The sequence below is a fragment of the Macrobrachium rosenbergii genome, chromosome 51 (genome assembly GCF_040412425.1).
Source record: "Macrobrachium rosenbergii isolate ZJJX-2024 chromosome 51, ASM4041242v1, whole genome shotgun sequence".
Lineage (NCBI taxonomy): Eukaryota > Metazoa > Arthropoda > Malacostraca > Decapoda > Palaemonidae > Macrobrachium > Macrobrachium rosenbergii.
In genome coordinates, this window is record NC_089791.1 from 32,333,064 (window position 1) to 32,405,152 (window position 72,089).

Genomic DNA, 72,089 nt, shown 5'->3' on the forward strand with positions numbered 1-72,089 from the left:
TCTCTCCACTTGTACAACATATAATTATATAAATATATTATCACTCAACCTCTCAAAAAGAAATATAATGAATTAAGTACCTCTACAGATAGGCCTAACTCCCGTAGGGAAGTAGTATCGTCAGTGCACCTCATGCGGTGCACTGTAGGCGTTACTTAAGGTTCTTTGCAGCGTGCCTTCGGCCCCTAGCTGCAACCCTTTTCGTTCCGTTTACTGCACTTCCTTTCATATTCTCCTTCTTCCATCTTACTTTCCACCCTCCCCTAACAGATTCAGAGTGCAACTGCGAGGTTTTCCGCCTGTTACGCCTTTCGAACCTCTTAACGTCAATTTCTGTTTCAGCGCTGAATGGCCTCATAGGTGCCAGTGCTTGGCCTTTGGCCTAAATTCTATATTCAATTCAGTTCGATAGGCCTACCCTTGCCCAAAAACACATTTTGCTCTCTCTCTCTCTCTCTCTCTCTCTCTCTCTCTCTCTCTCTCTCTCTCTCTCTCTCTCTCTCTCTCTCGTCTAAAGCGTATTTTACAAATATGTTATCTCAATCTCTCAAAGAAGATATAATGGAGTATCTCTATACAAGGTCTTTCTCTCTCTCTCTCTCTCTCTCTCTCTCTCTCTCTCTCTCTACTCTCTCTCTATCTTATCAAAAGCGTACTTTACAAATATGTTATCACTCAATCTCAAAGAAAATATAATGGAGTATCTCTATACATAGGTCCTATCCTTTTCGCTCTCTCTCTCTCTCTCTCTCTCTCTCTCTCTCTCTCTCTCTCTCTCTCTCTCTCTCTCTCTCTCTCTCCACGTCAAAAGCGTACTTTACAAATATGTTATCACTCAATCTCTCAAAGAAGATATAATGGAGTATCTCTATACATAGGTCTATCCTTTCTCTCTCTCTCTCTCTCTCTCTCTCTCTCTCTCTCTCTCTCTCTCTCTCTCTCTCTCTCTCTCTCTCTCTCCCGTCTAAAGCGTATTTTACTCACTCAATCTCTCAAAGAAGCGTATCTCTATACATAGGTCTATCCTTTCTCTCTCTCTATCTCTCTCTTCTCTCTCTCTCTCTCTCTCTCTCTCAAAGAAGATATACAAATGGTTAGTCAATCTCTCAAAGAAGATATAATGGGTATCTCTATACATAGAAGTCTATCCTTTCGCTCTCTCTCTCTCTCTCTCTCTCTCTCTCTCTCTCTCTCTCTCTCTCTCTCTCTCTCTCTCTCTCCACTCAAAAGCGTACTTTACAAATAAGTTATTCAACCTCAAAGAAGATATAATGGAGTATCTCTATAAATTAACGTAACGTCAAAGCGTAACAAATAAGTTATCACTCAATCTCTCAAAGAAGATAAAACATGGGTGCCAAGCGCCGTTTTTAAAAATGATAAAAACTCAAAGTTTGCCAACTATGAAAAACGCTTATAAAAGAAAAACCAGCCAAACGATTTCTATGAACTCATTTTGAAATTTATGTGTATTACATATGCAAAAATCATTATAGTATGTTTTGTCATTTAGCGGCCACAACCACAAAAGTGTAATGTAAGATTGTAAAGTGTTAATGAACACAATGAAAATGTTTTCAACGGCAATTAAAGCATGTTTTTTGAAAACAACCTAAAATATTTATCCTAATAATGCTCTAAAATTATTATTATAACATATCTGAGTAAAATTTCCATGAAAATATTATAAAACAAAAACAATTACCGACCAAAAACATCATTACAGTCCACTGGTTGTCTTTTTATGACAGAGTCTTATGATGTAGCAGTGAGAATCGCTAAGGGCGAAAATGGAAACCTTTTGCCAGTAACATAAGGGGACAAAAAGTATGTGTACAGGATAGTGCTTACTTTAGCTGCTCGCTCACAATAAAAAAACCAGGGTCGGTGGCGCTTGGCACCTTGTTACGCCGCCCCTCATATAATGGAGTATCTCTATACATAGGTCTATCCTCGCTCTCTCTCTCTCTCTCTCTCTCTCTCTCTCTCTCTCTCTCTCTCTCTCTCTCCACTTCTGGCTTCAACCCAGTATGGGCTAAATTAACGTAACGTGGCGTAACGTAACGTAAAACATGGCGTTAAGTAAAGGTGGGTACACACATGAGAGCCGTCGAACCTTGTATGTGTAACTGAGTTACGCATCTACGGTTACAAGGTGTCAGAATGTTGAGGACGAACCGTAACCACGTTAAGCACGTCACTTCATTGCAATCCACAGCGATCATCAGTCTGTCTCGAAATAGTTGGTGGCAATCAAGGTTACTAGAACAAGTTCCAGGACCTCTTCCTCAACCAATCAGCCTGACTTGTTACGTCGTGACAAAAGTTACAACCTCTGTTGTTACCCAGGTCCCCACACACTGCGTAACGTGCAAAGAGTCCTCCCTTTGATTCCGGGCCCAAAACCGACATTTGCCGGGACGGAGGGCGAACGGAGCCTCGAACCTCGCGGGTTCGGGTTCGAGGAACCGTTTTTGTTACAAGAATCGGTTACAATACAAGGTTCGGTTCGCATGTGTGTGCCCTGTAACACGACGCAACGTAACATAATAACGTAACGAACGTAACATTGCGTAACGTAACATGGCGCAACATGACGCATGACGTAACGGACGTAACATGACGTAACGTAACAGCACTTGTGTATACACAACTTAAAGCAATCAAACGCCTCACAACCAAAGGGAACTGACCAATCATCTCTAAACAGGCGACTTTAGAAGAGACGGGGAATGCACATGCACGACACCACCACCTACGTACATATTCCTCAGTTAGCAACTTTTGGTTTCTCTCTCTCTCTCTCTCTCTCTCTCTCTCTCTCTCTCTCTCTCTCTCTCTCTCTCTCTCTCTCTCTCCAATCACCACCACCACATCCCCGTAGAAACTGTTGTGAGAGGCGGCCCTTAATTATGGTAATAGTAGGAGACAAGATTTTCCTCTGCAACGGCTCCCTTGTTCGTTATATTCCTCGTGTACTGATGACCAGATTTACTGACGACACGCGAAAAGAGGAAGAAGATGGGAAAAAAAAGAAAAAATATTGTTCGGCAGACTGAAAAAGAATGGTTCGTCAAGTTGAAAAAAAGGAAAAGAATGGTCAAATGTCCTGCTGTTTAGTAAGAAAAAGACGCTAACAACCTGAAGCGATAACAAAGGCGAAGATAATTCCGGAGTAAAAGAAACAGCTCTCTCTCTCTCTCTCTCTCTCTCTCTCTCTCTCTCTCTCTCTCTCTCTCTCTCTCTCTCTCTCTCTCTTCTTCTTCTTCTTCTTCTTCTTCTTCTTCTTCTTCTTCTTCATACGCCCACCACTAGGCTCAAATGTGTCACACGGAAAATAGCCGGCTTGCAACACGCTCTCAGCTGTAATATTATTAATCTGGGTAATCAAGAAAGCTGAAATAAATCCCGTCATTAGGTCTAGGCTCCGTGTGCACCCGTGAGCACGTGATCTTTTGCTGTTCAACTCCTTCCATTCTTTCTCGTTCTCGTTTTCAACTATGTAACTAATTTGCCTCTTATTTAAAGAAAAAACCTATATGGTACCTTCATCTTGCTAAGTTACGTAGATGTCAGTCGTAGAAAGCAAAAACAAACGTTAAGTCTATTACCCTAGTTGGCACATGTAGAAAAAAAATATTTAAAAAGTCACGCTGTTATTTCACCTCGATGCAAATGCCAGTGTTTACAATAAGCCTTACTTTTGTTTCTCTTTGATTCTTTTTGGGTCTAGGCAGTCTTTGTGGCCAAGATTAAATGAATACCACGGCGGTTATTGTCTGAGAGAGCTTTCAACAAGTTCTGCAGAAAGTGCGATGACTGTCCTACACATTGTTCAGTCCTGGTTTGCTTACCTCGCCTCAACCCCAACTAAATTCTATTTTAATCTGTTCTTTTGGACTAGATTAACATCAAAAGCTTTTCATATTTTATACATCGTTTGAAAGGGCGATTTCCTGAGATAATAACTGAAAGACGATACGCACCACACCAACTTTCTGATTTAAAAAAGCGATTTAACAAAAGTGACTAAAGTTGAAACAAGTCGTGTGCAAATAAATTCATTTATTAAAAGTGAATGACACTGAGACTCAAGTTTGTTTGGAATTTATGTATGATATTGATGAGAGCTTTTACTGAATTTATTTATGATAACGATGAAAGTCCAGAGCCCCCATAATCGTAGAATATTTTGGTAACATAAATCTTATTGAATTTATTTATGCTAACGATGAGTGTCAATGCTGCCTATAATCGTAGTAAACAAAATTAAAAAAACTGAAAATAACCCAAAAATAACTCTAACGCCCATAATCGTAATTAATTTTAAAAAAAGAGTCCTTGCTAAATTTATTTATGGTAACGACTAGTGCTAACAATAACTCTTATAATCGCAGTTATTTTACAAAATAACCCAAAAATAACCCTTGGTAACGATGAGTGTCAGTAACGCCTATAATTTATATTATAAAAAATAACCTTGATAACGATGAGTGTCCATAACTCCTATAATCGTAGTTACTTTACAAAATAACCCCAAAAATAACCCTAAAATTTAATCCTCGCCTTGGAGTAGCAAGATGGCGGACAAGAAATAGACAAAAATATGGCATCTAGACTTTGTCACACTGTCTCTGTGGTTACACCTTGTTGACATTGACAAATAAACAAATTGGACAGATCCACGTAATCAACACCAAAGGCCCCCGACGGGATTTCGGCGCCGGAAGTGATACGCGCGCACCTGTTACACCTGTCTGGTCCCGGAGGGATTCTGAGGAGCCTTTGGGTGAGTCTTCCTTTGCTTTCGTTTGGGAAGGTCACGGCCGTAACCTGCGGCGGGCTAAGGCTAGCCTGGTAGGTCAGGCTACGGCAGGCTTAGGAGGGTAGGGTTCGTAGGTTAGGGTGTGGTAGCTTAGTAGGCTAGGCTACGGCAGGCTTAGTAGGTTAGGCTACGGCAGGCTTAGTAGGTTAGGCTACGGCAGGCTTAGTAGGTTAGGCTATAGCAGGCTTAGTAGGCTAGGGCTAGTAGGCAGGCTTTTTTGGGCTTAGGTTGGGCTAGCAGGCTTAGTAGGTTAGGCTATGGTAGGCTTAGATTAGGCTACGGCAGGCTTAGGAGGTTAGGCTACGGCAGGCTTAGTAGGTTAGGCTATAGCAGGCTTAGGTTAGGCTGCAGCAGGCTTAGTAGGTTAGGCTACAGCAGGCTTAGTAGGTTAGGCTATGGTAGGCTTAGATTAGGCTACGGCAGGCTTAGGAGGTTAGGCTATGGCAGGCGTAGTAGGTTAGGCTATGGCAGGCATAGTAGGTTAGGCTACGGCAGGCTTAGTGGGTTAGGCTACAGCAGTTAGGCTATGGTGGGCTTAATAGGTTATGCTATGGCAGGCTTAGTAGGTTAGGCTATGGTGGGCATAGTAGGTTAGGCTACGGCAGGCTTAGTAGGATAGGCTACGGCGGGCTTAGTGGGTTAGGCTACAGCATTTAGGCTATGGTGGGCTTAATAGGTTATGCTATGGCAGGCTTAGTAGGTTTGGCATGGTGGGCTTAGTAGGTTAGGCTAGGTTGGTGGGCAGTGGGTTAGCTAGGTTATGGTGGGCTTAATAGGTTATGCTATGGCAGGCTTAGTAGGTTAGGCTATGGTGGGCATAGTAGGTTAGGCTACGGCGGGCTTAGTAGGTTAGACTACGGCGGGCGGTGCCCAATTTGCATGTAAAGTGTTAGTTACCAAACCAGAGGGGGTGCAGTAATAGCTTCCAGTTTTAAATAAACAATTTTCCCCCTTTAAGTTTAGCCTCAACATTGTTTTTTTTTCCTTGCCTCTACATTTTTTTTTCTTTCATGCAACAGTCTGGAAATCTTTGGTCAGGCTATATCTATTCTCACATTCTTTACAGTGTGGTGCCTTTTTGGAATAGTATAAATATAGTCTTTGGCTTTTCAGATTGTTTTTGATGTGATTCTGATAAATTTGATATTTATTAATATCATCAGTATTTCCTTAATTCCTAGTAACCCTGATTGTGTAATGAGGTGGGGAACTATGGTGAGAGGCTAAAACAACCTTAGGGTCAGGTTAGTTAAGGTAGTACCTGGCATCCAAAGTGAGATCATTGTTATTAGTATTATTATTGTTATTATTATTATTCAGAAGATGAAAAATAGGACAGAAAAAATAAATGTATAAACAAATACATAAAGGAAGTAAATTATTAAAATACAAGGAGAATTGCTTTAGGGTAGTAATGCGTTGCATTTTTGCTTGAATTTTTGAAGTGCCAGTTGCACAACAACAGTTGTATTAGTTTACTAAGTATTCCTGGTGGAAATGAATATCATAGTCAGCAGAATCTTATGAATAGCAATCAAAAAAGCCTTTTAGAATGAGTGCCATTGCTAAAAACTGTCAAGAATTCTCTTCATGACAGTTGTTAAGCTGAGCTGTTTCTAGTTTTGGGAATGAAGAAATGGTAAAAGCTGTTCACAACCTTAAGAGTAGGTGCTTATGAAAATGAGTTGGAAGCATTATGAAGCAACAGCATAACACATGAACGAACAAACAGTATTACTTGTCAAACAGAAAGTAATGTTTTAAAATATACAACACTGCACATTGCAACTGTGCAATGACATCTCGAGTTTCTCCAAATAGTAACGAACTACAAAAACGATTGCTATGGTTTTATTGGAAGAGGAGCAACCACTGAATATGGCATCACAGTTTAAACACAGTAAGATTAATTATAGAACACCAACTGATCGTAGATGTGTTTTCCTGTATACTTTCAATTTCCAGTGTTGCATAGAATAAAAATATTGTAAAATTGTACAGGAAAACTTAGAAAAATGTATGCCTTTATTCCTGATGATTTTTAAGCAAAATTATTTTACTCCGTACTATTGTTGAATATTATATTGTTAAATAATATTATGTTATTATATTATGTGTATGGCACTGTTGTATAGTTTTTTTTTTTTTCCTTTCAGGTGTGAATATGTAAAATCAGCAAGTAGCAAATACTAGAGAAACCTGATTCCAGCATCAAGCAGATATTTTTCTTCATTGTTTTTTCTGCAGTATCATTAAAATGGTGTCAATCAGTAAATCTGTTGCCGAAAAACTCCGACATCTCGATGCTTATCCGAAAACTCTTGAGGACTTCCAAGTGAAGACCTTCTCAGGTGCTGCGGTAACTATCATAGCCGTGATAGTCATGACTTTACTGTTTTTATCAGAATTGTATGACTTTGTCACCCCACGCATAGCAGAGGATCTCTTTGTGGATACGACACGTGGAAGCAAACTCCGCATCAACCTCGATGTTGTCTTCCCTAGAATACCTTGTAATCTTTTAAGTCTGGATGCAATGGATCTCAGCGGTGAGCAGCATGTGAACATCCAGCATAATATCTACAAGCGCAAGCTGGATATGGAAGGAAGGCCCATTGATGACCCTGAGAAGCAAGAACACATCGGCCATGTCGTCAAGCGAGACATTTCTGCAGACAACAAGACAACAACAGCAGAAGAAATCTCAACAGAGCCCAAGTGCGGAAGTTGTTACGGTGCAGCTGACAAGTGCTGTAACACTTGCGATGAAGTCAAAGAAGCTTACCGAACCAAAGGATGGGCTCTTCCACCTCTCAGAAACTTGGCTCAGTGTGTTGAAGAAGGGAAGCTGGTAGAGTCCACAGAACTTCCAAAAGAAGGCTGCCAAATATATGGTTATTTGGAAGTCAATCGTGTTGGGGGAAACTTCCATCTGGCCCCAGGAAAATCATTCCAACATAATCACCTCCACATCCACGATGTTGCGCAGTACAGGACGTCCGACTTTGACTTGTCTCATCGCATCCGCCACTTGAGTTTTGGCATCAATATTCCGGGGAAAACAAATCCTATGGATGGAACAGAATTTAATACAGAGAAGGGGCCCAGATCTGTTAATTATTACCTTAAAGTTGTACCTACCACATATGAAAAGGTGGATGGCTCAACACTTGCAACAAACCAGTTTTCTGTTACTCAGCATTCAAAGTCACTTCAGATGGGAATGGGAGAGACTGGCATCCCAGGTGTTTTCTTTACGTATGAGTTATCACCAATGATGGTGAAGTACACAGAAAAGAAGAAGTCTCTCGGACACTTTCTAACAGGTTTATGTGCCATTATTGGTGGAGTTTTTACTGTAGCAGGGTTAATAGATTCTGGAGTGTATAACTTCCATAGGGCAATACAACGTAAGGTGGAAATTGGAAAAACATCATAAGAATAAGAAAAAATATTACTCTGGCATGGCAGCCCTTGCTGTGCTTTTATTAGGCAATCAAACTCCATCGTTATATGTAGAAAATAAGTAAAATTCTAAGGGTCTGCTTTCCTTTTAGAGTACTGTTTGCAGTCATTCATTTTTTAACTTGCTTTTGAAGCATGGTTTGTGATAATGTAAAGTCAGTTTTCATACTTTTTATTGATATACTTTGATAGAAGCACCTAGTCTCTACAGTGCATCTTAGTGTGTTGTACAGATTTGTGATACTAGTCACTATATTTTTCAAGTGAAGAGGAATGACTGGTCATAAAAAATTATGTAAGCTTCTCATTTTTATTCTATAAAGAAAACGTGAAGGTTAGTCTTTATAATTTGCCAAATTATAGAGCAGTAGGTCCTCTTAAAAAGTATTTGAATCTCATGTCAACTTTCCATAGCTATCACCTTTCAAAAAGATGCTTCTCGACTTGTATATTTTTACAAAGACTTTAAAAAGAAACTTTGCATGGATGTGAACTAGCCAGATCAAAAGTTCTTGCGTCCCCCTACACTTTCAAGAACACTTTCTTTCGTGAGGGATTACTTTTTTAAATAGACTCAGTGTTGTTGAGGAGGAAAATGCAATACCTACATACCATTTGCCACCGGAACTAATTTATTCAAACAATTGCAGGTTTATGTCTTGAGACTGCATATTATTGAGAGCATAAACAAACATCACCCAGCTTTTCAAAACTTATTACAGACTAATTTTTCAAAGGTTTAGGGTCACTGGTTTTACACCGTTTAACACACACGAACATACACTGTCTCAGAATGAGCATCGACGTTCATATACTGTACACACAATTGTGAGAAGAGAGGTATTGTTTCGCCCAACCGTAAATGAATGTCGAGCATAAGCGTAGGTCACGGAAATATAATTAAGGGTTCTTCTATTGTTTTTCATAAAAGCTATGTTAAAGAGATCTTTCTTATATAGTGTTTAGGGTAAAGGAAAATACAAGGGTGTGTTTTTTTGCATTTAAAAGAATAGCAGGCATAAGAAATTACTGTAGTGCTTTTGAACATATTTATTTTATTGGAACCTGTGATAAGTAAAAAGTGTTATTCAATAGTGTGGTTAATGTTTGCTTAAAAAAAAAAAAAAAAATTGGTTTCGCGATAATCATAACTGCTTTTGGGACGGCAGGTTACATATGCAGTAAGTGTTGGCAGGCTGTTGCTGCCAAAGAATTATTTTCTGACTGAGCAGTAGATCTTATTGTGAACTGAAGTCACACCATTAATCGGTACAGTAATAACTATTATCATTGAATTACCTCAAGATGATATATATCTTATCATATTTGAATGATACTCCATTTGTTGTTTAGTCTTGTTTTATGCAAGGCAGTAAAACTGTTTAGGCTCCATTTTATGCAAGGCAGTAAAACTTCTCTGGTGTTAATTCTGTTAAGTTCAGTATGTTTTATTATGCCCTCAATAATTGGGCTACTTTCCAGATATATGTATATATATAGCATGTAGTACAAAGAGTGAAAGGTTGGTGTGTTAACTACTTTGCCACATGCAAGATTAATACTGGCTGCCACCGTATTTATTGACTATGCAGTAGTTTTGCTTTCCACATTTTTAGTTATTTTTATGGGCACTTGCCCCTTAAACAGTGTTGCTTCCATTTTATATTTTATAGTATTTCATATTGCCCTTGGTCTCTTCTTCATCCAACAGTCACCTTTCGCAAGTTTTTCAGACCAGATCTTTTGGAGTTAGGAATGGCCCAGCAGTCATGAGAATTTAGTTCCAATTAGGAATACTGTATGTGAGAATGATTTCAATTATTCAAGGTTTTATGAGTCAAAGCAGACAAAGAATTTTGCAGTTGTATATTGCTTTTGACATGGTTGGAATGCTCCCATTTTTCAATTATGGTAGAATGTATACTGTTGTCCAGTTTTCCAGCAACAGGTTTTATTGTTGACATCACACCGTACACAAAATCGTTACCTTTCAGTTGTTGGATTTGGGAGGATTTGCAGGACTTTCGGTGAGTGCTTTCTGGTTCAAAATTTAATATTAATAATGAGATGAACTTGCTGAGAATTCATTTAAATCCCAATTAAAATAGGGAACATAATCAAAGGATGAGGAGGACCAAGTAAAATTTGTACACTTGGAAGGAATCCCTTCCTTTCAGGTTAATGAACCTACTTCATTAGAATAAGATGGATTGGTCAATTTACTTTTCACATGCTGTGTTGTGTGGTGTTTGTGCACATGCTTTTGTTATATAAAAGTATGCATATCAGTTAGGGCAGCCTGAGGAAGGGTTTGAGTTTTGTACATGAAACAGTGATGTATCAACATATTTCTAGCTGTAAGTGTAGGAATACGTAGATAGTGTTTGATTGTTTAAGGTTTTTAGTAAGTTTTTGAAGAAAGCATTAAGTTTTGTCTGTGTAAAACATTTATATTGTTGTTAAAATGTAGTAACGAATAATTTTGATTAACCTGTTTAATCTTGACTAATCAGTCACTCCAGATATGCAATCACTGATTGTTATCCATCACACTCCATTTTTTTTTTTTTAATCATTATCACCTCTATTGTTCTGGTTTTAATTTAGTAGAACCAGACCACTGAGATGCATTTCTGCTCTCATCGGACTGGCCTAATGTGTTAGTTCAAATGGAAAGTGAAAACTGGGTTCTAATGGAAAGTGAAAACCAGAATAAATAGCACTCAAAGATTTTGGGCTGAAACGATGAGATGGTACAGATGAAAAGTTAAAAAAGAGTGAAGTGCTCACACTGGAAAGTACCAAATGTTCAGTATGACAACCTCTGCCCTCTGGTTTTCTCCATTCCTTTAGTGTGCAGAAATGGGGCTCGGTGCCCTGCAAAACTACTCTTGAATAATTTATATCGTTCACCAGATGTAGCCGTAGACTTTGCATTGTTGAGGTATTAAGTCCAGTATAGTATTTGTAAAATTCTACAGTGAGTGCTGTTACACTGGGTTCTAAATAACCACATTCCTCAGTGCATCTCATCTGGTTCCATGAATTATGCATTGTCAAAATTTCTACATCTCTCATAAAACCATATATACATTTAAATATATTTTCCTTCATATACTATTAAATGCATATTAATATACTTGGTTGTGAGGTTTGACATTACTATATTTCTCTGGTTTGCCGGTATTGTAACGTGAAGCCGGGGTTCATACTTTCACAATTTATGGTAGTCACAATTACCATAGAGAGAAAGAGGCTGTTTGGGTAGAATCTACCTGCAGTCCATTCAGTGTGTTTAACAGGTTTCCAAAGTGAATCTTGCCACCTTTGGATGTTTTATTGTCTTAAATTTTACCTCTTGGTTTAAACAGGTTTGTTTTCAAGTTTCAGTACTTACAAGCTAATAATCAGTAGCCTCGTCATGCTGTACAGGTACTGAACTCTTGCATAACTTGGACCGTTCATCTTGGTATTGTTAACGAGGCATTTGCTAGTTCCACTCGTTCTACCTAATTGGTTGTAAGCAGTAACAATTTCTGGGACAATATTCATTCAATCCGAGGGAATAGTTTGGGCTTCCTCAGATATTAACACAATGTCCATGGAACACTGCGTTTTGTCTTTGTAGAGAGTGATTGTAAATGACACGTATTGCTATTTTATTTCTTGAAGCTGTATATGATTCTGAATGAAGTTTATACTAAAGTGTGTGTATCATTGTCCCTCTCTGTATAAAAAAATCATTAAGAGATGCTAGTGTTCACTTCATGTATGCACACGGTTGCTTTTGTTTCCATTGCTCAGTGCTCTTTCTGTGTGATACAAAATGCTATCTGTTGCAAGTAACCTTAGAATAGTCTGCTGTTTGACATGTTTGACACATGACACTTTGATGCGAGACAATTTATTACAAGAAGACCTGTAAGAACAACAATAGAATATTTATCTCCACTAACAAGAGCCCTTTCATTCTGTTTACTGTTCAAACACCCCTGTGACCCATTTCTACTTGCACAGAACTTTAAGGTCAGTGGCACCAAGTACTAGGCACTGATTTGTGGAATTAGGTGCTAAGTTACCTCATTCTTGCAGCAGACTCAATTTGAGGTCTGCTACAAACAGCAACAGGTTGCTGCATGGCCTGAGAAACAAAACAAACAACAAAATAACACTGGTTGTTCTAATTGTTCCCTTCTTCCTGTAATACTTCACCATATCAAAAGAAATAAAATGGTACTCCTCTCACTTCACACAGCAGGCAGAATTTCCCATCAACATGAAAGACCAGCGAGCAATGTTAACAGAAAGTGTGCAGGCTCTGAAATTCAGTGCAGTAATGAACACACTTTTCAAGCAAGTCTTTTGCACAGTATGAATATTTTTATGCATTATAATGCTCACAGTAGCAAAGATACAGTACTGGGCTGATCTGAAAGCTTTCACTTTGTCTTAAACTGCAATGTTATGGCAACTTACATCAAATGCCTAAATGTACAGCAATTGATCATATATCATATTTTCAAGTACACTATGAAAAAGAAGATTAGTTGAAATCTAGAGACAAAAATGTTTCAAGATTATCCTGCAAATTGCTTTCAATAACCAAGCCTGGAAAAAGCAGCAAAAACTGTCAATAGACGTTTTTCCTAGAATAAACAATACCCACCTACAACATTTAAGCATTGTAAGTTGTAACAGTATAGTGTGATAGAAGATACAAATTCTACAATAAAATATTTTTATTTTTCTCATGAAAGATTTTAATTCTTACAAAACAAAAGCACAGTTGACATTTGTGCTGCCAAAGTAGAGACATGTAAATGCTGAAACAAAATCACATCCATACATCACCATTGTAATATATATATTTTTGACAAATGTTGCCATTTTGTGTTGAGGTCACAAAACTGTTACTATTATAAAATATATTTTTTGTGTCTAGGTAAGCAAATAATGACTTTGGACCTTGACCACAGAGATGAATGGCATAAAAAATAAAAGCTTACAGTTTTAAAAGCCATCCCATTCATTAAACATGACACCGAGGTTATTATATCTATGTCAAAATCTTCATCATCTTTAGAAGGAAAAATATGTTACCCAGAAAAAATAGTCATGTCTAACCAAACTCTTACAATAAAAAAAAAAAAAAAGAGGTACAATTTTTGAAGTTTTTACTTCAACACCATCATCCTTGGGGCAATATTCATTGCCATAAGCTCCTGGAACAGCAACTTACAGGCATAAGGAAGTCTGACTTGCGAAATTTGGGTCTTGTTGCGACAGCCCTTGCACTCGAACGTATTGTTGCGCAAGTTTGCAATACACATCAAGCCACATAAATTACAAACATGAATGCAGTAAGGGTCACTAACTTCGAACAGGCGTTCCTTAAGGAACTGCGCGGCACCGTGAGCAATCTGACAATCCCGTTCCATCTCTCCAAATCGCAAGCCTCCCTCTCTCGCACGACCTTCCATGGGCTGTCTGACCAATATCTGCACGGGGCCTCTTGCTCGGGAATGGATCTTGTCATCCACCATATGCTTGAGACGCTGATAGTAAGTCGGGGTCAAGAAAATCTGGGCATTCATCTTTCTGCCCGTGTGACCACAGTACATAACCTCATTTCCTCTCAAGTGGTACCCATACTCCTGCAACAAGTTTGATATTTTCTGTACATTGACAGCATCATTGAATGGTGTTGCATCACCAATCTCCCCTTTGTTTGCACCGAGTTTCCCCTGAAGGGCTTCAATCAAGTGACCAATGGTCATACGCGAAGGAATAGCGTGAGGGTTAATAATGATGTCGGGAGTAATGCCCTCAACGGTGAAAGGCATATCTTCTATTCTGTACTGGATACCGCACGTTCCCTTCTGACCATGTCGGGAGGCAAATTTGTCACCAATCTGTGGGATGCGCACTGATCTCACACGAATTTTAGTGAAACGGTCGCCATCTACATTTACCGTTAACATGACTTGATCTACAATACCAGTTTCAGAGCCTCTTAGGAAAACACTGGCGTCTCTCTTGCTGAACCGCCTTGTCTGACCTTCTAATTCATCTTCATTTTCGGGCAGGGTTATAGTTTTGCCAATGATGACATCATCACCAGACACACGCATCCCTGGAGATATGATTCCGTCGTCATCCAGTTTATCATAGATAGCGTGTCGCATTCCCTGGCAAGTGTCTCTGGATGGCTTCTCAAATACATTTTCTTCCTGCAAGCCTGAGCGCCTAGTTTCAGCATCTTTATATGATCGATAGAAACAGGAACGGAAGAATCCACGCTCTACAGCTGACAAATTCATAATAACAGAATCCTCTTGGTTGTAACCAGTGTAACACGCAATGCCGACGATAGAGTTGATTCCAGCAGGCAATTCTCGGAAACGAAGATACTCCATGGAACGAGTGGTAACGAGAGGCTTTTGAGGGTAAAACAGCACGTGAGCCAAGGTGTCCATACGCACGTGGAAATTAGTAATGTACACACCCATAGCTTGCTTACCCATAGCACTTTGGTAAGTGTTACGGGGACTCTGGTTGTGATCAGGAAATGGAATAATGGATGCACATACACCAAGGATCATGGCAGGATGAATTTCACAGTGAGTGTATGTGTTACAATAGGTCTTTTCCTCTTCCACACCCAAATCTTCCAGTGACATGGAAATCATAATTGTTTCTTCTTCTGAACAGTCAATGTACTCCACAACACCACTCGCAACTAAATCTTGCCAACTGAAATTATTATACTCTCTTTCCTTCAAGAGATCAATATGTCTTTTCTTGAGCAGTAATTTACTGTTTTCCACCACCAGCAACGGGCGACAGATACGTCCAGCATCTGTATAGATTCGAATTTCTCTGTCACGAATATCTCTCACCATACACACCTCAGACACAATGATGTCCATCTGACGTCTCAGTTTACGCAATGTCATGATCAACTGTTCAGGATCTCTGTGAATTCCAACCCAACAACCATTTACAAAAATCTTTGTGGCATCAAGAATAGATGAGGGAGCAATTTCTTCCAAGTTTTCCATTGACCACTCTTCCAAGAACTCCAAAATTGGAGCTGGTTGAGAACCTACAGAAATGTACGACATGAGAGCCAAATTTTTCACCAGGCCGACAGCGGCACCTTCTGGGGTCTCGGCAGGGCAGATCATTCCCCACAGAGAATTGTGAAGCTGTCTTGGCTTCGCAAGTTTACCATCTCGTCCAATGGGAGAATTGACACGACGTAAATGTGACAGAGTGGAGGCAAAGGTTAACCTGTTCAACACCTGAGATACACCAGCTCTGGCCTGATGAGCCTTCTTCTGGTCTCCCCAGTTTCCTGTAGCAAGGGAATACTTCAAGCCATCTGTAATCAATTTTGGCTTTACAGCAGCATCTAACCCATATTCTTGGCCTTTGTCCAGCAGTTTCTGGGCATGCATCCGTACCTCCTTCATAAGTATTTTAAACAAGCCTTTAAACAACAGTGCCATGAGAGGACCAGCCAAATCCAAGCGCTTGTTACCGTAGTGATCACGATCATCGAGTTCACGACGACCCAGAGCTGCTAACAGGAGTCGATGAACCATATAACCCAGGAAATAGGCCTTCTTTGTTTCACAGAAATCAGATACACCAACATGAGGCAACATTTCCTTCTGAAGAATTTCCCTGGCGTACTTTATTCTCTTTTCTTTTGACACACCTGGTCGAGCACCACGTCCTCCAATGAAATTCAAGGCTACATTTTGCTCCTGAATCACAAAAGCTTCATCAAGAGAAGGCTTGACCATTTCCATCATTTCGGGTCATCAAAATCATAAATAATGTGTTCCAAAATGTCTCTGTCTGCTACAAACCCAAGAGCACGGAAAACAATCATGATAGGAATCTCCTGTTTAATGTAAGGAAGAACTCCGATAATACGCTGTCCAATGGCTGACTTTTTAGCACTACTACCACCTCTGGCCATCATGTTGACCCACAGAGTGGATACTGGACGCGCTGAATGTTCAATTCCAGAACGAATCTCACACTTATAAGCGTACTTACCGTCTTTCATGCTGAACACATACACAGTGTTCGTTGCCATCTTCTCCTGAGCAATGAGGACTTTCTCAGACCCGTTGATTACGAAATAACCTCCAGGATCCAACGGACATTCATTAACTTCATGGAGATCACGATCAGTCAGACCACTGAGTAGGCAGTACGTTGACCTAAGCATGATGGGAATTTTACCAATGTATATCTTCTCTTCTTTATGTTCTATTGGTTTCTCCCCATCCTTGATCACTGTTTTCACAATGTCCACATACAGGGGCGACGAATAGGTCAGGTTCCTCAGACGTGCTTCGTTCGGCATCATGCTGTAATTGTAGCCATCCTTCTCCCAATTGGTCGGTTTGCTCAGGTAAATCTGCTCAAACTTTAACAAGTGTCTTGGGGGAGTCTCCAACTCGCCACCAACATGCTGCGCTTCAGCCTGCAGATCTATGGCAGGGGAATCCTCCACTATCCTCTGGATGGTCATGGTTATAAATTCATCAAAAGAATCCAGCTGCTGTCGCACGAGGCCCTTCTCATCAAAGTAAGACGAAATGACGAGCCAACAGGCCTCCTGCCAGATGTCTGGGGATATTTCATCGCCTTCCTCCTCCCCATACGCCAGATCCTCCTCGATGTCAGCATAGGCCATCATCTTGGCGGATCTTTATGGAAGCAGCAGTCCCTGAAAATAAGAGGACTTGGTAAAAATATGACTAAAACAATATTCAAAATTGTAATTCACATGCAACTCTACAATTAGCAAAATTAGCAACAAGCAAATTTAACATGGGATGTAATACTACAGCAGGATATTATTACATCAACTTACAACCTATGCAACTTTATGACAGATCAACTTTACGACCATTAAGATAACACAAATACGCGGCTATCACTATGCCCAAATGCAAATGTTCAGTGGGCTAGATGCAAATCATCATTCATTCACCCAGGCTTGTCTAATGATTTATTGCTTTTTCTTATAATTAATAACCACTTACTCTAGTATTTTATATTTCAGTAACTGTTGTATGGTTAGGAATTGTTGTAAATACAAGAAATGTAACTGTGTAATGTAAACATCAAACCATTCTATAGTTGAAAAATTATAAAGTAAAAAAACTGATAATTACAATTACAAGTTATAACATGTGCAATATAAAAGCTTTGAGTTGATTACCATTTATAAAATAACATAAAAACTTAAAAGTGAATGTGGAAACATAAGCAATACCACCAACAACATTTGCTGCACAAACATTGCAAAAATATTTTGGAACATTATGACATGAAATGAAATAATGGTCAAGATCAGAAAAAGATCTGTAATGGCAAACTTTCCAATAATGAACTAATATGTTGTTCAAACAAAGTCCAACTTTAAATAAATTTATTGCTTTTCTTATACTGTACAGTAATTAATAACATCACTCTAGTACATAGCAGTAATGAAACGTTAGAATGGTTGTAAATACAGGAAATGTAAACATCAAACCATTCTATAGTTGAAAAATTATGTAAAAATTGATAATTACAATTACAAGTTATAACAAATATAAAAGCTGTGAGTTGATAAATATTTATAAAATAACATAAAAACTTGTGAATGTGCATAAGCAACACCACCAACAACATTTGCTGCACAAACATTGCAAAATATTTTTGGAACATTATGACATGAAATGAAATAATGGTCAAGATCAGAAAAGATCTATAATGGTAAATAACTTTCCAATAATGAACTAATATGTTGTGCAAACAAAGTAACTTGAAATAAAAGTGAAACGTATTTTGGACATGTCTCCACTGACAAAGCATATGAAACATGGAAGTAAAAATGGGCCAAGGTACTAAACATTATGAGATGAACTGAAAAATTGATGACTGAGATAAAATATAACATCAACGGTAATAAAATATTCTGTGTACTATTGTGTGCTACTTCATCTTACAGTCAAGTAACAAAATGGCGACACCATTGCGGCCTGACAGCTTATAATGCTGTATGAAAACAGCCAATGAAACCGTGGTGACCAATGTTGTTCCAGTGCCCCTTGGGGATGAACGGAAAACATAAAAGAACAACTGTAAATATCGTAAACATGAACGAAAAGACACAAAAATATCATAAACATGGACAAAAAATGGTAAACGTTCCAGTTGGCGACTGGCGGGAACCAGGCCATGGCATAGTATATAGTGCTGTAGTTTTAAGTTTTACTAAAACTTCAATATCAAATACTTTATAGTAAAATTACACCCACACAACACTCATTTTGCACATAACCTCATATAAACCAAACTAAAGGACCGTGGTAGTAGCCTAACAGCTTAATCTGCAGTTTACCCAGTAGGCCTGGGCTATTTCACCCCGTGCAGCCCCTCAATCCACCAAAATCGCAACAAAGGCCATGTTGATCGACCCCCCGGACGACCACAAAGGCCTAATCCAGAGCTTGGGCTATGGCCTATGTCCTAGGCTACACCATTCGGCCTAACCTTGGCTAGCCTAGGCTTGGCCTAAACAGACATAACCTTTCCAATAATGCTACATCCTGACCTAACCAGATCTTACCTACCTAAACTAACTTAGGGCGACATGCCTTGACCTGGCAGGGGGCGGGGGTTATTGCCCCCCCGGACACCCACAAAAATGCCATAACCTGTCCCGGTCAGCGACTGGCAAGAATTAGTCCTGACCTGGCAGGGGGAGTTTCACCCCCCTGGACCCCTCAAAACATAACTTAGGGCAGCATGCCCTGACCTTGCAGGGGAGGGTTTCGGCCCCCGGACCTAGACACCCCGAAAAAGGCCATAAAGCCTGTCCCGGTCAACGACTGGCAAGAATTGTTCCTGACCTGGCAGGGGGGGTTTCACCCCCTCCGGACCTCCCCAAAATGGCCGTAACCTGTCCCGGTCAACGACTGGCAAGAACTGTTCCCGACCTGGTAGGGGGTTTCCACCCCCTCCGGACCTCCCCAAAATGGCCGTAACCAGTCCCGGTCGGCGACTGGCAAAAAATAGGCCCCGTCACTGAAGTAATGTTTTACCTAAACATTTTTTAACAAGATTTTAAATAAGTATAATACGCTAAAATATGGCCTCCTGAGATCGTAATCGCGAAGGCCTCTAGCCCGGCCATTTTCAAAATGTCCTTTTAAAATGTCCAGGGCCGCCATTTAAATGCTTCTGCGTTGACATATCGCATTACAGATCCTTCGTACATCACACGGGATAAAAAAAACTTCGTTTAATTTTCGTCTTACCGTCGTAAAATAACAGAATTTCCTGGATTGCCTGAAACGTTAAGCGGACATCGAACAATAACAACAAGGTTCTAAAACTCTACCTTACAGCCGATCTCCAACATATTTAGTATTGTCTCATTTTATATGTTAACCTTTATTTCTGTTCTGTACGTCACAAAATACGAATTTTGTTTCGTTATATAGCTCTCATTTTAAATACTGTTTATTAATCATGGCAAATTATATAAGAAATAGTGAAGAAATGCACTTTTCGTCGAAAGGTCGAGACGATGTATTCATCCATCACTACAAGAAGTAGAATATTACCTTGGCATTGAGCACTACCCAGTTTTGTGATTCGGTAACGTCTCATTGCTTTTACCTCAATAATAATAATAATAATAATAATAATAATAGTAATAATAATAATAATAATAAATAATACTAGTAGTAGTAATAATAAAATAAGCAAAATTTGTTTTAAGAAGCTAATTCTTTTATGCTCAATACGAAGCATAACGATGCCTCATTATTGCTCAATGTTACCTAAGTGAGAAAATGCTTATGTTATTAGTTTTGTAACTCCTTCGTGTTAGATATTGTATATTCAATGGTTTATCCATAAAAAGACACTAGAAACAGAGTTCTGAGGGCTCCTGCAAGATTCAGCTCACTAAACCAAATGAGTTTAGGGTCGTTGTAATTCCAATCAACTTTTAAGACTTTCTGCTCTAAAAGAGTTAGCTGATTCGGTTTGTTCTTGATAGAGTTGATTTCCTTGACCTGTTAACAAGACCTGTATTCTGACAGTTTTGACTTTCCCTTGAAGAGAAGGTGGAAGTGTTTCAGTGGTGTTAACTTATTTTGGTATGAATGCCACAGTCTAAGTTGGTTGTTAACCATTCCACTAAGTCAACCCCCTATTGAAGATGATGGCTCTTTGATGTTAAATGATAACTTATGGAAATGTCTGCAATTAATCAGATCACAAGTAGTAATTTGAACCATAGCTGGTCAACCACTACGTTCACCCCCACATGGGAAGGGATCCATTACATTTCAAGCTTCCAATTTATGTAATGGAATGAAAACTTAATTTCTCCTACGAATAAATGTTGGACAATTGAAAGTTTCCATAATTCCCACAGACAGCTTATCTTTTACAGCCTAAAGTAGCCACACACATACTGAATGTTAGGTTCCATGCATAGTACTAAAAAAACTAATGGGATGAGGGTTTGTCACCCTTTGAGGCAAACTTTTCTAAGGAAGGATTCAGTCACTCCTACAGATCTTTATGTCATTCCTCTTATGTAAAGCCCTCTGAAAGCTAAACATTTCCTTAATGGTCTGGTTAAACTACTTAGTAATAATAATGATAATAATAATCCCCTTGCACAAATGTTATAAAGGGTAGCGATTTAACTTCCCAGCCAATGCATATCTTTACTGCACAAGTTGTCATCATCAAAGCTTACATAACATATATGGTAAGACTTTCTAGTTTGTTTTGGTATTACAAACTACTCTTAGATGACTTTCCTGTATGCCACACTTTTTCCTCAACAGCATTAGTTTCCTTTCAGTCTAAAAACTGTTGCTGAGAATGGACTGTTTTAACCAATTTTTAACAAGACTTTTATTTTGACCACTAAACAACAATTTCCTGGTTAGCCATTACTCAGGAACATCCCAGTACAGAACTCCCACTGTGACCTATAATGGCAGACTTGGGGAAATTTGAGTGTCCTTTGGTTACATATAGTATGTACAGAAGAGTAGAATAAAGAATTTACACAAAAAGGCCAAGCACTGGGGCCTATGTAGTCATTAGGTGCTGAAATGGTTATTGAAAGTAAAAGGTTTGAAAGGTTTAACAAGAAAAAAACCTCACAGTTCCACTAAGTATCAATTGTTAGGAGAGGGTGGAAAGTACGATGGAAGAAAGAGAATGTCAAAGAACCTTCAGTAATGCCTGCAGTGCACTGCATGAGGTGCATTGATGACACTAGCCCCCTAAAAGGGTTTACATATAAGTACCTCCATTTTCATGCAGTACGTTCTGTCACAAGTGACAGTCTCAACAAAATCAAGACAGAAGTAAAAGATAAAATGTATTTTGTCAACATCTCATCATAGTGTGCGTCTTCTATAGCAAACGTCTGGGACACCTTCAGCCATTCAGCACTTAGGAGAGCGAGAAGAGTTGGAGTGGTTGGACAGCAAGAGAGATCCAGAAAATAAAGAGATGACACAACGATCTAAAGGTGTAAATGGCAGAAAACCCAAGTTGTACAAAGAATTAATAGTTAAAGAGAGGTTGGATCATATGATTGAGGAAAGGAAGCAGGAATGGTTAAAGTAAAAGGCTTCAAAGTGAGTGCAGCTGAAGACTAAAGGGACACACAAAATGCACTGACACTACTAAGCCCCTGTGTGGGATGCCAGCAATTGCAATAATGCATTTTGGTTTGGCTAATAATTCTATTCATGCACTTACTTTTTCCAACTATGGAACACAGATTTTACTATACACATCCTGTATTCTTCTCAAGACCCACTTTTCTTGTGATAGTGTATTTATTCTTTGCATGTAAATTTCCATTGCCACGACCCTCTTAAGGTCAGTAAACAAGTCTGTAGTAACTTGGGGTCAAGCCTATCTCTCATCACTGGTCCCATTATGGTTTGCAGAATGCAGATGCATTTGTCCACTAAGCCCAAACTGGAGTCTACTATCAGCAGACTTTGTCCCAGCTCTCTTTTGTTAACATAATTTCATTTTCATAGCATGAATTTATTATTATTTTTATTCAGAATATGACACCTGTTCATATGGAACAAGCCCACAGGGGCCATTGACTTGAAATATAAGCTTCCAAAGAATATGGTGTTCATTAGGAAGAGGTAATAGGTAAAGGGAAATACATAAAGAGATCCCTTATTAAAAAAATAAATACACTAATTGTACAATGATGCAAAATTACAAAATCCTAAACTACAAATATTTTAAGGAAACAACTTGAAAATATGGTATACCTCAACATAACATGAACCAGTCACATCAATATTTTGATGAGTCATCACTCAATTTTAGAATATTTTAGAAGTTTTCTCGCTGACATTTTGGTTTGAGAAGCAAAGCAGGTCTCTGCCTGACTTGCTGTTGTTTAGCAGAGTCCAGCCTCTCATCCCTGGCCCCTTTTTCTCGATGGAGAATGAGGGTACAGACACCACCCCACTATCAAACGAGTTACATTCTGGAAAGCCATTTGTATGTTGAACTGTTTGTAAGTTGGTCACTGCACTGTACTCTTCATGCTTTTTTAAGTATAGAACGATATAAAATCAATATAGTACTGCATGTTTTTATCCAGAAACACAATATACTGTATGTACAGAATAGGTGCGCAAAACAAAACTTGAATTTACAGGTGGCAAAGGGAAGCACTCTGAACACAGTTTTAATTTGAGATTCCATTTTTTATATCTCTGAATGTTTGTAAGTAGGGTGTGTCTGTACTTCCATCCAGGCTCCATTACAGTACATAACACCTTACTGTTGGAACTCACTGTCTCAATCCCCTCTCATAATACAATCACTTTTGAAAGTAATGGTACATCAGTAAAAATAAAAAATTTAACTAGTAGTACAATGATAAAATAAACAAACAGCACAGAAAGTTGGACAATTCATTTTCGTTTGTCTCCAGCAATCTGAGTTGTTTATTGGCTTCTATGCATGGTCCAGACTTCATCCTGTACAGCATCTGACTATAATACTGTACAGCGATAATTTCCATTATGATTTAAATTTTGGGATATCTGTCCCATTCCTACTTACTTCCATAGTATTCTGTGATTTTGAAAGCATATCTGTGACCGGAGATCCAAAAAATGCTGCTTTATACTTGACCTCCCTCAAAAGCATCTAGAACACTATCATGCACTTTTTTCCTAGTTAAAAAACTTTATGAAATTAAAAACTCTCCCTTAATTTTTATACAGAAGCTACAATGATATTGAAAAGGCCTGAGTGGTTTTTTATTCTTTTATTACTAAATTAATGGAAATTATTTACACAAGAAACAGAATTATTTCAAGACAGCAATAGTTAACTAAGAAAAATAATTATTTTATTCTAGTTTAGAGTGCAACTTCCAGCAAGTAACAGCACTACCATAAGGTACTTGCAGTACTGAGTACTGAATAAAGAAAGTAAAAAAAATAAATAGAAAAATACAGTTTTCATAACTAAAGGTGAAGTCAAGACCGTTATTCTCGAACAAGTCTTTGCAGAGGTACTGGATATCAACCAGAGGACTGAAAAGTAGGTATCTTTTAGTCCCTACCTGAAAAAATGACAAAACTAACATATGTAGCCAGTCTTCTAAAAACAGAATAACTTCCACTGATACCATATGGCAATATACCTTGTTATTCTTTCAATATGTTGGCCTCTCATTCTTTGAACTTTTTACCAGACCACATAAATTGTCCAGATCAAACGGGGAAGAATTTGTAAGGTGTATTTATGGTCAAGTATAACGTACAAGATTTGTATGACAGTTGAAGACTCACCCAAGTAACTAAATTAAATCCACACATGAACAAAACTAAAAATTCTTCCTAAACTGATCAAATTAGCAATTTTATTTTAAATGCCTTCATGGGCTCAGGAAATCTGAAGTACCTCACTTGCCTGAGGATGTGAGGTTTTCATACCAAGGAAAATATGCACCTGCAAAATCAGGGAAGTTATCACACAAACCTAAAAATATACCGTAAATATCTCAACTCGTGTCAATGAAGCTAATACAGCCATTAAGGATAAGATTCACTGCATAACTACAGCTATATTGTAGCAGTGCATACACAGTACTGGGTAGATGGCACTACTGTGTCTTACATTCATCAGGGTTCTTCGTCGCTTTCGGACGGGACGCACCAAGAGCAGGTCTTCGGGCGTGCCTTGTGTTGCTCACTTTGGGGCTATTTGTATCAAGTGACCTCAGAGGACCAGATACCTATAAAAATAAAGGATATTAATCAGTTTAGAGCATAAAGATGTCCTACAAAAATTTTATAGAAAGATTTATAAACTGCTTTTACTCCTACCAATACTTTTAAGAAACACCAGTCTCGCATTATGAACTGTTTTCTACTATGAATTCTTTCACAAAAAATAGTAAAAACCAAGAATAGTGACATCCATAAAAACCAGGTTTTAAAGCTAAGATGATACAAGAAGGCTAGTAAAAATATTACAATAACAAACTCAAGAGAGACGCCCAATCAGCAAAACGTATAAAAGATTCCTCAGCACTAACTGAGAAGACCTATCAATAAAAGCCCATAGATCACTTGGGCATACACTAGATGTGTTCGTTAAATAAAGTGAAGGCTTAGCTTCTTCTGTTCCAAGAGGGAGTTGTTAACATCCAGAAGAATCACCAACCTTTGTCTGATGATTCACATAGATGCGCATACCACGATTAATAGTTTTCAATTCATGGAGGTGAAATCACATCCTGGCAAACAACCAGACTCTTCCTAAGAGTTACCATAAATTAATGACAACTCACACATTTGCTGAGAGAAATAACAAGAATCTAGAAACCAAACTACAATATATAAATCAAGTCTCCCTTCGTCTCTAGAGGACTGAGCTAATACCCTCGTACTCCATGTGAACCTACTATTTCTTATGGAAACTATTTTACCAACTATATTTACCAATCTGAGATACTTTGTAAGGCCTTTGAGTTTTAATTCATTCAGTAATCACATTCACATTGGTTTTTCTACTGCTGTATGCAGCAGATTTTAGCCTGCTTTTCACATTAAGTATATTGAGGAGCCTTAAGAACATAACAAAGAACTCCAATATTGGGAACCAGTATTAAAGTAAAATAGTACCATAATAAGGGGAGGTTTTGCCTTTGTGAGGAAATGCACACCAACCTGCAAAGGAAATAAAAAGCGCATCCTTACCTCTGGTCTGTTTACTTTAGAAGGCATTGTGCACTGACGCTTTTCATTCTGAGCCTTGGATCCACTTATGTCAGACAGTTCTATAAGGAAGAAAAGAGTTAAACCATTCATCACTTAAAGGAAAATTATCTCTTCTTCCTTCAGTCCACAAAAAATTATATCTAGGATTACTTTAACATATGGCAAGATGCAACTTGTAAATGAAGCATTCTTGCAGAGTATTTCAAGAGTACAAAAATTACTAATAAATGACCATTTATATCATATTGCCAGCAATATATAACTGTACTTGAATCTATTTTACTTGCACTTAAAATACAGAATAAACATACTGTGTTTCTTTGAAGAGAAGCTCTCTGCAGAGGTATTTGTGGCAGACTGCGTACGAGGTGATTTTCGTGAAGGAACAACTTGACTGTCTCTCTCAGAAGAACCTGGCGTTGATTTTACCGATGCAACAACTTTGTCTTCTGACTCCCTGGAGTCAGAACGTAAATGTGGCGAACGAAGTCTTGGAGATCTTCGAACCTCCATACTCTCCAGCTGAGGCCTTTCATAAGAAGCTCTTCTTGAACGTGACAGCAGGCCCTTAGGTGTGACATTTGTCTTGTGCAATTCCTGTCGACTCACTGAGGCGCCAGTGCTCTGTGACTGACCAGCTTTCTCTGCCATTCTTACAGTTGTAAACTGTAAGGGTTGCACTTTTGATCCAGAATTTGAATTCTCACCTTCAGTTTCGCTGCACTTTTTCACAGTTTCCAACGGCTTACAACCCTGCAAAACTGCATTTTTCTTGTTAGTGGAAAATGACATCCAGTATTCAACCTCCTTCTTTAGATTAGCTATGTCTACATCAAATTCCTCTTTACTGACTGCTAACTTATTCTTCAGTTCTCCAACTTTACATTCCAGGGCCTCCTTTTGATTAATTATTTCTTTCAATTCCTCCTCCTTCTTTAGTCCGTAGTTCCTGTGACTATAGAACTTTGCACGGAGTGAGTCTAAATCCACTCTATTTTCTTTAACGAGCTTCCCCAATTCTTCAATTTTTTTCTCCTTGTTAAGTACAGATTTTTCCAACTCTGTTACAGATTTCTTGGCAGATGACAGGTCTTTCTGCAGCTCATTTTTCTCTATCATCATACTGTTGATTTCTGAGAGCTTGTTGGTGAGGTTTTCCCTGGACAACACCAAGTCTTGATCAACCAACTTCAGTTCATCTTTCAAGTTTTTGATTTGATCAGTGAGCTTGGAGATTTCTTCATCCTTCTTATTCAGTGACTTTCTCAGGGTCTCACAGGCCTCAGTCTCCTTCTTCAGCTGAATCTCTATTTCACTGCCATTTGTTTTCAAAGCCTCCAGATCCAGCAGCACTTTGCTCAACTCGGTTTTTAAAGCATCTTTCTCCAAAATGAGTTTATTCACTTCCTCAAGAAGTTCCTTATTTTTTGAGGAAAATTCCAGTTTCTCGGCAAGGACGACATCTTTCTCCTTTTCAAAGGCTAACTTTTGAGATTCTCTCTCCTTTTCAATGGCTGAATTTTGCGATTCTAAGTCGACTGTCAACAACTGAGCTTTCTTTAGCTCACCCACAAGGTTGTCCCTCTCTGCTGCAAGAACTTTAGTCTCCTCTTTCTGAAGCTGAATATCTTTGACAAGATCTGCTTTCTCTGTAACCAGTGACGTATAATCCACTTTCAGCTTTTCACAGGATTCGTTCAAAATACAACACTTCTCTTCCAAGGCTTCATTTTGTTCCCTAACTTTCTGAACTGTATCCAATAGTTCTTCTTTCTCAGTTAGAACACTTCCCATGCTCTTGGCATGTTCATCCATTTTATTTATGAGTTCGGTTTTTTCAGTAACAACCAAGTTATAGTCCACCTGAAGTTCTTCACATCTTGCATTTAAAGACTGATATTTCTCTTCCAGAATTTCATTTTCTTCTTTTATTTTCTTGATCTCAATCAAGTTTTCTTCATTTGCAGAAGACAGACTTTCACCCTTGCTGATGTGTTCCTGTATATCCTTTAAAACTTCTGTTTTTTCTACGATTAACATTTCACATTCTGACTTGAGTTTATCATGGGCTTGGCTTAAGTTTACTTCTTTCTCTTTAAGAGCTTCATTCTCCTCTTCCAAAGTTTTTACCTGTTTTGAAAGCTCTTCTTTCTCAGTTACATGGAGGCAAATCTCTGTGACCTTTTCTTGTATGTCCCCCAAGAGTCTGATCTTTTCCTGCACCAGGGATTCATACTCTGTTTTTTGTTTCTCCTGCATTGCATCCAATGCCTGGCATCTTTCATCGAGAGCTGCTTTCTCCTTTTTCACTCTTTGCAACTCGGCCAAGGCTTCTGTCTCGGTGGAAGGATTTTGGATCTCTTGGGCAGGCTCCATTTTTTCTTTAGTTAAGGAGTCACAATCTAGTTTCAGAATTTCACGATCTGTATCCAAAGACTGACACTGCTCTTCTTGTGCTCCATGGCATTCTTTCAATGCTTTTACCTCATTCAACAAGGCAACATTCTCAGCAACTAAGGAGTCCATTCTACCTGACAGTTCCTGCATGCACTCTGAGACCTTGATTTTCTCTTCCTGCAGAGATTCATATTCTGCCTTTAGTTCTTCAAGGGTCTGTGTTAAAGTCTGACACTCATCTTTAAGAGTAATTTTCTCCTGCTCCGCTGAATCCAGCACTTTCTTTAAGTCGTTTGTTTCTGCCTCAACCCTGACAGGTTTCATCTCTTTCAGCGTTGAAATAGCACTTTCCTTTTCGGCCAAGGCCTTCTCATTTTCAAGGACGAGGTCTGCATTTCTAGCCACCAGCTCCTTATTCCCTGATATCAGATCTTCAAGCCTCTTAGACAAGGCATCCACAGTATCACTAAGCTCCTGTTGCATCATCTTGAGACCGTCGTTCTCTTCACTGAATGAGTTTGCCTGTTTCAAGAGCATCTCATTTTCTGAAGTGAGCTCATCATTTTGTGCCATTAAACCACTATTCTGACTTCTAAGATCTTCCACTATGGATATGAGTTCGTCGTTCTTACTGTTGAGGATGTCATTCTTTGCATTCAGTTCATCAATCTTGGCACTGATTTCCAGGTTAAGGAGGGCTAGCTCTTCATTCTTGTTTGAATGATCTTTATAGTCTTCTTTCAACCTGACCTGAGTTTGGAAAGAGGTGAAATCTCTCTGCAAGCTGTTGTACTGATCTTCAAGAAGTTTGTATTTCTCTTCAGCACTCCCATCTTCTCCTAGAGACCTGTCAACAAAAACATTAAAAACTGAAGGCTGTAACTTTGACTTTAATTCCAACAATTGTCAGCTATCAATATTCCAGTCTCAGGATAACAAGTAGCGATGTTCTGAACTGAAACCTCAACTCTGGTACCTTGCATATGGGACCTGTATGGCTTGAGATCAGATACATAATGGAAATGGGGATATTCACATAATTTCACACACATTTCATTCCTCATATACTGGTACCATTAAATGAGGATGACACCTCAAATTACATTCACAGATTTAATCTACACTGTAAATGTCATTCAAATTGTGAAAAACGATCAGCTACACTTCAATAAAACCAGAATGCTTAGGAGCAAATATTTGCTTCATGATAAAAGAAAATTTAAAAGTACAAATCAAATAACACTGCAATTTCAAACTGCACACTAACCTTGCAACTTCCTTAATGCCTTCATCCTTGCCTTCAGTTTCATGGGTGTGTCCACTCTCTGATGGCACCTGACAAAAAGGAGAAAACTTAGATTGTGATCAATGAAGTCTACCTATATAAGGGTTATCTTTTGGAAGATGTAATGGATAATTATGCCAAGAGAGAACTTGACACTTGAATCCTTACTGGTTTGCTAAATCTGACAACTACTCTGAACTACCCTTTCATTATTTAATCCTCCATGGTTCAGTAACTTTTCAGGCTACCAGTACTAAGCATTTACAGCATGATTTTGGGGTTAAACTAGAACCGACATGCAGTCATCAATACCTATTTGAAATCAACAAGAGGAGTAAAGAAGTGTATATTGACAGTAGTCAATGACTGCCATCACTCAAAAGTTTCATGCCTGTCCTTTGGATTATCAGTAGATGCCTCAGCAGATTTTTTGCTCTTTATTCACAGAAATCAGACTACGTTCTTTTGCCATTTACAAGGCTCCTATCTACTATTTTAGGCACAATAATTCAGCTAAAATAGAAAATATGTTGATCCTACACCCATGTATGAGTTCTTAAGCAATGGATCCATCTAGTTAAGGCTCTGATGGAATGTTAAGAATATAGAATAGAAATATTACTGGTAATTAACTATACTAAGCCAAGTTACCTACAACTAACTAGGCAACTTACAAAGCACATGCATATATAGCCAACAGAACAACAATATTCACCATTAATTACTTACAGTACTGGTGAATGTACAATAAGGATCTCTAGATATTCCTTGTTGAACACTAGAATTCAAAGTTTACTCACCTGCTCTTCCTCGAGACCCAAGGTCAGGGCAATATTGCTACCAGCATTTGATCTGAAGAGGGAACAAAATTCAAATTAATATATAATACTTCAGTAATAAATAACTAAATCTTAGTATTTGTGAGATGTAGCAATAATGAAGACAGCGTTCCTAAGGTGCTTACAGTTTCTCCATTTGCTTCCTAAGTGTGACATTTTCCTCTTGAATGTTTGCAGCATTGATCAAGTCACTCTTGAGTTGATTTATAACATCATCAGCTTTAACCTGGTGTTCCTTCAGGAGCTTCTCAGCCTCTTCCTTCGCCGTCCCAAGTTCTACAATTTGCTGCTCCAGCTCAACGATATGTGACTGTGATGTAGCCAATGAAATCTCATCTTTTTCTACGGTGCTTTCTAAACGGTGTACTTCCTCCTGCAAGGCTTCCTGGCAAGTCCTAATGAAAATAAAAGGTTTGTGATTATTTGTACAATATGGCACCCCAACTTTTATTCTTTTTTAAGAATACTGTATTAGGAAAATATCCATAAAGTTAACATTTGCAATTTGCACAACCTTTCTTAAGGGAAAGTTAAAGACGTTCAACAGCTATTGGGAATGGATGAAACGTAAGAGAAAAAGCACAGCAACCCGTCAAAATAATTCATCACTCAGAGAACATTTTTAAGGGGGAATAGGTATTTGCAGTTGTATTAACAATTCTGACTGTAAATCAAATAAATACCTTAACTGATCATGTTGGAACTGAAGGTTCTTCATTTCTTTGCCAGCAACCTGTAACTCTATCTGAAGTTGGTCTATGGCAACCTGTTTTGCAGAACAATCCTCTTCAATCGATAGTTTTTCCAACTTCAGCCGATTTACAGCATCTTCCAAACTACCTTTTACAGATGACAACTCTTCGCACTTCAATTTTAAATCTTCGGTGAAGGCAAGATTCTCCTTTACTCTAGTCTCTAACTCAGCTCTCACTTCTGCATGATCCTTCACAGTCCTTTCTAGCTTCTCTTTGGTGTCTCTGAGATCACTTTCTAAACAGCTATTCTTTTGGTTCAACAGCGTGTTGTCTTCTTTCAGACAAGCAACAATTTTGTCATTTTTATTGAGCACCTCTTCTAAACTGCTCCTGAGTTTTGTACATTCATCGTTCCTCGAACAAAGCTCTTCCTTCGTCGTTGAAAGTTCTTGACAGGCCTCGCTATGCTTGGCTTCCGTTTCCTCGACATTTTTTCTAAGACACAGGAGTTCATCTTGAGCATCCTCTAAATCCTCAGAGGCCATTTCCAGCTGACACAATTCTTGAGATTTTTTAACAATGGTCTCTTGTAACTCTTGGATGCGGACGTTGGCAGTGTTGCAGGTATCTTTGGCTTCTGTGAGTTCCTTCTTCAGCAGTTCTTCATTGTTGGAAGCTTGGCTCAAATCCATTTCCTTCTCTTTCAGAGTTTCTGAGACAGAATTGTACTGACACTTCATATCGTCAAGCTCCTGAGAAAGCGTTTCTATGCTGTTTTGGAGCTGCTCAGTTTTGCTCTTCATCTCTGATATGTCAGCTTCTTTCTCCATGAGGTCTGCTTCCAGATTCAGCACTGACGCACATGATTTAGCTAACTGTTCTGCCTGGCCTTCAAGTTCTAAAGATGCAGCGTTTACTCTTGCATGGGCTTCCTGCAACTTGGCACACACAGTTGCATTTTCATCTTCTAAATGACTCGACTTCATCTTCAAATTCTGGACTGTTTCTTCTAGGTTCAGTTTTTCTTTACATATTTTTTCGCATTCCTCCTTGTAACTGTCACTAAGGTGAGTCACTTTTACCTCAAGATCATCAACCTGGGACTTTAATGCAGCGTTCAGAGTCTCAGCAGTCTCCAGGTGTCCTTTCAACATTGCCATTTGTTCTTCGTTATCCGATTTAATCATCTGGCACTCTTCCTGAAGCATTTCATTTTCAGTAATCTTCTCTGAGAGCTTATGACAGAGATCGTCTATTTTCATCTTATTTTCATCAAGTATTTCTTTTTGACCTTGTATAGCTTCATTGTAGTTAGTTACTTTCTCAAGATATTCTTTTTCTTTACTAAGACCCAGATCTTCCAGGGCCTTACAGTCTTTTCTCAAATCTGCTACTTGCTGATGTGTCAGTTGTAACTCTAACACCGCCTTCTCCAAAGAACTCTCTAAGGCTCCAATCTTTGCTTCTGATTCCATTTTGATCTTGTCCACCTGTTTTTTGAGACTGTTGCATTCAGATGTAGCTCCCTGCAATTTATTATCCAACGCCTCACTCTCATGGCATTTTTCAGCAAGAGATTCTTCTAAATTGGCAACCTTATTGCCGAGAGAAGTTATGGTTTCATTCAGCTTACTCTCTGACGAGCTGTGCTTGGCTTCGAGTTCCGTTTTATCCTCTTGAAGTAAGGCGAGTTGTGTTTCTAGATGAACAATAAATTCTTTCTTTTTGTTCACAGAGTCTAACAGCTGCAAAATTTCTTCTGACTTTTGCTTCAGCATTTCTCCCAGCGCCTCGCCATCATTGGTAAGATCAGCTATGGCCTTCTTCAGTTCCTCTTCTGACAAGCTAAATTTACTTTCCAAGTCAGTTTTCTCTCTCTCAACAGAAGCAAGTTGAGCTTCAAGACTGTTAACAGATTCAGTCATGCTGGTCAATGTTGTGGACAGCCTTGAAATTTCATCACCCTTTTTAGCAAGTATCTCTTCCATCGTCTCGACATTCCTGTTGAGGTTGGATATAGTTTCAGAATGCCTTGTCTCCTGCAAGCTGTATTGTGTTTCCAGGTCTGACTTCTCTTTCTGAAGAGATGCTACCTGAGCTTCAAGACTGGAAATAGATTCAATCTGACCATCCACAGTGGCTTGAAGCTTTAAGATGTTTTCTTCCTTAGCTGAAATCTGAAAGGAACAAGTTTTGTTAATTACCAGAATTTAACTGCTATTATTTCAAGGTGGTAAGCTCACAGTTCTGTTTTACTCAGCAAAAACTACTTTGCTTCTTTTGAAGAACTGTGCCAATTATAAAGGATAATACAAAAAACAATATCCTGTGGCAATTATTATGAGTAAACAAAACAAATATAGCTCACTTTGCCAAGATGAAAAAGAAAAGATAGAAAGAAATTATAGTGGGATAACACTGCTTAAATGCTATTATAACAATGTACCTGCATGTAATACACCATGAAAATTAAGAGACTATACAAAATAATTGTGGATCTTGAGATGGCATTAAACAGAATGCAGTCAAGTAACTAGATGCCCACTACAAAAGGAGAGGGTGCCATACCTGAGAGACTCACTGAGCTAGTTTTGTGACTGTAATATACCACCAGATCTACTGAGAAGACTATGACTGTGTATATGAAAAGAATTTGAGATAAATGTTATTGTTTTGTTGTTTATCATACAAGAAGATACAAAGTGCAGGAAGGTAAGCTCCTGTTGGCATATAACTTTGTGTTAATTTCAGAAGCATTAGAAGATGTTTCAGAAATGTTAAAAAAAAAGGCAGCACAGAATTACGAGAAGACTGAAAATCGAAAGAAGCAAAACAATCACTTCCATATTTGCTCAGTTACTGATACTCAAGATTACAACTGCTCTGCAATTGAAAATGTAGTCACTTGCGCTTCAAGGTGAATCTAGCAAGTTCTCAGACTGTCACTTGTGCTTCAAGGTGAATCTAGCAAGTTATCAGTCAGCTAAGTTGGAAGAGATCATGAGAAACAGACTGGGAAAATGGCACAGATGGGCGCAGCTGGACATCAAAAGGACTCGACAAAAAAAAGTCTTCAATGCCAGTTATGTGGTCTGACAAGTAACTTTGGAATTGTAATGACTTCCTCCCCCCAAAAAAATGTTATTTTCACTGCTTACTTTAGTTTGTAGTGACTGAGTTTCCTCTAGTGTTTGCTGCCTCTCCTCCTTCAGTTTATCTATAGTCCCCTCCAACTGCCAAGCTGTCAACTCTGCTGCGAGTTTTTCCCCGCGTGCCACCTCTTCTCTATCTTTAGATTCACGAGACTCCTCTTCTGCCGATTTGGCCTGCTTCTCTGCCTCGGATACCTAAAATAAACACTTACCATTGAAAAAAATTCTATGTAAGAAATAAAGTTCAGTTGGCAAAAGTTACTCGATAAATATGAATAATCTGAATTTCACACTGTATAATGTATGACCAGTTGCCAAAATTCATTTCCCATTTACAGAATCCTGATACAGTAGGATCTCTCAGTACCAGACTACAGTACTACTAAAGTTTTCAACTTTGTCTAAGGTAGTCTTAGCCAACAGCTGAGTTCACTAATAAACTATATATTGCAGCCTGATATCAACAATTGAGAGACTACATTAAAACTGTGTAATGACACAAGAACTACAGCTATTTGACATACAGAATAAGTAAATAGGGACATGACACAGGTTAAAAAGCGAATGCTAAAGCAAATTACGAAAAACATGAGTAAACATTAATTATCAAGGAAGCACAAGATATGATACCCTGTACTGAATGGATATCCATGTAACACAACTGATTGTCCCCTAAGAAAGAGAGCTATTGAAAATGACGTCCACCTTTGCACTTTCATTATTCATACATGGTGGTACATTGCCATCTCCTCTGAGCTTCCCACAGTAAAGCAATGCTAAAAAACATGCATTCACAGTAATCTAATTCAGAAACAATTTGCCTGATACAAGATGCTGGCCACTACCTAGTAATGCAAGATCCATTACTGCTAGATTCTACATTTCACTACTCTTGCTATGACATATTTCTTTATATTTCCCAATTTACATCTCTGAATTAACCTGAACACATTCTATTCATATACAACATTACACGAGAGCAACTGGAATTGGAATATAAAATTTAGGCCGAAGGCCAAGCACTGGGATTTATGATCAGGTCATTCAGTGCTGAAAGGGAAATTGAGAGCAAAGGATGTTTTAGATACGTAACAGGAGGAAAACCTCACAGTTGCATTATGAAGGAATTGTTAAGAAAGGGTGGAAAGTAACAAGGATGAGAATATGAATGGCAGAAGTACAGTAAAAGCAATGAAAGGGATTGCAGTTAGGGGCCAAAGGAACACTGCAAAGAACCTCAAGTAATGCCTACAGTGCATAACATGAGGTGCACTGATGCCACTACCTCCCTACAGGGTACAAGACCAGAACAAGTCTCACCTGTTCTTTTGCTTCTTCTTTAATCTTTTCCACAGAAGCAGCGGCTTCCATTTTAGCTTCTTCTATTGCCGTGGCTGTCTGATTCCGCAGGGATTCCATTTCCGCATTTGTCCTCTCAACTTCAGCTTTCATAGAAACAACTTCAGCTTCCATGGCATTGATACCTATATCAAAAAAGTACACTGATATTGTAAATGTATTTACATATTATGAAACATATACGCCCCTTCTCTTTTTCCTTAATAACTTTGTTTTAGAACTCTACTTCCTTCCTAAAAGATCCACAATGTACCTATACATCTAAACATACATTCATAGTTACATAACTTTAAGGCACCAAGACATGCCCAGCCTAAATTATAAGTCAATATAAATACTCATATCATCAACAATGTCCAATTTTTTGGATCTACCCAAAAAATTTGAGAATACAGTAACACAAATTGTATGCATTTTCCTGTACTGCACTCCAGGTACAGATCAATGTTTAGAATTTTAGAAATGCATACTGCATTTAGAAATATTCGAGTAGCATTAGTCTGTACAACAGCAATGACCATTCTTTTCTTCAATATGACATAATATATTATTATTTAGCTTTGACAGAAAAATTGTCAATATCACAAAATTACACAATAATCCAGTAGTACTCAAGGAAGAGATAAGTGAGGTAAATGAAGACGTTTGATATCCCACAACTTTCATTACTCAAGTAACTTTTTTTTTAAAGAGGACTATTGTAATGCAATTCATAAGATGAATATCCTATTGAAGTATCTTTCAGTAAAAAGTATTCAGTATAGTTCACTTCTAAATATCATTACTATTAATATCCCCGAGAAGAACCCTAAAAGAGTTCAGAGGTCTGGTTAAACATGATATTTTTATGATAAAATAAAGTTTGTTCATACTTACCTGGCAGATATATATATAGCTGTATTCTCGAAAGGGACCGACAGAAATTCAAAAAACTTACGGTAACATGAGATGGGCCAGGTGGTTAGTACCCATTCCCGCCGCTGGGAGATGGGCATTAGGAACCATTCCCATTTTCTATTCAGATTTTCTAGAAACTAGATCTACTGTCTCTGAGGGGAGGAGGGCGGTACTATGATTATATATATCTGCCAGGTAAGTATGAACAAACTTTATTTTATCATAAAAATATCATTTTGTTCATGCCACTTACCTGACAGATATATATATAGCTGAATCCCACCATTGGAGGTGGGAAGAGACAGAATAGGATTTAGGAAACAAAACTATGTAGGCGATTGACGCCTTGTTCCTTACCTGTTAGCATTGCTGACTTCGTGATTACTGTCACCCAAGCCTGCTTCTGCTTTACTAGAAAACTCCAGCGAGGTAGAGACCTATAAAGCTGGTGGAATCTAGATGATCTGTCAACGGGGCGAGACCACAATGTGACTAGACCATATGACCTTACTTTGAGGGTGCGACAAACTAACAACCACCTGACCAAGCCCTAGTTACGTCAAAAAGATTAACATAAACTAAGGACTGGGGCGACCACCACTGGTGGAGACCCAACGACCATAAAAATCAACACAAAAAATATTTAAAAACACACCAAAACAAAACTAAAGGAGAGGATGAGAGTCGCTTTCTGTTCCCAAGATCGTATTTGCGGAAATGTAAGGTCCCCAGCGCACAGCAATTCTCATAGGACGTCTTCACTTCTGTGAGATAATGAGAAGCAAAGACCGAATTGCTTCACAAAAGTGGCACCCAGAATGTCATTGAGACTGGTTTTTCTGGAAGGCCACTGAGGTAGCAATGGCTCTCACTTCGTGAGCCTTAACCTTGAAAGTTCTCAAATCTTCGTCTACAACACTGGAATGGCGTCTATGATGGTGTCAGTAGAAAGAACGCCAGAGCATTTTTGAGAGAGGTATATCAGGCCTCTTAACGGAGCACCAAAGATTGCTAGAAGGACCTCTACAATCCTGGGTCCTCTGCAAATAAAATTTTAGAGCCCTGACAGGACATAGGGTTCTCTCAGGTTCTTGTCCAGTGATGTTCGTCAAGCCCTTAATTTCAAAGGACCTGGGCCAAGGGAAGACGGGTTCTCATTCTTAGCAAAGAAAAATGGGGCTCAGAGAACAGACAGCATTAGGGCCTCTGAAACCTATAATCTTGCTGAACGCTTGAAGTTCACTAACTCTCTTCTTCCGTCGCCAGAGCAGTTGGAAAAATAGCTTTCTTAGTTATATCTTTGAAGGAAGCAGAATTTAAAGGTTCAAACCTCTTGACATCAGGAATTTTTAGAACCACATCTAAGTTCCACGAAGGTAACTTAGGGAGGCTACCTTAGGCGTCTCAAAAGACCTAAGAAGATCATGAAGGTCTTTATTGTCCGATAAGTTCAGGCCTCTATGCCTGAAGACCGTCGACAGCATACTTCTATAGCCTTTGATGGTAGGGACTGCCAGGTTCAAATCCTTTCTCAGATATAAAAGGAAGTCCGCTATCTGGGAAAGAGAGGTCGTGGTGGAGGAAATTCCCTTTAAATTTACACCACTTCCTGAAAATGATCCACTTGGACTGGTACACTGCGCTGGAAGAGGCTCTCCTGGCGTTAGCGCGTCGCCTTAGCCACTGGTCTAGAAAAACCTCTCGCTCTGAGCAACTTCTCGATAGTCTGTATGCAGTTAGACTCAGAGCGGGAAGGTTTTGTGGTACCTCGAAGTGGGGTTGTTTGAGAAGATCTGTTCTCAAAGGAAGCGTTCTTGGAAAGTCCACCACGAGAGACATGACCTCTGGGAACCATTCTGCTGAAGGCCAAAAAGGAGCGATTAAAGTCATTCTCGTCCCTTCTGAGGTTACAAACTTTCTGACGACTTCCCAGAATCTTGAATGGGGAAAGGCGTGAATCTAGACCTTTCCAGTCCCAGAGAAAGGCATCTATTGCTAGGGCTCCCGGTCGAGAACTGGAGAGCAGTAAAGGGAGCCTTGTGGTCCTTGAAGTCGCGAAAACGTCCACCAGGGGACGACCCCAAAGCTTCCAAAGGTCCTGACACACTTCTGCGTTCAGAGTCCATTCTGTTGGCAGAAGCTGATGTTGTCGACTGAGAAGGTCGGCGCGTACATTCTCGACCCCTGCTACAAAACGAGTGAGAATCGTCACCCGGCGAGATAGTGCCCAAAGCAGGATCTCCTGGCGATCAAGAACAGGGACCGAGAATGAGTACCTCCCCTGTTTCTTGAGGTACGCCAGGGTGTGGTGGTGTTCCGGAGTTGACTTGAATCACCTGACCTGCAACTTGATCTTGGAAGAACTGAAGAGCCAGGAAAATCGCTTTCAGTTCTTTTAGATTTATGTGCCAGGACACCTGTTCCCCTTCCCAGGTGCCTGACACTTCTCCCCTAGTGTTGCTCCCCATCCCGACATGGACGCGTCGGAAAACAACACTAGGTCGGGGCTCTGAAGATAGAGAGACCCCTTCTGCCAACTTTAAAGGATCGAGCCACCACCGAAGATGGTCCTTGACAGAGAGAGAGATCCTGAGAGACTCGTCTAAGTCCTCCTTGTTCTTCCAGTTGTCTGCCAGAAAGAACTGTGGGGTCTGAGATGCAACCTCCCAGGAAACAAACTTCTCCAGTGATGAAATGGTCCCCAGCAGACTCATCCATTCCCTCACCGAGCATGTTTCTTTCCCCAGGAAGGCTGAAACTTTTCTGAAGCAGTGCTGCTGACGTTCCTGGGATGGAAAGGCTCGAAAACCCGCTGAATCCATCCGAATCCCCAGATAAAGAATGGACTGAGAGGGGATCAGATGAGACTTCTCTAAATTTACAAGAAGTCCCAGGGACTTTGTCAGTTTCAAAAGTTGAAAGCAAGTCCTCCAGACACCTTTGTTCCGATGAGGCTCGGATGAGCCAGTCGTCTAGATAGAGCGATATCCTTATGCCGGCAAGATGAAGCCACCGGCAACGCGTTCCTCATCAGGACTGTGAACACCATCGAGCTGTACTCAGACCGAAACAGAGCTCTGAACTGGTACACTCTTCCCTTCAGGACAAACCTCAAAAACTTTCTCGACTGAGGATGAATGGGGACATGAAAATACGCGTCCTGTAGGTCGAGAGAGACCATCCAATCGCCTGGTCGCAGTGCATTGATAACCCGACTGGGGCGTCTCCATTTTGAACCTCTCTTTGACGACAAAGTTGTTCAGTCTGCTGACGTCAAGACTGGTCTCCACCCCCGACTGTTTTGGAACCAGGAAGAGACGATTGTAAAAACCTGAGACTCCAGATCCAGGACTCGCTCTATGGCCTCTTCTGGATCATTTCTTCCAGCAGATCTAAAAGAATCTGTTGCTTCCTTGGACGGTAAGAAGCGACAGATCTCTGGGAGTAGAGGACGGGGTTTTTAGAGGAACGGATCCTGTAACCTTTGAGATTACATTGAGGGACCAGGAATCCGCCCTCTTACTTTCCAGGCTTCCGAAAACAGGAGAAGCCTGGCTCCTACTGGTGTCTGAGGTGATGAAAGTCACTTCTTGCCCCTTTGGGAAGAAGGGGCTCCGCCTCTGGAGAGACCTCTTCCTCGCGAAAAGGGTCTAGGAGGAGGAAGATCTCCCCACGAAAGGGCTTCTGTCTCTTCGGGGAAGTCCTTACGAAGACGTAGAAGGACCACTAGGACGTCTGGAAGACTGAGCCAGGAGATCCTGAGTAGCCTTCTCCTTAAGGCTGGAGGCGAGATCCTTGACAAGCGGCTGGGGAAGAGATGGCTAGAAAGAGGGCAAAAGTAACTCAGCCCTCTGAACAGGAGAAACTGACTTGGCAGCAAAATTGCAGTACAAAGCCTCTTCTTTAGAAGGGTTGTACCAAAATGAGAAGCCAGTTCATCAGCGCCATCCCTGACGGCCTTGTCCATGCACGACAGTACACTGGACAGCTCCCCAGAGAAATGGAATCCGGACTACGAGTTCTTAAGTCCAAGGCCCCAAGCACCAGTCAGAAAGTTAAAACCTCCATAGACTTGAAAGTCCTTTCAGATGGTGGTCGGTCTCAGAAAGAGTCCAAGACACCTTCGCCGTGAAAGAAGAGACCTCCTTGACGCATCAACGAGGCTCGCAAAATCACCTTGAGAGGAAGAAGGAACTCTTGAGCCAATTTCCTCTCCCGTCTCATACCACATTCCAGCTTTCCCGCACAATCTAGACGGGGAGAGCGAAGGAAGATTTCCTTGAGACTTCCTATCTTCCATCCACGCATTGACTCTCTTGAGAGCTTTCTGGTAGCCAGAGAAGTCTTCATTTGAAGGAAGCTGGCGATTTCCTCGCCTTCGAAGAAGCTAACTGCGAAGGAGGAAAGAGGAGCAGAAGGCTGAAATTTATCGGGAAAAGCTCCTTCAGCATGCTAGCCAAAACCCGGTAGTCGGAGAAAGACGAAAAGAGGGGGCTGTTCTTGTTCTGCAGAGTCCGACTCCTGAGACAAATCAGCCTCTCACGACAGGAGCGACAGGAGAGTCTTCGGGGCTAGAGAGAGAGACAAAGACCTTTGGGTCCATTTGCCCAGAGACCTCTTCTCGTGGGAAGAAGCTGCGAAAAATCGGGAACAACTTCGTACAGGGGCGTCCTGCCGAGCGCCCTGTCTGGCGTCTGAGGAGCGCCCTGACGGGCGTCCTGATGAGCGTCCTGACGAGCGTCCTGCTTCATAAGCAGCCGGCGCCCTGAAGAGCGCCCTGTCGCGACAAGCTGCCGGCGCCCTGGCGAGTCCTGGCAAGCGAGCTGCCGAGCTTGACGCCAGCGAGTCGCGAGAGCGTCATGCAGGGATCGGGAATAACGAAGCGTCCTGGGGCGTCCTGCGAACGCCAAAACGAGAGCGAAGCAGGGGGAGAGGCAAGAAGAGCGTCTTGGCGCGAACTCTTACTAGCGGCAAGCCTAGCTGCAGAGGAGCGTCCTGATCAACCAGTCAGTCACACGGGCAAGGAGAGCTGATGATCCGCAGAACGATGAGGCGACTACGAGAAACCGCAGGGGAGAGAGACAAGCGAAGAGGAGAGGGAGACCTCTTAGACCTTTTAACTGGCAGCGACAAATCCTTGCGGCGCCCACGAGGTTCCTTCTCCTTAGCAGCGAGAAGGGAAGCTAACTGCCGCTGCATATCTTGGATAAGACGCTTCGAAGGAGAGGAAGCCCTATCAGGAGAAGGGCTGCTCTTATGAGAAGAAGAGGGGAAGGAGGGCGTCCTCCTCCTTCTATCAAGAGCGACAGGGGCTCTCTTCTTGGTGCGGCTGGGGCGTTTCAGGGCACCGTCCTCCTCCGAAGAAATCCTGGTCCTCTTCTGCGGCGGCAAATCGCAGCCAGTCGGGGAGAAGATTCCAAGGCACGAAAGAGAGGAGAAGAAGCGTCCTCTTCAACGCGGCTCCTCTTGAAAGGACGAGTCCAACCGAACGTGACCCCTTAAGTGGAGGGGCCGCCGGAGGACGAAAAAGCAATCTTAAGGATGCGTCGCTTGAGCACGATCCTTGGCAGCCTGGGAGACGTCAACAAGGTCTGCGAAGGGACGCCAGATCGGTGGGGTCCCCGTAACCCTCTTGCGGCTTTCGACATGCCCATTCCCTAAGTCCTGGGAGTTCGGCAGAGGTCTAGGCCTAGAGGCATTATAGGGCCGATCTGACGCCCCTCCACAACACTGGGGGATCACTACACTTCACAGCACTTCCTCGATCGCCAACACTTTAGACTCCAAATACGAATGGAGTTCAAAATCTCGCAAAGGGCATTACCTTCCGTGAGCGCAATCACAGGTTGAAGGCGACTCAACAGGGAAAGGAGCATTAGTAGGGTTAACAGGTGATAAATTAATACCCTGACTCCCACCTACCGACACACTCCTGGAGGAAGACCTCACACGATCACGCTCTAGAAACATAAGAATGGCCTTCCAATCAGAATCAGGCAACGATTCACACCCTTGCAGCGATCATCCAACATACAGACATGCCTCTACATCTCATGCATACTGTGTGAGGGTCTACCAAGCTTTCGGTAGCCTCACCTTACACTCCTTCACAACACACACCCTGAAACTAGCAGAACTAGATCCAGACATCTTGTTCAAGGAAAAAGCCAAAACCAAAATCAAAACAGTCCAAAGAAGCGTATGCCAATCCACAAAGCCAAAGTCAAAAACCAAAAGACAATCAGAATACTTAGTGGAAAAGTTTACGAAATCCATCTAGCGGAGGTATTGACAACAGGTGTTTGACAATACGGCGACAGAGAAAATCTGAATAGAAAATGGGAATGGTTCCTAATGCCCGCCTCCCAGCGGCGGGAATGGGTACTAACCACCTGGCCCATCTGCGTGTGCCGTAAGTTTTTGAATTTCTGTCGGTCCCTTTCGGAGAATACAGCTATATATATATCTGTCAGGTAAGTGGCATGAACAAAAAATCATTTATAACTAATAACTACTATTAATATCAAGCACACATCTTCAACAAACTACTGTGTTCAAAAGGTCACAAACTTGCCTGTAAAGCTGTAAAGTTTAAATGATGAAAAGTCAAAAACAAACTAGGAACAAACAACATAATAATAAATTGTTATACTAAAAAACCATACTCCATACCAGCTAATTTATCATCACATTTCTTAATGGTAGATTCAATTTCCGACTTCAGGCGATCCCGTTCCCCCATGAGAGCTGTGTTCTGCGCCTTGAGCTCCTGTATCTCTTGCGATAACTTTGAAGCCGAATTTTCTGCTTCCTTCACTGCCTGCTCATGTAAGATATAATGAATCCTGTATCCAGGCTTATTTAGTAAGTATAGGGTCACCTTTTAGATTATGGGTCACACCAGGGAAAAATGGCATGGAATGTAAAACTTAGGCCAAAGGGGAAACTGTGAGTAAAAATATTTCAAAAGGTTTAACAGGAAGAAAACCTTGCAGTTGCAGTATGAAACAACTGTTAGGAGAGGTTGGAAAGTAAGAGAATATGAAAAGAAGTACAGTACAAGGAATGAAAGGGGTTGCAGCTAGGAGCCCAAGGGACACTGCAAAGAACCTTATGTAATGCCTACAGTGCACTTCAGAGGTACACTGACAGCACTACTCCCCTACAGGGACTACATCAAGGAGAAACTGCTGGTAGCTCCATCATCACGTACCAAAACTGTTCTCTGTAAAACAACTAGTAATTCTGTCAAAGTTGGTAGACTCAGTTACCTTGTGTAGCCCTCAATAGCCAATCTTTTCAATCAGTCACTTTCTCTCCACTACAGTTACACATCACTTACCAGACCCCAATTTAACAAGACTCCAATATTTATCAGCTTCATTATCATGATTTTTCGATGTGCTAATTTTTTAGACGTGATCCTTACACTGTCCATTTGGTGTATAAGGTACAATTTGGCTTAGGCTACAATCTACGTGGAATTATGGAGTCTTTGTTACATAGACTGTGTACTTACTGGGGAGCCAGATCTTGAAAGCATCATTGACTTTATGTTGAATAAAGAAACAAAACCTGATGGTCCTAATCATCTACATTTACTTGCTGAAGACTGTATTTTTCATTACGTAAAGGCAAAGTATAAATTATGCAAAGATTCAAAGAAATCCATAGCTTGCACTGATTTTAGTAAACAATTACAATACTACTTCACATATTACTTACAGATACCATTAAGAGACACTCCAGTCAGTATGACCTTCAAATGTACCTCCAAATGTCAGAAAATTCCTCACACCATACTTTCTGATCACTTTCACTCCATAATCCTATACATTCTGAGTGTTTGCAAGGACAAAATGCTGAGATATGTTAAGTCTTTCCATCTAAAAGGAAAAGCAATGCTGCAAAAACACCTTGACTAATTATCAAAAGATTGGCAAAACTCACATGCTTTCAGTATATGAAACCAAAGCGAATTGCAGGTAAAAAATGAGTTGGAATATAAAACAAGATTTGAATCTCAATTTTTTGTGCACAACTATAACCGCATCCAATACAAAAAGAAATGAACTTATTACAATTATGAAACCTGAAAAAGATACTCTACAGCACATCTTTATCTGATGGGACAAATGTATGCCAGATTCTTAAATGAAAACTTTATCAATTGCTTGGATTTGCCTAAAAGTCTTCCTGTAATAATTATCGACACTTCCTAAAAATACACAACTTTCAATCACTAATTTAACTACAGCACTAAACCGAGGGTCTTCTCTGATCCAAAACAAACCATCCTACATCGTGACAAATCAGGTAATATTTAAAAATATTCTCAGCTACCAACATAAATTACTGTTCCGCTATATTCATGTCACTTGTATTTCCCTATTTAAAGCTTGTCTTTTAGGTAGACTCTTGGCTTTATATCTAAACAAAAACTTCCTTAAACTAAAATAAAAAAACAACAAAATGAAAGAACACCTGAGATACACTACCTTTTCCTTTTCCGACTGCAGTTCCTCCAGTAACAGCTTTCGACTCTCGGCCTGCTGTTCAGCAGATTCCAGCCGGGACGTTAACTTGCCTACGTCAGACTCAGCACTATTAAGCTTCATTTTTAATCCAGATACCTGAAATTCAATTGTCATATTTTTATAAACATACCTTTGACATCTCTCACAAACAAATGCTGTACATGTAATATTTCATACTTAAGAGTATGAAGTACATAATAAGATACAGGAAGGCAAAGCTAAATATTAAATAGAATTGTAGACAGGAGAAAATGGGCAAAAGTAGAAAAACTTGTTTTCAATAAGCTTTTGGACAGACAATGCCATCATACAAAAACTTATTGAGACCTCGTACTCGAGATATAAAAATACCACTGTTCTCCATTTCACCACTTCAGTAAGATACTTAAAAATTAAACTAGCTTTGGAAATTATACAAAATGAACACAGCATGAAGTATATTCCAGTCAGACGTAACAAGAATGATTCCACGTTATTGCATAATGTGCCTAATGCCCTTAGGAAACGACTGAGGACCCGGTCAGATTTTTAAAAAAATCTTCCAATTTCCAAAGACAGTCAAACTGGATCCTATTCTACAGATTTAACAAAAAGTAAAGCATTCCTGGTCATTTTTCTACGCCCAATTAAATACTCACCTGAGAAGTTAACATTTCCTTATCTTGTTTGAGCTGATTGAGAGTCTTGGCAGCTTCTTCAGCTGCTTTTTCTAATTTTGTCACTTCTGCTTCCAACTGTCCACTCCTGCACCTGGCTGCATTACGTTCTTTTTCAACACTGGCCACCTGAAATTCCAATGAAGGTATAACAGGAATTCATACGATCATTCAGAAAATTTTTAGGACTATCCCATACTGTCTTCGTATTTCTTCTAAAATTTATCAAAGTACAGGAAGTTTTAAAATGTATAATTGTTGTTAAAAGCATACTGTTGTTGATTTTCACTAATAATCAACTAATGAACCATCACTTTACTCATTTTTTATGTAAATCAATTTGTTGGACAACCAACATTTGTTTAATAAAGGGATAAATTAACCATATTATCAAACTAAAAACCTCAAGACACAGGGCTGTCCTTTAATAAATGCCTAAAATATACAGTTTATGCACTAGTTGACATTACACACCATTTCCAAGCTTTCTTCAAATTCAGTAATAGTTAACGCAGGTAACACAAAAGGAAAGCCGTGTTAAAGTTGCAGTTGTAACCCGTTCACATGAAAATACATTATTTCAACTGAGAGAACTGTAGTTTAAAGACTATATAATAAATAAATCAAGTGAAAACTTCCAATACTGTGCATGGCTTAGAAAGTTAATGCCCTTACATTCATGGGATTAACTCTCATGAATCACAATCTGAAACAGAAAACAGCAACTAACCTGAGCAAGAGCTTTGTCTAATGATGCCTGCATGGAATTCTGAGTGTTTCGGCCGTGTGCTTCCAACTGCTGGATCTTAGTCTGTAAATCTCTAACCTGCTTCTCTGTAAGTGGAATCATGAGTCAACAGAGAAATATTTTGTGTAACTTTGCTGATACAAAACAGTATTCGCTAATTCCACTGAAATATAAATAAAACATTTTTAATTTGCCCTGGAGAATCCTGAGTTCTAATACATCATATGCTCTGTCACCCTGACAGATGTAAGCAAATATTCCACTGAAAGACGCATACACATATAGCATTGCAATTTCGAAGTCATTCCAAGTTTGGAGTAAAATCCTGATGAAAAATTGACACTATTTCATATACTCTAATAGGTAACCATTATCTAAAAACTAAGAACATATCACCATTTACCTTTTTTGTTTAACAAAATAGTCTACTTGTTATGCACTACACATTTAGACTTGCTGTAATAAAGTCGGAACTCAGCCTCCCTATCCAAGTATGCAGAATGAAGGTACCCAAGCCAGAGCTTTGGGATGGAACATAACATATCTAAGGCTGGGACTGCAATAGTTTTCAATGGTATGGTAAATTAGTTATTATACAAAGTTCAACATCACCTAATCACATTTCTAGAAATCTATGGGGTGCAGCTGAAAGATCTGTTTTCAAATGAAATGACAAAAGTGAATGAATTAAAACTAAAAGGAAGAAAGCAATGCAGTAGCTGGGGCTGAAAGGACACTGCAAAGAACCTTTAGAACAATCTACACAAGGGACACTGTTAGTGACAAATCACTAAAGGGACACTGTTCATAGCCTAGTAATGTGCAGTGCTGAAACAGTGTTTCCTGTGATCAACATCAGTCTTCTTATTATCAACTACAAATAAAAATATCCATATTACCCACTATCTGTGACAAAGACTATAAAAATTCAAAATTTTGAAGCAGCCTATAATATCAGACCTGCTTCCCCACATCCAGATCATTCGAAAACTCAAAAGGGAATGAAACTGACAGCTGTTTCACATCATGAACCCTCCACAATATTAAAATTTCGATGATCATCAGAATATACCAGCCAAGAATAAATCAGTTTCTTACCAAGACCAGCCATATCAGCCTGGGCACGAGACAAGTCGGTATTGTGTTCCTTCTCTCGGTCTTTGAGCTTTTCCTCTAGACTTTTACGAGCTGCCTCGCTGTTGTGCCTCTGACATTCCGACTCACTCTGAACGGCACGCAAACGCTGCTCCGTCTGTTCCAGCTGGAACCAAACAAATGTGCCACTGAAATATGCTCTTCTCAGACATATAATTGTTGATCTTTTTTACCATGATATATTAATAACTGATATGTTGCCTATCACAATATTAGCATTTCAGAGGCTATGTTACAAATGAAAAGACTTCAAACAAAATGCTTACTAGGATATGTTGAATCAATTTCTATCAGTACAGCTTAAGGATAAATGAACACCAATGCATTTCATTTTCAGTATATAATGCACTGTAAGGAACAAGTAACAAGGGCATCTAAGACTAACCACTGCGATGAAAGCATTTTTATCAAAATGAAAATGAAAGCATTTTCTTCACTTGGAAGGAAGGCTATTTACAAATTGAATTCTAACTGAAAAAGTTCCATAAATGAATTACCTTTTGAACACCCTCTTCACACATAGATTTAAAGCTCAGCATCTGTTCTGAAATGGATGCTAATGATCTCTCAGATGCCGCCAAGTCGCTCTTGGCTTTCTCCAAGGTCGTCTTAAGAGAGCTCAGTTCCTTTCGAAGCTTCCCATTTTCCTCTTGTAACTGGGTGCTATCTATTGGCAAATAAACACAACAAAAATAATCAGTATAATTTACCATGGGTAATATTACAAGCAGGAATGTAAAGATTAGTCCACAGATAATATACTCTGTGTTTAGAGCTGCTATCATACACAGGCCAGCCCCTCTTATCAATGGTTCCTACAAGTATGCAAAATAAAGGTACCTTGGTCAGAACTTGAAAACAGCACTGTTATTTTTGATGGTGCAGGTACCCAGCTGTGTTCATAAATTTATTCAACCATCTTGCAGTCATGCCTGTACTCTCATGCATTTGACAAAGAGGATTTGAATGAGGGTGAAACTGGAGGGGCAAGGCAAATGAACAATAATGGGCAGTTAGAAGGGAACAAAAGAAAGTAAAGGGTCAACAACGCAGCTGGGGACCATAAGGACACAGCAAAGCACCCTAAAAATTTCCATACATTTTAAAACAGAATTCATGTTTCAGTTCAAACTACCAACCGGTGTTAAACCTCTAAATTGTGGTAGCGAAGGTGAGAATTCTTAAAAGTCCAATCCACAACCTAATCACAAGTTCAGGTCCAAATCTATTTAAGATGGTTCTGACAGCCTGACAATATTGCGACTCTTCTAATCTTGGGCTCTAGCATTATGCATCCCTTTTTCATTATAATTTACCTTTCACTCATTCTTGTCTCTGTACATCTTTATGATTCTGTTTTGTGAATTACTATTCCTAATCTTTCCCTTTACTCCTTAATTTTAATAATTCACAATAATGAAGGCTGCATGGTATTATTCTAAAACACTTTTGTTTTCATTGGGAATTAAGATTTAAAAACTTATGGCTCTTTGGTATATACTGTGGGTCTACTCTTTGTGATCAAAGCATTTACATCATTCATGCAGAGCTATTCTGTTGCATCCACAATCGAGGATATTATCCTTCAGGTAAGGACTCTACGTCCAACTATTCTCTAAAATGTCAGCTGGTAAAACCACATAAACCAAACTTTTCATGTAGAAGTTGTTATTTCCAAAATACCCAAAGTACACACAAACAAAAGAAGAAGAAAAAATACACCTTCAATTTATACAACTACGGTACAGGACTCACGATCTCTTGTAGCCAAATAAGAAGTCTATAAGAACTTTACAAAGCAAACAGAGTCCACCATTAGACATTTAATTTAAAAATTACCTCCCATTTCCTTTTTGTACTGATCCACCATTCTCTCCAGCTGTTTGGTGTATTCATCAGAGGCACCAGGCACAGTTGTTGGTAACGAAGACATGGACAGCTGCTTCCGAGGCATTTTGAAAGGACTTTCATCTGGATCTGCAAGACAAATAACCACCTTAAGATTCAACTTGAAATTAAAGACCACTGTTTAATCAAGTATTTTAAGAAAAATGATACTTAAATGATTCCATTAGAGTAACAGCACTTAGCTGTATAAGTATTACTGTCATGAACACTGGCATATGGAGCATTTTATTTATAAATAGTGCACCATGAATTCACCAGAGAATTACAAATTAAAAAAAAAAAAAGAGGTTCTTAAGAAAATTTACCATATTTAAGACTGCAGGAACCAAATAGTTCTTGGTAACAAACTCAAACTCTATGTGGAAATTTTAGTCATTCTAAAGGGGCAAATCAAACACTGAGCTGGATGAAAAGTTTTGGACATAAATCATACATGACAGATGCTATATCCGAAAGACTCTGTCAATTTGAAATATCATTATCATTATTCAGAAGATAAACCCCCTATTCATATGGAACAAGCCTACAGGGGCCATTGACTTGAAATTCAAGCTTCCAAAGAATATAAAGGAGTTATAGAAAATAATAGAAAATACAGAAAGAACAGCAGTCATTACAAAAGAAAAAGATAAATGAATAAATTATTAAACACACAGATAAAAATATACACAAATTGGTAAAATAAAAGGTGAACTATTTCATGGTAGTAATGCACTGCATCTTAGCTTGAACTTTTGTGATTCTAAAGAGTATTAGGAGTAAGATGGCAAGATGGTGAGAAAAGATACCTATACAGAAATCATTTTAGTCCATGTGTAGATGAGATCATGCACGGGTGGGGATGTCTAGGGCATTTCCTTCACACCACCCTAGAGAGAACAGTATTCGACAGTAACAGGCGGGCTCCTGTAGGCACCAGAAGAGTTGGACAAACCAGACCTACAGCACTTGAATGAGAATTGAAATGGGAAACTGGACATGAAGGCTTGTGGAAATGAAAGGATGGGAGACAAGACTGGCGGAATTCCGTGAGACCTTCTGAGTTGCATGGACTGGGTGTGATGATGATGATAAACCTGATTATAAATGGAATAGAATAGAATACAGAATTTAGGTCAAAGGCCAAGCACTGAGGTCATTCAGCACAGAAACAGAAACTGACTATAAAAATGTTTGAAAGGTGTAATAGGAGGAAAACCTCACAGTTGCACTACGAAACAATTCTTGGGAGAGGATGGAAAGAAAGATGGATGAAAGAGACAATGAAGATAAAGTAAAGGGGTTAGCTAGGGGCCAAAGGTGCACTGACAGCCCTACCCCCTACTGATATAATAAATGGTGAAAACTCATTAGGCAGTGCTACTGCAAAATTTAAATCTCAATTTTCCAGTTTATGTAGTGAACATTCACTTACCATTCTTGGACAAGACTGGCACTTTGAAGGGATTTCCATCACTTGTCTCCAAGGCTTTCTTCACAGGAGTTTTCATGCCTGAACGCTGAAGGGGACGGATGCCGCTGTCGCCAAAGCTTCCCCAGAAGCTGTCGGAATCATTACCAACAGAAGATGATCTGCCCCTCTGAGACTGAAATACAATGCACAACTTCTTTTATAAGAACAGAATGCTTATCTCTACGACAAGAGAAAATAAAAACTGCACAGAAAAACTAACATTTACACATAGAAGATACAAAAAACAATTTAGGCCGAAGGCCAAGCACTGGGACCTATGAGGTCATTCTGCGATGAAAGGAAAATTGAGAGTAAGAGGTTTAAAATGTGTAACAGGAGGAAACCCTCGCAGCTGCACTGAAACATTAGATGAGGCTGGAAGTAAGATGGAAGAATATGAACAGAGGTACAGTAAAAGGAATGAAAGGAGCTGCAGGTAGAGGCCCAAGGGATGCTGCAAAGAACCTCAAGTAATGCCCACAGTAGGTGCACAGATGGCATTACCCCTTTATGGGGTCACTGATGACATTACCCCCCTATGGAGTATATTTACATGTAGGCATACCTAAATTGATGATATGATTATGAGGTAGTTTGATATGATCACTAGGTCAAAATACTTGACCCTCAGAGGGTTGACCAAGATAAAAGGGATGATTTGACATGCAAATCAGTGCCATGGTGCCACAAAGAGGAATTCGCCTGCACAATTCATCTTAATTATGAAACCCTAAGCATGCCTCATAAACCAGATTACAGTTATATTGACTAGAACATGGAAAAAAAAAAGAGGTACAACTTTAACATACAATAAACACTTAGTGCCATTTCAGCGGGTTGCAATCCCACTTTCCGGCACCATACACTACTGCTTCTACTTACCCAAAATCCCTCATTTTTTATTTCTATCTTCACTTTACTAGACTTTTCTTTGCTACTTCTGAAGTTTGCCTAGTGAATGAACAAACTTTTAGGCATGTGTATGACTGCTAACGCTGAATAATAGTACAAGCTACTTCTTGATTTCTATTCTGATGCTTTGAAATAGTAACAGTAAAAAAATATCAGAGACAGTTATATACTGATAAGCAACCTGGAGACAAATTATCACTGTTCTTACGATATCAATAGCAAAATATCTTCCAAAAGAATTAACACTTTTATAATATTCAATTTGTATGAAAATGTTTTCAGATCTAATGGTACACCAATGCTTACATGATTCTTCCCACTCTAATCTACTGCAAGCAAAACACAAGCATAGCTAGCGTACTATACAATGATGAATAAATCATTAATTATATTCCTTTATTTTTCTCTGCTTTGCCAGTTTTTTCATGTCCTTACCTTCTTGTTTTGCTTTACTTACTAAACGATATCTTCAATTACTTAATCATCATCACGGTCTAGAATCTCAAGGAGTTAAATGTGATGATTTGGTGAAGACAGAAAGTCCAAACTGGACAGAGGTGATATGCTTTTCAGATCTATGGTGGTGATCATTGTACATCTTGCTGTCTGGGACTGGAATATAAAATTTAGGCCACAGGCCAAGTGCTGGGACCCGTGAGGACATTCAGGGCTGAAACTGAGAGTAAAGATGGTTTGAAAGGTGTAATAAGAGGAAAACCTTGAAGTTGCACTCTGACACAACAGTTCAGAGAATGTGGAAAGAAAGCTGGAAGAGAGAGAATATGAACAGAGGTCAGTAAAGGAAGGAAAGGTGTTGCAGCTAGGGGCCGAACAGACGCTGCAAAAAAACTTAACTAATGCCTAAAGTACACAGTATGAGGTGCACTGACAGCACTGCCCCACTATTGTTGGGGATCTTGCTTTCTGGAAACGAATTTTTCAATACTGTTCAGATACAAGATTTTGCATAACTGGATTCCAAGTCCACAACATTGATAGCTTACCTTAGCTTCTTTTAAATCCGACTGCAGCTCATTCCTTTCTCGTTCCAGGATCTCAATTTTTCCGCGAAGGGATTCTAATTCTGTGTGAACAAAAGAAAAAAGTAATGCTTAAGACCTACATAAATAAGGAGTCAAAATACAAGCATAGCCTACTACCCAAAAAGAACTGTCATCTCTTTAGCACACCAATACCTAAACCTAAATTGATCTCCTAAACATTTGAAAACAGATACAGCTACTTTTACCAAATCTGCTCGTTCCAAAATAGGGAAACTACAATGGCATTAAGTTGCACTGCCCAGTTTTCATAAATAATGCACTGTACAGTACTTGGTACCAATGCTAATAATATATATATTAATAAAAAATAAGATGGAGCATATCAGCAAAAGGTTCATTGATTATTTCAGTTATTACATACATATGGATTTAAATGTGTAATAATTTCAAGCAGAGATGTATACATTTAACTACTTCCCACTGGGGATGCCCAGATACCGTACAATCATTTACTCAACATACATAATCATGTAAATAGAGAAACATTAAAAGGTTAATATACAGGTAAAGGAGTATGAAAACTGATAATGGGTAAGAATGCCATAGCTTAGCAGTAGAAGAAAACAAAATATCACAGGAAAATCACCTTGCAAACAGACATCGCCCAACTTCCAATATATGGGATTACAAAAATACTTTTAACAAAAAATAATGCAATCCAAAAATTCCATCTTGAAGTAATACTAATAAGAGAACCCAAACACTCGATTATACCCCCACCCCAAAAATTGCTGATGCCTTGAATCTGTAGAAAGAATCAGTTCACGTCACCTGCTTGTAAGGAAGTCTGATCTTGCAAGACTGCAGGTCTTGGGGGCGGCATCATTGTTATGCTGGAGGTGGCGTGGTCATGCTGTCCTTTCTGCAACTGGAGCTGAAGTTGTTCGCAGCTGTGAGACAGCTGTTCAATCTCCTTCTGAAGGACTTGCCTTTCCTTGACGCCATCTTCTGCCTGAAGATATGAAAAAAACATTCTTTAAACACAGGACTGTTTTGCTTTCTATTATAAAGATGACGTATATAAACTGGACTATTTTGCTTTCTTTTATAAAGAAGGTTTAAAGAAACAGGACTATTTTGCTTTCTTTTACAAAGAAGGTTTACTGAATAAGTGTGCACTGTCAACAGTACTCTGTAAACCTGAAGACTACTGCCATGGCCTGGTTCCAGCCAGTCGCCAACTGGAATATTCAGTCTTTTGTTTATTTCTCTGTATATGTTCATGATATTTACAATCTTTTGTTTAAGATTTTACATTCATCCACAAAGGGCTGGCTCTAAACACTGCACCCATTTTGCATGTAAACTGGTAGCTACTGGGCCAGGCACACTAGTAGTCTTCAGTTTCACTAATTACCCTCCAAATGGTTACAGTACTGTCATGGAAAACCAGAATATCCACATACATAACCCAGTTATATATCTGATGCACGACACAAGGAAGAAAACTACTTGAAGAAGACGAGGACCTTGAATTACCGTCATACAAGACAAGAGAAGCGTCTGCAGAATACTTCCACAGATTCTAAGCATTGGTGATTGCTCACCCTTGTCGTTGGCCAAATGAGCTTAAAATGAACAAAAATCAAAAAAGTAAGCTAAACAAGGAATGGAATATAAAATTTAGACCAAACACCAAGCGCTGGGACCTGTAACGAGTAATATGAAGCAATGGTACCATAACAGAGAGTATAAGGAAAGAGGTCCAGTAAAAGGAATGAAAGTCAAACAAAACACTCCACAGTTTTTTCAAGCACTCATCAGTTCTAAAATCTAACAGGAAATTCTCATTTTCAAAATTCCGCAAAATATTCCTATCATTTTTACAGAAACATGAATTTCTAGGGCCACTACATACCTTTCTTTTCTGCTTTTCTAATGCCTGCTGGAGGGTATCTAATTGATTCTGCTTCTGCAATTTTTCCTTCTGAAGTTTCTCTACCTGAAATAATCATGTGAAAGTCAGTGGGGTTGACTTAACCATGATTCTTTATTTATATTCCAAAGGTAATTCCATAGAAGAGCAATATACAGGTGAGATAACTTGCAAAATTTACCAAAATAATGTGAGAAACTGATTGTCTTTTATGTTTTAATGCAGAAAAGCTCAGAGGGACACCATGTTTAGTACCAGCACCTTGGGGATTCAACATAAAAACATATGCACAAGACAGTAAATTTCTTACATTGTTTCATTAAATTTCTCAAGTTATTTCACCTGTACTGTATCATTTATGCACACCCTTTCCTATAATGTTCAGTGAACAAATTTCATTAATATACAATATCTTCTTACAGAGCCATTCCTTAGAAATACCCTTTGAAATTCTCAATTTCCTAATTTTTTTTTTTAAACTTTCAATGAATTTTTTTACAAATCCAAATAAAAAATAGTTCCTTTCTTGTTTAATACCCTTTCCTTCAAAGTGTATACTTATATATCTGAACAGACAGCTGAATAAACGTATTAAAAGAGAGAAATGTCAGATGACCTTGTCCTCCAGATCCTCCACTTTACTCAGGGCAGACGATGACAGATTCTGCTTCCATTCCGAGGAGGAGCTGAACCAGCTCATTGTGAATACCTGTCCCCTTTATCAATTTTTGCACCTGTTACAAAAAAAAAAGACAACAATTAGCTTTCAAGTTACAAACTGATAATAAAAACAGCAACAGAAAGAAGATGAACCCTATTCATATGGAAGAAGCCCACCACATGAGCCACTGACTTGAAATTCAAGCTTCCAAAGAATATTTTGTTCATTAGAAAGAAGCAACACTTAGTGAAAAAGAAAAATTAAATTAAATTAAGAAATAGATAAATATATAAGTAAATAATTAAAATGGAAGGAAAATTGTTTTAAGGAAGTGATAGCCCACACAATATTAAACTGAATGTCTTCTTTGAGAGCAATATGGAAAACTAATGTCATAGACAACTGAAAACAATTTCCACATTTTACCAATACAGTAAGTACCTCCATTTAACAGACAATTTACGGGTCTGGCTTTCTGACAAGACTTAACAAAGTCTGTTAAATAACAAAGTTCCTACAGCATAGCCGACACTCGCGTATTCTCTACATATCTTACCGCTGCCAGTAATTCCAAAGTTCCTAACCTAAATTAACCTATACTTGAAACCTGACATTCAAGGGGTTTACTTGACACTGAATTAAAGATATTTATCTAATAACATATCACATTAAGATAATGGCAGGGGGAAAAAAAATACTGCAGCTGATAAGTTAAAAAAAAAGTCTGTTAAATAGCTCCAAGCTTAGACTATGCCACCTAAATACCTCTAGGCTTAAGCTAGGCTTAGGCTGGGCCACCTAAACAGTTCTAAGCTTAGGCTTGGCCCCCCTAAATAGTTCTAGGCTTAGGCTTGGCCACCTAAATACCTCTGGGCTTAAGCTAGGCTTAGGCTAGGTCACCTAAACAGCTCTAGTCTTAGGCTTGGCCACCTAAATGGCTCTAGGATTAGGCTAGGACACCACAATGCCTCTAGTCTTAGGCTTGGCCACCTAAATGGCTCTAGGATTAGGCTAGGACACCACAATGCCTCTAGTCTTAGGCTTGGCCACCTAAATGGCTCTAGGATTAGGCTAGGCCACCTATACAGCTCTAGGCTTGGGCTCGGCCACCAAAATATCTCTAGGCTCACGCTAGGACACCTAAAGCCAGGCCTACTCATAGCAAATAGTTTAGACCTAACCTGACTTTGGCTGCTATGCCCTTACCTGGCAGGGGGTTTGGGGGGCTTTGCCCCTCCTGAAGCACCCTCCTGCAAGTAACCTTGACCATTTAAGTACTGTACATGGAATGGTCTACCCTACCCCTTTGTGGCAGTAAAAAGATCGTTTCCAGTCCGAACTCCAATACCCATACCCTGGTATACTGACTGTAAACACGGCATAACAGTGATTTATCACTGTTTCTGTGTTTAGTACTAACTAGCATAACAGTGGGTCATCTACAATGTTTAAATCATGTTTAGTACTAGCCCCTGAGGGTCAAATGTATTTTGCCGTGATTAGTACTAGCCCCTGGGGGATCAAATATCCCTGCAAATGTCCCGTCAAGTGTATTTCGCAGTGTTTAGTACTAGCCCCCGGGGGATCCAACGTCCCTGCAAATGTCCCCAAGTGCATTTTGTGAAATTGAAACTTCCAATAATCCTCAATTTTTCCATATAGGCCTATTTTAATTATTATTGTGATAAATAATAGTTGGCAAGAAGTACGCACATAGGCCTAAATTATTTTTTTCATTTTTTTACGAAGACTCGACAGATAAAAGAGGAAATCGACTACAGATGTCCGGACCAGAGACGAACATGGATAATGTTCGTTTCCGGTCCGAACATCCCTACCCAGCTCTTAATTACAGCTTTCGTACCTTCATTAAAAAATGGAAAAATATTCTAGGCCTACGCACATAATTCTCACAAACTAATATTTATCGCAATAAAAAATAAAATACATGTAAATGATTGAGGATTTGACAGTTGGTGGACATCTGATTCCCCGAACATTATCCCCAACCACCCACCTCCTGCATAGGCCTATGGGATGATGAAGATAGACTTAGGCCTAGTTAAGCCCCATTCTAAAAGTCTAAAGTCTAGCCTGGCCTACGACGTTCAGGCTGGCCTAGCCCTTCCAATCACCTCAGTGCAGCCGACCCTAAGCCTAATTAAGGCAGGACATTCGACTTAAGACATGAATGTCATATGACGAGTCTCCATCAGGCCTGTATCGTAGGCCTATATCGTAAGTATATCGTAAGTCTACGCCTAAGAAGGAGCCTGTTTCGAGTCCACCGTCCGACATTAAACGAACAGATAGTTAGATTTTCATTATAAATACGAATTCAAAGGGAGATCTGGATCAAAATCAATCATTTTACGCCGTAATATAGGCCTATTGACGCCTACGTCCATAGGCCTGTAAACTTAGGCGATCCCGACGGAGCTTCGCGAAAGCCCTCAAATATCCATAAATATCACCGAAATTACGGTTAAATGACCAATAGAATTAAAGCTTAACAACTAACAAAGGTTCTGGCTGACGCACGGCGCCGTAAAATTAAAATAATTGGGTTAAATAAGGGAAATAATGGACTCACTTCAGCTTCCGATGGTCGGCCATGTCTCTTCCCCCGATTCAAAATACCAACAACAACATCGGGGGCGAACGCCATTGGCTGCAGAGGTGCCAACGCTCTCTTTTATTTGGTCGCTTTATTTTCGCTGTTATCTTTCTTTTTCACCCGCGTAATAGATGTTATTTTATATGGTTTTTATTTATTTATACAGTGGAGTCTATGACGGGCTTTATAACGCCGTATATAACGGTCAGTCGCCGACCGTCATTGACGGTAGAGTTGCCAGCGGTCAATGAACGGAAGGTTTTATTTTTGTATATTTCGTCGATCTGTCGCATTTAAAAGATTCAGCTTTATGTAGTTGTTATGGTAGATTAAACTGGTATTTGCCATATATATATATGTATATATATATATATATATATATATATATATATATATATATATATATATATATATATATAAACGGAACTAAGCTGAGAAGAATTTGGTATTTGTGTATTCCTTCGATCTGTTGTATTTAAAAGATTCAGCGTTATGAACGCAATTTAATTATTACGGTAGATTAAGCTGGACTTATGTCATATATATATATATATATATATATATATATATATATATATATATATATATATATATATATATATATATGCTCCCATTATGTGCTGAAAATGTGTGGGAGCATTACAGATGTTGTAAGAGGTGCAAACGAAACGAGCTGGTATAAAAGTTACTGCTACTTTATTACGTTGTTTTAGATTTAGCTGGCCTTGTGCCAGCACGGGCTCTTGCTTCTAGAGCAGCCCGTAACATACTTTATTACGTTGTTGTTGTTTTAGATTTAGCTGGCCTTGTGCCAGCACGGGCTCTTGCTTCTAGAGCAGCCCGTAACTCTATGTTGATGATGAGTCTGTGAGATGGGTAGGTTAATGAAAACTTTATTATGATACATGAAAGTGATTTTGGTGGGGGTGAAATTTTGAAATGAAAAGATTCAACAGGCAAGGTTGCAACCTCTTTGAACCCTAAGGTACCCATCAGATGAGGATAAAAGTACGATAGCAGTGAGTGTTGGCTAGTGGGAGAGGCCAACAGGTGGAAAAAAGAAGAATTGAGTAGTAGGAACAGGTAGCTAGTAACTTTATTACAGACAATGACATTGAGCGTGACCCGAGGTCAAAACGATTAACAATAATATGCGGCGAACAAGTACAATTTACAATACAAAAACATATAGAACTTCAATATGGATACAGTCTTGATGCCTGCGAATAAAGAAACATACGACACATAATCCATGACAGTTGGACAAGTACATATAAAGTTGAAATGGTAGAAAATGCGTGATCTGGCACGTTAGACTATGACGAATTGAGTGTGAAGAAAATGGGAAGTCACCGAAGAAAACTTGCTCAGCGGAGACTTAATTAATGACGCCTTCGAAGCACTCCGCTGACGTCGAAGAAACCCCAAGCCTACCGCACCGCCATCACGTCCCTTAAGTGGCGGGACGTGACCCTCGCCCCCGGAGGCCCAAGTCTCCTCTTGAAAAGAAGTTAAATTTAATCGAGGGGTAGAGAAGACAGAGTGGGGGAAAAATGAGAGTCAGAGAGAGAGAGAGAGAGAGAAGCACACACAGAGACAGGAAGAGAGAGAGGAAGAGAGAGAGAGAGAGAGCACACACAGAGACAGAAGAGAGAGAGAGAGAGAGAGATGGGGAAGACTGAGAGAGATAGAGAAAGTGAGAGGCACAGAGACGGGAAGAGAGAGAGTGGAAATGAGAGAGAAAGAGATAGAGGCTTTATGACAGCATACGCACTTGCACCTATGAATAGCCCTCAGGGGGGAGAAAGAGAGAGAGAGTGGCTTCTTGTGACAGAGCAAGCACGTACTCCTTTGAATAGCACAAGGAGAGAGAGAGAGAGAGAGGAGAGAGAGAGAGAGAGAGAGAGAGAGAGAGAGAGAGCGCTACTCGAAGGTCTCAACGATTTTGCATAAGATTTTCGACCTCATGTGCATTTGGTTATCACCAGAATTATTGCATCTTATTCCCCAATGATTCCAAGTGATGTTCCCGGGAATTTCGACCAATAGTGGTCATCTAGACTTGACATTTATAGCACTATCTTGCTCCAGGATTAAAAAGTTGTTCTGTTACTATAAAAAAATAATATATGCAATATAAAAAAATGAGACATCATAAAGGAAGCAGGCACTAAATGGAAAAAGACCATTAGACCATGTCACGTCAAACAGCAGGGCAGTTGGGTCTGCCCAAATCTTTATATATACCCCTTTTTCTGCTTCGTTTTCAAAATACTTTTTGCAGACTACTTCCTCTTCCTCCTCCCCCCTCCCCCAACACCCTGCCCCATCATGCTATATAACACAGGTAAACTTTTGTAAAAGAGAAATGGATATTTGATATCATTTATATATATATATATATATATTTTATATATATATGTATATATATATATATATATATATATATGTATATTGTCTGGATTCCATCAACGTTGCGGATTTATGAAGCTTCATTTATATGGCAAGGCAGACTCAAGGGGTCCTTGAGTTACAACATGGGTATAGAAATTCAAGAATAGTGCCAAACAATGCCATTTGACCGTGGATATGCAGCTTCTCTCTCTCTCTCTCTCTCTCTCTCTCTCTCTCTCTCTCTCTCTCTCTCATCACACACACACACATTATTTTATGACAGCTCAACTATTAGGGTATCATTTGGGGTTCTTCCTCAGACTCTCACGCACACACACACACCCTCTCTCTCTCTCTCTCTCTCTCTGTTAAGGAGATGTGCTGAGAAAAGAGCACAATTCCACAAGAAGAGCCTTTGTGGATTGTAATGAACATTGTTCATATGTGGGTGGATGGTCATCCGCGGTTTCTGTACAGCCTGCAAGGAGGCAGGTCTTCAAGCCTTAAACAGGTCAGTGTCTAGGTCGAGTCAAAACAGGTCAGTGTCTAGGACGAGTCAAAACAGGTCAGTGTCTAGGTCAAGACAAAACAGGTCAGTGTCTAGGTCGAGTCAAAACAGGTCAGTGTCTAGGTCGAGTCAAACAGGTCAGTGTCTAGGTCGAGTCAAAACAGGTCAGTGTCTAGGTCGAGTCAAAACAGGTCAGTGTCTAGGTCGAGTCAAAACAGGTCAGTGTGTCTCAGGTCGAGTCAAAACAGGTCAGTGAGGTCGAGTCAAAACACCATCTGGAGACAGGCGTGACCTCCAACATCTGGAGATCAGAGGGTCTTGCCCCAAAAATGGCAGAGAATTGACATGCTAGATGAGGGTTATTGGTCATCTTTAGCTTTTTTCGACCCCATCTCCATCCAACCTGCCACCTTCAGGATTCGATGCCTAAAGCGAAAGAAATTCGAATTATTATTATTATTATTATTATTATTATTATTATTATTATTATTATTATTAATGAACCCCATTCATATGGAACAAGCCCACAGATGACACTGACTTGAATTCAAGCTTCCTAAGAATACGGTGCTTACTTAAAAGAACAACAGAAAGTAATAGGTTTTTGAGTGAACTGATAATTAGAAAGAGTTGGAAAATACGTTAATGAGTGTTCAGAAAAGTAAGAAAAACAGGCTAAGCCAAAATTGGACTAACAGTGGACAGACATATCACTGTCCTCGTTTCCACTTTCTCAGAATCTGAGTTTTGTTACTGTTATAAATTAAGGCAAAGTATGGTAATCCCTCACGTTAAATGGAAAGCTGACATAGAAAATGTGAGTATATGATGATACATCAGTATCAGTGGCAAAGACAGTGAGGATATTCCTTGTGATTATTCTGAAATATAACAATCTGTTAAATATAAGACTATTATTACTAACCGACTTCAACTCAAGGGCTCCAGTTGGGAAAACAGCACTGCACTGGATGAAATACAAAGTAAATTTTAAATTGTATAGGAGAAATAACAGGAAACAAATAAGATTAGACAAATAAATTACGATAGTCTCATGTGGGCATGCTAAGCCCAAAAAAAGGCAATTTTACCTAGCTTTTTAGGCTCCAACGGTTCAACAGCATGTCTTAGGGGGAAAGTCTTTCAACAGGAAAGGTAAGACCTTCAGAATGGCATGACCAGAAACTGAATGTATATTCTGTAGTGCATGACAGTCGAGCTGCTGGATTAAGAAACTTAATACAACTCAGTTTTTTTGTCTATTCATACAAGCTGTAACAGATGCGTGTAGCCTGGATTTTGTACCAGGTAGTATTTTAAAGCAGCTTTCACGCATGTACAGCCTTCACTGCTACATGCAACACTCGTAAGTTAAGAAAATTATAAAAAAAAGATAAATAGTTTTAGAAAGAGTACAAAAGTAAAAAAAAAATGAAATTCAAGTTAATGATAGACAACATATTTCCTGCTCCATCCCTTACTGAGTCTGCTTTCAATACCCACAGAGCACATTTGTGTTATAAAATTATTGTGTAAATACATACAAATTTATATATATATATATATATGTATATGTATATATATATATATATATATATATATATGTATATATATATATATATATATATATATATATATATATATATATATATATATATATATATATATATATATATATATATATATATATATATATATATATATATATATATATATATATATATATATATATGTGTATGTATATATATGTGTGTAGTCAGATAGATAGAGCCATCATTGCCTTAAATTTCTAATATGTACTCGAGTATGAAAATTAACTGAGCTTAACATAATGATAAGTCTTTCATCATCAGATGTCACAGGCATTTAGGCTGCCATAAAAATACGATTTTCAAGATCTCTCTCTCTCGCTCTCTCTGATCTTCATTGGACGAGTCGGTATCGTCGTCGGCTACCACTCTGCTGGGCCTGCGTTCGATTCTCCGACCGGCCAATGAAGAAGGAGAGGAATTTATTTCTGGTGATAGAAATTCATTTCTCGTTATAATGTGGTTCGGTTCCACAATAAGCTGTAGGTCCCGTTGCTAGGTAACCAATCGGTTCTTATAGCCACGTAAAATAAGTCTAATCCTTCGGGCCAGCCCTCGGAGAGCTGTTAATCAGCTCAGTGGTCTGGTTAAACTGAGATATACTTAACTTTTCTCTCTCTCTCTCTCTCTCTCTCTCTCTCTCTCTCTCTCTCTCTCTCTCATACTGGGTCAGATAAAAGGAAAACTAATTGATCGTTACAAAGGTATGGAAAATTGAGGAAAATGTTCAAGTTTCCTCTTTTCTCGAGTCAAACAGAACGCAAGAATTGTCCCTTGAAAACTAGTGACCACCTGAAGGAAAAACTCCGCCCTTGTGTGGTATCCTAGAGGTTCCCTTTAGGATGCGCCCTTGGCCAATTGCAGCAGAATAAGCCTCAGAACCTCCTCCTTGAGCGTCAAACTCCTCCACGCAGTCACCCTCGTAATGTGAAAAGGAGGAGTGGAAGAGAGAGCACAGTGCCTAAGAGTGGGGTGTCAATTCTTGGAGAGAATTTCCTGTAACACAGTGAGAAAGAAATCTCGTTGGGAAAATTAAAGTAAAAAATGATGGGGAATGTTTATGAATATTTCTTCATGAAAATGGGAAATGATCTTTAGACTGCGAAGGAAAGCATATAACGTTTTACCTACGTTAGATTTGACCGATGGCTGAACGAATTCGAAATTTAGGCGCGTGTGGGAGCCATTGGTGTCACCGGTGGAAATTTGACTGACGAGTTGTGAGAACACTGCGGCGGCTGGGCTGGCTGCCTGAATCAGATCGTCAGATTCGTCACCAGTGGTCAGTTTGTATTGAGATGTGGTAGTAATTGTACGCGTTCGCGTCGTCGAGGCCCTTTTGCGAAGCGCGTGGCGGATACTTTATCATTTTTTAGTATATTATGATATATATATCAGTGAGAACCATAGGGAGGGCCGACTTCTTATGTGCTGCATTGCAATTGGCTGAGCGCCGGCGGCCATTTCGATTGTGTGTAACTGGAGGTTGCTAGAGACGCATCATTCCGTCACTGCAGCCGAGTCTACACCAAATTCTCTCCGTGGATCATTTACACTACACAGGCCACACCAAGAAAACCCTGGATCAAAAGGAACAGAGTGTTCTGCCATTAACTGTACAAAGTATACAAAAAACAAACAAGGAAGTGGCCTTCTATACTCTTTTCCAAAGGACAACAGAAGGTGAGCATATTAGTGTGTCAGCCCACCTGCTGGTTAGCAGATTGTTTACTGCTATGTACTATTCATTATCGTTCTCAAAGCGTACAGTTTATGAAGCAATTGTATGTTACAGACTAAAATATCAATTGAAAATCAAGAATGAAGCATCCAAAGAAGAGAAATTACGTAAAAACGGAAAACTGTCGAAAATTTCCCACAAATGAATTCATATTGAATATCCAATGAGTATTTTGTCACCAGGTCTTCACACTGACAGATAAGTATAGCCCTGTCGAACTCGCATAAGCTCGGTGGTGGACTGGTGGTGATTTTAATGCTAAACAGTGTGTGCCTTTGGTGGTGGCACGTGATTAGTAATTAAATACCACCTATTTCCAAAAGGTTGTGCACAGGCATAGCATTTTGTGCATATTTTGCAAAGGCATGGTATTTGCGAAGGCTTGACATTTTGCTAGCATGTTCTTCTCTTATATCTGCCATCATTTAATGACTTTGAAGTACAATAATTACTTTTCCAGATGCAGTCCTTTCACAGGTAATTTTACGTAACCTAAATGTTTGAAAATATTTTATTTTACAGAACTTTGAATAAAATTGTTTAAACATATTTCCAAGGGTTACTTTTGTTTATAAACATACCACGTACATGTCTGTAAGAATATCTGAGAAGAATAAAATTTTTATCCCACTAAGGAATTACCTAAATAAGTATTATTTGGAGCAAAGTCTGTTCTGCTGATCTAGTCACATTTGGCTGTGATGTATCTGAGTGGTCCTCTTGCTGTTACATACTTATATAGGCCTATTTGTACCTTATTTTCTGATATACATCTATAGGCCTATTTGTACCCTTATTTTCTGATATACGTCCATAAAATGAACAATCATAACAGCTGTCAAATAAATGAACATTGGCAGTTTGTTGTGTTCCAGCATAAAGACAAACTGTTTGTATTTACAGTGGGTTAAAGTGAACTCTCAGAGCACGTTCGTTTATAAAAATTGGCTGCATAAAGACACGTTTGCAGCGGCCAAATTACGCTGCACATAGGAAGTCGGCCCTCTCAATGGTTCTCTCTGGTATATGTACAGTATATATATAATTATTTTTGCTATGCCTTTTGGAAGGAATGGTTTGAGTCTTCTCTCCCGCTTTCGTTTATGCCAAAGTTTACAGAATTTTCATGACGAAAATCAACGACTGCTTCCACCATGGACGATTTTTTATCATTATTATTAATCTGATGAATATAACATAACGATAATAATTGTTATTGATTATTTAGTACTGTACATTTTGTAGACGCGCAACCATACTCTCGTTTCCACATTTTTAAAATGGGTAGAACACGAGAAGTGCATAGGGGAAGGAGGCCTTTGTAGAGCGGGGGTGGGTTGGGTTTCTGGTTCCCCCACCTTGTTCCCCCCATCTGTTCATTGTACATACAAATGCCCCACCCGCACACATTCCCATGTGTCTCGTAATGTTCTCCTGTATTTCACTATAACCGTTTTTTTTTTTAATTGTTTTTAATGTTCTCGCCTATGTTTTCTCTTGTTTAAGAAGAGAGAGAGAGAGAAGAGAGAGAGAGAGAGAGGTTGTAATGGTAAAGTTATAGGCTTAGGTTTGTGGGATTAGCGATGGGTTGGCCGGTGGATGGGGAAGGGTCCTGGACCTCCCCCACCCCCGAGTTTGGGATTCGAGATTCGAAGTTTTACGGTTTAGACTTATGCCTGCTGAGGACAATCCCAATATGAGATTTACGTCTTGTACGAAGCTAATGGTGAAATGCACGGCATTATTATAGCGGCATTATTATAATGGTGTTCCTGTGCAGAAAACTCATATTTTTCCAGTCTATTTTGTGGTCATTTTCCCAACAGTGTTTGGCAACTGCCGACGTCTGATTAGCCTTATGTTCTGCAGGTGTTGTTTACTTCGCTCTTTACATGATTTGCCAGTTTCGCCATAGTACCCTTCTTCACAGTCTAGACACGCTGCCATATATACCCCCCCTCTAATCTCTTCCCCCTCTACCGACTTTTTGTTTCTAACTATTTTATTCCTAATGGTGTTTTTGTAGCTGCCTATCAATTTGAAATTATCTAGCTTTCTGTTGATGGGTGCAATAGAGTTGTTGTCCGGGACTGTAATTATTTTCTTCCCTACCAAATGTTCCTTTTCTATCCTTTCCCTCTCCCCAGAATAGTTTTTAAACCTTGCCTTGATGTGGGCCACTCCCACCAATAACTTAAGGTAGCCTAATCTCCCAAAACTCTCCCTCAGGTAATCCAGATCTTCGTCTGAAAATTCGGGACTGCAAATCCTATAAGCCCTGATGGCCAACCCTGTCATTACCCCTATTTTTATTTCTTTCCTATGACTGGAGAACCTATGTATGTATGAATTGGTGTGTGTCTTCTTCCCATATACCTTGAATTTAAAATTTTCCCCTTCCCTCTTAACCAGGACATCCAAGAAAGGAATTTCTCCTTCCTCTTCTTCTATTGTGAACTTGATGTGTTCATTTAGTTTATCTATGTTTTCTAGGAACTCGTGTAGATCTTCCCTTTCTCCCTTGTAAATGATCAAGATGTCATCCACGTATCTTACCCATTTTACGGTATTTAACTTCCCTTTATTTACTCTGCCCACCTCTTCCTTGTCAAACCATTCCATAAAGATATTAGCTAGAGTTGGTGAAAGACTCGAACCCATGGCCACGCCATTTTTTTTGTATATAATGGTTTTCGACCCACTTGAAAACATTAACACTGAGGGCCGCTGTTAGCAGTTTTATTAAAACGTCATGATCAACGTCGCATGTATAAACACCTTCCTCCATATTCTTTTTTATTACTTCCATCGCCGTCTTCACTGGTACGTTAGTGAACAGGGAAGTTACATCCAAACTTGCAAATTTACAGTCTTTTACGTTGATTTTGGATAATTCATCTATCAGGTTCATGTTATGTTTTAAATGCCCTATTTCTTTTTTCTTGTGTTCTAGTAAATAGTTAATTTCCTAAGAAAAAAATTATGTTCTACTCTTGTATAAAATGATACATTTTCTAGTTTTCGTTCAAAGATGATTGTGGTATATAAATGACATTATGTCAAATACAATGGCAAAAAAATTTACCTCATGTGATTTGTACATGGACGCCGATGCAATAAACGATGCGTCATATGAGCTGGAAAATCTAAAGCGATCTAGTCGAAAATGGAACACTTTTCACCTTATGTTTAACTGAGTCACTTCAGAGATCTGAATATTATTTAGTTTGCTCAGAGAAAATCGCGTGCTGAATCGATTAATTATTCCACTTGATAGGAACAATTTTGGCTGCGTTATTTTCCGAGTCGACTCCATTTTCATGGAAATTGAATGTCAACTGCATACTTTATTGTTTGACAGCTGTTTAACTATTTGTATTTATACTGTTATTTTCTTCATATTTTCGTATCTGAAATTTGTGCGCCACGTATAGCTTATCTTGGATCATATCATATAATATTCGGATGCATAATTGCATATGAATTGGACCGTTTCATTGAAGGTCGTTTGATTACAATATATATAAAATCATAAGCACGAACATTTTTTGTTTATCATATCAGTTAAGTTTGATATTAGATTTCTTGGATAGTCGTACTGTTGTTACTATGCACCATTAATATTAGAATCCTTGCATAGTCATGCTGTTCCTACTATACACCATCAAAAGAAAATTGTTTAAATCCTTTCACGCTTCCTAACAAGGATAAAATATACCTTAGCAAATTCGAACACTTATAAATAATATCTGACGGTACTTACGTAGGTTCAATCTAGGAGATATATATATATATATATATATATATATATATATATATATATATATATATATATATATATATATATATATATATATCGATAATAGAGGTTAGTATATATGATAGTTGTACAGATTGTATAATAAATGCAGTTGTTGAGGTTATGTAATGTTTTATTTATTTTAAATCAACATGGTGTTATAGATTGTTTATAAGTGTTTTATAGCATGAATATATTTTGTTTAGTATCAGATGGCGAAATGTTGACTTCCTGCAGTTACACTGGCCCAAGTATTTGAATGATGAAGGAAAGGATGTAAATTCTGATGTTATAATTGTCACCCCCCCAAATGTTTGAAATCCCCCCGACGCAGATAAACTGACAGATGAGGAGGATGTCAGTAAAGATGTCATTGGTGGGATGTTTGTCCAAGGTGTGCCAGGTTCCTTGGAAGTTCACGCGGACAGAGTGTTTTTTGAGAAGTGTGCTACAGGCATACGAAGTCGGCTGCAGTGGTCGAAAGTAATACAATTTCAACTCTGAACCCATAAGAAAACATTAAGATCCCAAACATAGCAAGGTAAAAGAATGTCCACAACATTACATTGAATAATTGCAGAAGCGAGGAAGTCTGGAGACTTTGTCACCACTTTAACTTTTTGAAAAGTTGATGACCCCTTGTACCTTTGAAGATACTGTCAAAGAGATGGTTCGTTAACCAGATTCATATAAAAACGAATATGATTTTACATTTAGTACAGAAGTAGTGAAGATATTTATTGGAATACTGTTGTTTTCTGGATACCAAAAAATGCCTTTTCACAGATATTATTGGTGTAGAACTCTAGATAATTGAAAATGCTGTCAAGAAATTATTTTTAGTTCTTGAAAAGTGAGATAAAATTTTGTTGTAATTTTTAAGCCGTTATCAATGAACACGGCGAAGGGTTCAAGATAGGGTCTTTTATTTCAGTAGTGAGAGAATTTCAGTAATATGGCGTATTTGAATAATGCATTGCTGTAGATGAAATGATTGTGAAATATTACGGTCACATCTCTCTGAAGCAGTTCATTAGAGGTACGCTACTCAGGTTTGGCTATAAACTGGGCCTTTATATGGGGTTTCTGATTATAGATATAATTTTGATTAGTATTATGGTAAGGACTAAGGACTCTACAGATGAAAATGGTCTGTCATGTAGTCAAAAGTCGTCCTTGAGGGTGTTAATTTAAATCTTAAAAGATCCTATTTCACATTCGCTTCTCTTTGATAACTTTTATACAGATGTAGTCTATATACTGTATGAATTTATTTCAGGAATCTTCTATCAAACAACTGAAACAGTCATTTGAAATCTTCGTCCCCTTCCTCTTCCAGCCCCTTCCCTTCCTCCCCTTCCGAGCATACAATCAAATGATAATTTAGCTGTGTCCCCCCTCCCCCAATCTTCCATCCCTCTTCCCCTCCCTGCCACATCCCCCTTCTGGAGCATCTCTTCCGTTCCTTTAGATGTGTCCCCCTCCCTGTCCCTCTTCCATCTTCCCCTCCCCATCCCCCTTCCCCTCCTCCTCCCCTTGACATGTGATCAAATGTTAATTCAAGTGTGTCCTTCCTTTCCTTTCACCCTTCCATCTCCCTCCTCCTTTTCCTCTCCTCCCCATCCCCCTCCTCATGCTCTCTTTTTCCCTCCCCTTCCCTCTTCCTCCCTCCTCTTCCCTCTCCTCCCCTCTCCTCCCTTCCCCTCCCCTCCCCTCCCCTCTTTCCCTCCCCCCTCCCCTTCCCTCCCCTTCTCTCTTCCCTCCCCTCCCCTTCTCCCCTTCCTCCCCTCTTCCCTCCTCCCCTCCTCTCTCTTCCCTCCTCTTCCTCCCCTCCCTTCCCCCTCCTCCCCCTTCCGGAGTACACGATCAAGTGTTAATTTAGCTGTACCCTCCCCATCCCATCCCTCCCCTGCCACATCCCCCCCCCCTCCTCATCCCCTACCCTCAACCTCCTCTCCCAGCTTCCCTCTCCCTTCTCATCCCCTACCCTCCCTCCCTCCCCTTCTGGAGCACACGATCGTTAATTTAGCTGTCCTCCCTCTCCTTCCCCTCCCCCCTCCTCCTTCCTCCATCCCCTCCACTTCCCATTCTCCTCTCTCCCTCCCCCTTCTCCTTCCTCCCCTTCCCCTCCTCCCCATTTCCTCTTTTTCCCTTCCATCCCCTTCCCATTTTCTTCTTTCCCCTCCCCCCTTCCTACCCTCCCCTTTCCTTCTTCCTCCTCCCCTCCTCCTCCCCCCCTCCCCTCCTTCCCCCCCCCTTCCTCTCCTTCTCCCCTCTCTCTTCCTCCTCCTTCCTCCTTCCATCCCCCCCCTTCCCCTCCCCTCCCCTCCCCCCCTTCCCCTTCCCTCCTCTTCAGTCTTCCATCCCCTCTCCCTTCCCCTCCCCCCCTCCCCTTCCCACTCCCCCACCCTCCCCTCACTTCCCCGTAAACGGACATCAATTTCATTGACTACAATCACAAATCGGTTACAGTTTGGGTCAAAACTAAAACGCATAAAATGAAAACTAAAAAAAATTGAAACATGCTTTTATTAAAATGCACTAAATAGTAAAGCATCACTTTTTGAGACACACCAGGATTTTCTGACGATGAATCATGTCCACAAAAATAAAAGCGTGGCCCCAAACAAGGAAGGAAATGCTACAAGAAAAGAAATATATTTTTTTTATTACTCAGAGCATTTCCTTTATTTTTGTAGACGTGACTAATTGTCAGAAAATCCTGGTGTGTCTGAAAAAACTATGACTTTTTAGTGCATTTTCATAAAAGCACGTTTAATTTTTTTTTTTTTCATTTTTTGTTATTAAGTTGTTAAGTTTAATTAGCTTTATAATATGGCTTTGCTACTCCTAATTCGTTTTAGGAATGCAATGGAATGCAGAGTTTAGGCCAAGGGCCAAGCACTGAGACCTGTGAGGTCATTCAGCGCTCTGGAAAGGGAAACTGAGATTAGGTAGTTTTGAAAGGTGGAACTGGAGAAAAACCTCAAAGCAGTTTCACTTTGAAATAATTGTTAGGATTTTTTGGGGAATAGCAAGTTGGAGGACAGATACCATGAAAGGAGGTACAGTAAAAGGAATGAAAGGGGTTGCAGCTAGGGCTTTGGTAATGCCTGCAGTACACCCCGTGAGATTTTGCTAAAACTGATGTTTTTAGTCCATTTCAAGACGGGGTTGCATAAACGTGCTTTTACTATCATTTCTACAAAAACTTTAAAAATTTATTTCAGGGAACTGACATTTATTATATAATATATATTATATATATATATATATATATTATATATTATATATATATATATATATATGTATATATATATATATATATATATATATATATATATATATATATATATATATATATATATATATATATATATATATATATATATATTATCCTTTCCTTTCTGGAGTCTCTTTTACCCATAAAGATTACGAGCCTAAAAAATATGCAAAAATAAATGATATTGTAACATTAATGTATGGAATATAATCGAATTATTTCCAATAAAAACTTTCATTTATTGAATATAATATTTAATATTCATATGTAATGTCATATTTATCATACATTTAAAGACATATCTTTCGTAATTAATTTTAGGCTCGTTATTTTTAAGAAATTCATGGGGCCTTCTGGACATCTATTGACGAATTAAGTAACTAAAATAAAAAAATCAAACTTTTAGTGGTAACTGACAACTTTATTTGTTTACGTAACCATTCAAGCATCGATTTTACGTTAAATAACAGCGAATTTCAACGATTTAATATACGATACTAACCATTTTGAAGGTGGATAGAGTGACGTCACAGACACCACCATCTTTAATTTTGACTTCTTACAAACATTTGCACATGCTCTTTTGTTTACAGTACACTCGCTTTCACGACCTTGAAGTGTCAAAGGGCTATCATTCGCCTTTAACCAACTGTCATATGAACTCAATACTTTAAAATCCTATCACAAATAAAAAGCACTGTAGCAAGAACCTCTTTTACATTATTTAATATATAACAAACACACATTTCAATTTTAAAATCAATGAGAGTAGATTCCATTGACTTGCTAAAAGTAACAAGTAATTTTATTTAATACCGCTTACTCAGCTTAGAGAGAGAGAGAGAGAGAGAGAGAGAGAGAGAGAGAGAGAGAGAGAGAGAGAGAGAGAGAGAGAGTTGTCAGAGTTCTACATACCCTATCTGCTTTTACTTCAAATTGTAGCA

The 72,089-nt window shown here is 39.2% G+C and overlaps 3 protein-coding genes across 3 annotated transcripts; 1 reads left to right on the plus strand and 2 right to left on the minus strand.

Moving 5' to 3' along the window:
- Positions 1-4,557: 4,557 nt before the first annotated feature.
- LOC136833295 (endoplasmic reticulum-Golgi intermediate compartment protein 3) lies at positions 4,558-11,995 on the plus strand. Its single transcript, XM_067095234.1, has 2 exons — positions 4,558-4,789; positions 6,982-11,995. Exon 2 carries the CDS (start codon positions 7,083-7,085, stop codon positions 8,262-8,264), a length of 1,182 nt encoding a protein of 393 aa, XP_066951335.1. The 5' UTR covers positions 4,558-4,789; positions 6,982-7,082; the 3' UTR covers positions 8,265-11,995.
- Positions 11,996-13,014: 1,019 nt separating this feature from the next.
- RpII140 (RNA polymerase II subunit RpII140) lies at positions 13,015-19,707 on the minus strand. The gene is given in 3 exon segments (XM_067095232.1): positions 13,015-16,112; positions 16,115-17,039; positions 19,624-19,707. Coding segments are annotated over 2 exon segments (3,543 nt in total). The 5' UTR covers positions 17,010-17,039; positions 19,624-19,707; the 3' UTR covers positions 13,015-13,464.
- A 3,935-nt stretch (positions 19,708-23,642) lies between these two features.
- On the minus strand, positions 23,643-58,117 carry LOC136833296 (uncharacterized). The gene is made up of 22 exons (XM_067095235.1): positions 57,808-58,117; positions 55,170-55,287; positions 54,536-54,619; positions 53,449-53,629; positions 52,618-52,697; positions 50,663-50,834; positions 49,180-49,317; positions 47,838-48,007; positions 47,284-47,446; positions 46,168-46,271; positions 45,420-45,566; positions 44,743-44,877; positions 42,917-43,064; positions 35,309-35,472; positions 33,995-34,183; positions 30,825-33,013; positions 30,267-30,536; positions 30,103-30,154; positions 29,285-29,352; positions 25,932-28,864; positions 25,600-25,679; positions 23,643-24,632 (listed from the first exon to the last, which is right to left on the minus strand). Exons 2-22 carry the CDS (start codon positions 55,251-55,253, stop codon positions 24,501-24,503), a joined length of 7,683 nt encoding a protein of 2,560 aa, XP_066951336.1. The 5' UTR covers positions 55,254-55,287; positions 57,808-58,117; the 3' UTR covers positions 23,643-24,500.
- Between the last annotated feature and the right edge of the window lie 13,972 nt (positions 58,118-72,089).

Bases quoted from the DNA above. Each gene is read 5' to 3' on its own strand.
- LOC136833296 (XM_067095235.1), bottom strand. From the start codon at position 55,253: ATGAGCTGGTTCAGCTCCTCCTCGGAATGGAAGCAGAATCTGTCATCG. The intron at 46,272-47,283 runs GTAAGAAACTGA...TTCCACTTACAG, and splicing joins GGCTGATATGGCTGGTCTTG to AGAAGCAGGTTAGAGATTTA. The intron at 44,878-45,419 runs GTGAGTATTTAA...ATTGAATTTCAG, and splicing joins AGGAAATGTTAACTTCTCAG to GTATCTGGATTAAAAATGAA.
- LOC136833295 (XM_067095234.1), top strand. From the start codon at position 7,083: ATGGTGTCAATCAGTAAATCTGTTGCCGAAAAACTCCGACATCTCGAT.